Source organism: Terrapene carolina, unplaced genomic scaffold (genome assembly GCF_002925995.2).
Source record: "Terrapene carolina triunguis isolate 2854851 unplaced genomic scaffold, T_m_triunguis-2.0 Scaffold88, whole genome shotgun sequence".
NCBI classification, from domain to species: domain Eukaryota; kingdom Metazoa; phylum Chordata; order Testudines; family Emydidae; genus Terrapene; species Terrapene triunguis.
This window is the reverse complement of record NW_020664439.1, coordinates 40,237,969-40,310,057: the sequence shown is the minus strand read 5'-3', so window position 1 is coordinate 40,310,057 and position 72,089 is coordinate 40,237,969. Positions and strand designations below refer to the sequence as shown.

The 72,089-nt window shown below is 44.2% G+C and overlaps 1 protein-coding gene across 1 annotated transcript; it reads right to left on the bottom strand.

Annotated features, from left to right (window-relative positions):
- Positions 1 to 32,738: 32,738 nt before the first annotated feature.
- Positions 32,739 to 63,338, bottom strand: LOC112120441 (calcium-activated potassium channel subunit beta-2). Its single transcript, XM_026650163.1, has 4 exons — positions 63,268 to 63,338; positions 50,353 to 50,523; positions 47,299 to 47,494; positions 32,739 to 33,835 (listed from the first exon to the last, which is right to left on the bottom strand). The coding sequence occupies exons 1-4, from the start codon at positions 63,321 to 63,323 to the stop codon at positions 33,551 to 33,553; spliced, it is 708 nt and encodes a 235-aa protein (XP_026505948.1). The 5' UTR covers positions 63,324 to 63,338; the 3' UTR covers positions 32,739 to 33,550.
- Positions 63,339 to 72,089: the final 8,751 nt, after the last annotated feature.

Below are 72,089 nucleotides of genomic sequence, written 5' to 3'. Positions count from 1 at the left end.
AAGCGTAAGCTTTTCTCGCTAAATTATATGGATTTGGTTTGCCTTCTAGGTATGTGGATCACTATCCACTCCTTGTATTTAATAATGGATTCATCTGTTTCTACGTCCATTGCCAATGATTAAGGACACAGGGCTCTAATACAGAAGGATCATCAATGATGTCCAAAAAGCACTGCACTTTGCTTGCAGGCACAATCTAAACCATTATGAGACTGACTGAGAGTGCTTTGGGTGTGTCTTCTGCAAAGTCTGCAGACAGCTTGGAGAGCGGTGGCTGCATCTTTCCTTGAAACACTTCAACAGCACTGTCCCTATTTGAGTAAGGAAGCACCGAACAGACTAATTAGCGGTTAATGTGACCTCTCTGGCCCAGCGGTATGTAGGAACCGAACTCCTTCAGGGGCTAGGGCACACGCTGAGTCTGCTCTGGGCTCCGTTGCTGTGTGACCCTGAGCAAGTCACTCTGAGTATCTACATAGCAGCTGGGAAGTGTGATTCCCAGCTCGGGTAGATGTACACAGGCTAGCTCTGCTTGAGCTGGCATGCTAAAGATAGAGGTGCGCCCACAGCGGCATAGGCTAGTACCTGAACACAATGCTACCCAACCCCCTGGGTACGTACTTGGGTGGCCAGCCTGTGCCACTGTGGCCACGCTGCTGATTTTAGGTGCTGGCGTGAGCAGAGCTGGGAAATATCTGCCGTGTAGCTGTACCCTCTGGGCCTCTGATTCCCCTCCCACCTACTCTGTCTTGTCTATTTGGATTGTAAGTTCTTTTGGTCTCTTGCTCTTTGTTTGTACGTGCCTACTATGACGGGGCTGTGCAGGCCCAATTAACCAATATGCATTTGGTGCACTTGCACAATGCCCCCATCTCAGGGGAGCCCCGAGCACAGGGGGAACAGCCTCTCCCCCCCCCCCAGAACCCCAACCCAGGGCCAGGAAGGGGGTCGGATGGGGTGTGGCAGAGGGACGGCCTGCTTGCATGCTCTTGCGAGGGCCAGTGGGCCAGAGTGGGGAGCCAGGCCAGCCCCACAGGACAGGAGTCATTAAGAGGTCAGTGTAGGGAATGCTCGGTCTCCAACAACACCCCATCCCGGGGTCTCCCACCCCACGGGAACCGGACCTGATACTCTCACTACTTTTTAAGAACCTTTTAAAAAAATTCCTTGCCCTTGCACACACACACACACCTCCACACATTTTACCTTGTAATTAAAGCCTCCTTATCACACCCAGCACCACTTTAAAAATAGCCCTCAATCCTCCACAGACCACAGAGAAGTTATAACCCTGCTTACACAACATTGGATGCCCTGCTTCTGAAACCCAGGCGGCGGGGCCTCATATGAAAAGAGAAAAGAAAAGGAGTCTGAAGAGGAAGGGGGGTGGGGGAAGGGACTGAGAGTGAGAAAAAGGAAAAGGAAAAAACAAACAAACAACATAAACATCCCCCCAAAACACCATCTGGATCCTTTTACCTTCACCTAGAATTTAAGCTGGCTGTGGGTGGGAAGACACCCACAACACAAGGGGAAAAGGAAGTGTGGATATAAAGAAGCACAGACAGTGTGAATGGGGAACAAAAATCTCATTTAGATTGCTAGTAGTAACCCATTCCAAAGAGCTAGGAAAGAGAAAGCAGCATCTCCCATATCCGCAGGAGGAGGAAACCCTTGCATCTGTTAGGAAGAGACGGCTGATATTTTTCAAAAGCTCCTTTCCGGAAGGGCATGAAAGGGAGCAGGAGACCCTGCCACTGACATCCTCAGATACCATTTTTAGCGAGGGGAAAAATAAAAAAGCTCTGCTGAAAGAGGAAACGAGGCTGGATACAGTCAGAGGAGAAACTTGCCTTCTGCATTGTATTCCCCCAGTCTCTCTCCCTCCCCGCTGGAACCAAGTGTTCCTCTCTGTGCTGGTGTGAACAGTGTCTGCCCATTCTCAGTGGCTGATAAGCATCAGCATCCTTTATGTTGGGTAACAATAATGCTGTGGTTAGAAATCCCAGTCCAAGCAGGTGATTAAGGAATAGAGATGGGCATTTATTTCTTCACTCTCCGATTCATTCTGCTTGACAATATAATAAGGGAAAGGTCACCCCAGATTACCGTGATGTCAGGGTGATGCATGGCACAGAAGGACCGTGCTTCAGGAAGGAGTGTTTCTCCAACACCGATATAAAATTCCCCCTCCTACCCTTTCTGTGTTACACACAGTAAACATCACAGAAATTGCATGCACAGCTGTTTCAGGGCCAATTAGTCATGTGAGCTTTGAAACATCAAATATTCCTTCCCTGGTTATCAACACTGTAATTATTGCTTGTCAGGTTTTTATGCTCTTTTTAAAATAAGCATCCAGGCACTCAAGTTAACCCCTGCAGCACCTACTGATGCAACAGCACCCGGCACTTTCTCAGAACAGCCCTTGGAGGAGGGAAGGAGAGCAATCCCCACTCTGCGAACGGGGAGATAGAGGAGTTAAGTGACTTGCCTGGGATCACAGGGGTTATGGGTGTCAAGGCTGGGATTAGAATTTAGCAGTTCTCGATGCTCAGCACTGTGCTCAAATTAGTGAGCTTCTTGCCCTCCCCGGTGTATGTCAGACCAAGGGTTGGCTGTAGGACTTTATGGGTGTAATGTGTTCCAGTGATGTCTGCCTTCCCTTGCTAGATTTCATAGCATTTCAGGTGGAACTGGTCCAAAGCTTTCATTCAACAGGGCCGCCCAGAGGATTCAGGGGGCCTGGGGTCTTCGACGGGGGGGGGGCCCGCCACCGAATTGCCGCCGAAGACCTGGCACTTTGGCGGCGGGTCCTGGGGCGGAAGGACCCCCCGCCGCGGGTCTTTGGGGCACTTTGGAGGCGGGTCCCAGAGCGGAAGGACCCCCCGTCGCTGAATTGCCGCCGAAGACCCGGAGCGGAAGAAGCTCTGGGGGCCCGGGCCCCGCGAGAGTTTTCCGGGGCCCCCGGAGTGAGTGAAGGACCCCGCTCCAGGGGCCCCAAAAAACTCTCGTGGGGGCCTGGGGGAAATTGCCCCACTTGCCCCCCCTCTGGGCGGCCCTGTCATTCAAAATGTTGTGTCCCAGTGAAAAATGGCTTTTGCATCAACATGGAAATTTCCATGGGAAATGTCCAGTTTTGAGAAAGTTTGTCTTGTTTTTCCATCAAATATTTTCAGGAAAACTAAATTTTTGCTTGGACTAGCCATAATTTTTTGATTTTTGGTTGCTGAAAACAGGGTTTTTTGGTTTGTTTTTTTTTGACAAAAGCTTGACATATTTTACAGAAAGGTATCAGTGAAAATGAATTGTTGTTTTGTGTTCTTTCACAATTAAAATCCTTTCCCAATCGGCTGTGAACCTGCATCCATGTCAAGTGCTGGCCAACACCTGTTGTATGGGATTGAACACAGTATACTATGTGTTTCTGGTATGGACAGGGGCCACCAGGACTTTACGCAGCTCATTTCTAATCATTTTGGTGGGAGCTGCTTTTGAAGCCAAATCTCTGATAGAGAGAACTTGAACGGGGCACCATCTCCTTATCCATAGAATGGCTCAGCATTAGCAGCATTGGTGCAACCTTCTCCACTTTGCCCATGTGGCTGAGCTCTGGCTTGTATCTAGGAATGCTGGCGTAGTTCATTCAGTCTCTATACCCATTCGCCAGTGATCTGAGAGAGTTTCATCACTTTCCCTTTGGATGCCCTGAGCCAGTGTCCTTCCCTGGGTGTGTGGCTTGTTCATATGTCTTGTGGAGGGAGATCATCTTGCTGGCTCTGACTCCTTCTTACAGCCTTTGGGGTGCTCAGAAAGTGTGTATCCCTTCGCCGCAATTCAGGAGAAGTTATTTGGGGGCAGGCAGGCTGCTTGCTGCCCGTCCCCACCCCTCAGTCCATTCAGTATTAATGGAACCCAAAATGTTCCATGCAGACCTGCTGTTGCTCTTTCACTGTTGGTAACCTCATACTGAGGCCTTCTGCATCCCAGAATGCATCATGGAGTAGGAATCACCCTTTCTGCCCCCACCAATCCCCTTTATTTGTATGGTCCCCATTACTGCAGCATTTGAGCATCTCACAACGCTTTATCCCTACAACACCCCTCAGAGGCAGGGAAATGCTATTATTCTCAACATACAGGTGGGAAACTGAAGCACTGAGAGACTAAGAGACTTGCCCAAGGTCACACAGGAAGTCTGAGGCAGAGCAGGGGATGGAGCCTTGGTTTCCCACTTCCCAGGCTGGCACCCTAACCACAGGACTATCCTTCCTCTTGGGCACCCTAGTTGGGCATACCTGACAAACCTTGTCTGAATCTTGGGTTTCTAATGAAACTTGTCTGGTTTTGTGCTTTGTTGCAAAAGTATCATCCGTGGGTTATCCTGGGTTAGTCACCTCGGCTACCAGACCAGATGGTGCTGAGGTGATGTTCAGCCATCTACAGATCTGTTTTGGAAACCTAGCGGTTAAAATCTCTATCTCCTTATAAATCCCTGAGCAAACAAGCTCCCCAGGAAACAATTTATGATCTTTAACATGAAGGAAGAAACAAATGGTGTCACAGATGAGTTTGGAAGTTCTACAGATGACAGACAAATCTAGACCACAGTGTACTGCAGCATCTCCTAAGTTCTTTCCTAGACAGAGAAGTAGAACTGGTTGAAAATTTTCAAAATGTTTTGACAAAGAAACGGGACAGATTGTTCCCATTTTCCAACCAGCTGTACGGAGAAGCCAGGTTTGAGGGCTTTTATGGTGCGAAAGCTGGATAGATGTTTAGCTGCAAACAAAGCCTGGATAGTTAACAATGTTCCACTAGCATTTAATTCTGTTCCCATCTAAAACAGGCATAGTTTTGCTATGGAGTTAAATAAGGGGTGAGGCAGCTCTTCAGTGTCACCATGACAAGGCAGCATGTTCTGGATGAATCAGTACAGAACTGATTCTGTGAGCCACGATCTCCTGTGTTGTAATGGCATCACCTCTCTACATCTAAGTTTCTTCAGTTGTAACATGGGGGGAAATAACAATTACCTTTCACTCAGGGGTATTGTGAAATAGTTTTTTACAGTTCTTTAGTGAAGCTTGGTATTATTAAAGAAGCCAAGGGTCTTCAAAGTGGACGACAGTGAATTAGTATGCTACCTTTTTGCCGTTAAAGGCCTGGGTTTAAGTTACAAATGGAAATGAATTTGGTAGTCACTTCAGATGGACTCCATTTATCTACAGTGATTGGCAACCTGTGGTGAAGAGAGACCCCAGGCTGCAGCAGGTCAAGACCGAGGTACATTGGCACAGCTATGTCTGGGAAGCTTGCCCAGCTCCCATCGAGCAGTGGTTCTGGCTCCATCCATTTATTAGGGCTTTGCATTCATGAGCACTAAATTCATGCATGATTGTTTGTTAAATTAACGAACACAGAAGCTGATGCAGAGTTCCTGCATTCTCATTTGCTCTGAGGGACAAATTTTAGCTCCTTGTTCTCCTCCTGCCTTCTCCGTGACCTTAGTAGGTTCACATTTTACACCTCAATCAGCTTCCCTGTTTGCTATGCAGCTTTTCATTTGGAAACCAAAAACGATACAACATACTGCAGTTAATACGAATGACGTGCGATCTTGTTTTTCTCATTACTCTCTATTGCTGCTTAATGACCTAAACATCTTGAGCACTTTTGATAAGTTGGCTGAGGCGTATTGATTTAATTTCTCGAGTTTCTTTGGTGAAGGGCTCTTACTGATGAGCACTGACGCAAGTAATTTGCAGCTTTCGGTGCCTGGGATGCGCTGCAGCAGAACGGGGAACAAACTAAAGAACATTTCACCTGGAAGAAGTTCTGCTTCATGAACACTGCTGAGATTTCTTGTTTAATAGCTCGGTAGCGCCCATTGCTTTAGCATCTGGGATAAATGTCAATATAAAGTGATGCAGAAAGATGACGGAGGGACTTGGATTAGCCAAAGGGATACCTGTAAAGATGAACCTTGCACCACACTGTCAGAGCTAACAAACTCTGGCTCCGATAGGCCCCCCGAGGAAGCAAGTTCCACAGTTAGGGACCCTGCACCAGGAACGCTCTGCTTCCAGCCTCATAATAACACTGCATGAGATTTTGGATCTCTTCTTTCCAATAAGTAGTGTCTTTCTAGGGTTTGAGCTAGATGTAAATGAGCTAAAAAGTGCATCAAAACTAACTCTTTCCCTTTTACTCTTTGTTTCGCTTTGCCTTTGCACATAGGATTATCCTGGAGTCTTTAATTAAAGATTATGTCATGTGATGAAACCTCCAGGAACACGTCCAACCAAATTTGACAACCCTAGTTTGCACTCTGTAAAATTTTAAAAATTATTCCCCCCCCGCAGGATACTCACTGCTCACCTCCTTGTCTCAGGCTTTGAGTCAGAAGACATTGGAAGAGCAACTTCTGCCTGGGACTAGGTTGGCACAGCTTTTATCTGATCAGCTGGGTGGAGGCTCCCTTTACAGCTCACTTAATGGTGCTGCAAGGATTCTGGTTAGTGCCTCAATTGCAGTAACATGCTGGATGCCCGTGCGCTGAGTCCAGACCCCTGCTGGGGAATGCTGCTAATGACTGGGATTGGTTAATTCCCGTGTAATAGCTAGTTGCTGGTTGGCAGATGCAGCAGCCCTAACAACTCAACCATTTTTAGAAACTGTTTCTCTAATACTAACGTGTCCATGAAACAGTCATGACCAAATCTGCAAAGTGGCTTTGGCCCAGCCTCTATTTGGCTTTAATATTCAGCCATGCTATTTTGGTCTTCCCCCCAAAAGCCAGATTTTTGTTTATGTGGCAATAACATATCCATGAGACCAAATGGGTACTTAGAGGGCTCACTACCTAAGCTGTGTACTGAAATACCATTTGCACACTGCAATTCACATTTTGGAACACTCATAAAACACGACTGTACAAAGTTGCATAGGCAAGTTGGCACATAATTTTGAGGTCACATATTTAGAGGCTGCTTTTGGAAATTAGCCCCTGTAAGAGTGATTTATGTCTCCTTCCTTGGACAGGTGTGGTCACTGCCTCACTTTCATAAGAACATAAGAATGGCCATACTGGGTCAGACCAAAGGTCCATCTAGCCCAGTATCCTGTCTGCTGACAGTGGCCAATGCCAGGTGTCCCAGAGGGAGTGAACCTAACAGGTAATGATCAAGTGATCTCTCTCCTGCCATCCATCTCCACCCTCTGACAGACAGAGGCTAGGAACACCATTCCTTACCCATCCTGGCTAATAGCCATTAATGGACTTAACCTCCATGAATTTATCTAGTTTCCTCTTTTCTGTATAGGTTAATTTAGCCCTCTGGCCAAAACAAGTCAACTCATGCTCTTCCAGGGAAACAAAAATTCAATGTCATTCACCAAAACCCTCAGTCCAGAACTCACAAGCAGTCTTTTACCCCCTAGACTTCAACTCCTGTTGAGACCCACAAGCAACTCTAGGTCTCCCCCCCAATCTCTGACTTTCAAGCCCAAAACATCACCCCTCCTTTGGGTACTTCCTCTATGTCTTCTTCCAGACTCTTCTAAACCCCATTCTGGGCCCTTTGCTTGGTTTAACCTTATTCCCTTCGAGTTTCTCACTGTTTCTGAGGAAAGGCTGCTCTTAATATTCCCCTAGCAACCTTCCCAGAATGCTTTGCTGTGTCTATAAAGTCTAGGGTCCCTCCAAGTTGCAACTCCTACATCCCATTATTCTGGTCAGAAACCAGTAACAGTAATGTGATATACCCAGATAGACCCTTACAGGGCCAGTACATTCTTAGAGCCCTTAAATGTTGTATCAAAAGCCAACCAAAAAATCAGCTACAGGCATTTCTTAGACTTTGAGTTGACGACTTCAAATGAAAATATTAAATGATCCTGCTTCATAGGACAAGTCCACACACTGGACAGGGTGAGCAGGTATCCCCTAATGTCTACATATTATGCTACAGAATTTAAAAAAATATTATTTAAAAGAATGAAGTCTCTAGCTCTTATTGATGCACAGATAACTTTAAACAAAGTGAACCAAATGTAAATCAATGCAGTGATGGCTGTCTGCATCTGCAGGGAGCCCAAAACTGTAGCTCTGAGCAGAGTTGGTTGAAACTCAGAATTTCTGTTCTGTGGGAAATTCTGACATTTTGAAATTTGCCACCAAATGAAATTTCATTTCAGGTCAATTGAAACTTTGTTTCAATAACACTGACATGTTTCATTCCGATTTTTACATTTTACACATTTTATCATATACATTTCAAAATGAATCATTTCAAAACAAGAAATTGAAATGGTCCCATCTGATAAAAAGGTAAAACCAAAACATTTTCCTTGTCAAAACACTTTTTTCCAATTTGTTTTTCAAAATGAAATTTCCTCAAAATTAACACAGTCTTGTGGAAAATTTTGACTTTGATGAAGTGGCATTTTCTGATGGACTAACATTCCCTTGAAAAGACCAGCTCTAGCTCTGAGAGACATGTAAAATGCTCTCATTCACCTTAAGGAGTGGGCGAACTCTGAAGCTTAATAATGATCGCACATACGCTAACATTGCGAACAACTGACCTGCTGCTCAAAGCACACATGAAAAAAGGAGAGGCATCAAAGTTGTAAAGATCTGCTCAATCCCAGTTTGGTATCATGAGTAGGAGGAGCTTGGGTCAGGACCACCATTTGCCCCACCGCAAACAAGTCCTGGCTCCTAGAGGAGTCTCAGTTATGTAGTATTATAAAACTAATTTCCTGGGCCTGAACAACCTTTAAAATGCAGTCATAAAACATAAACAGAAAATCATTGCCTCTTCCAGTGCCAAAGCACTGCTCAGAAACACTAGATGGGTTTAAAGCTGTTTTTCTGCAGTCAGGCATGCAGTATCTCTGTGGTTATAAATATGCAGGGGTTTTATTTAATCCAGTATACCAACACTCCAGTACTGCACTGGCACAAGTCTACTCTTGTTAATAGCATTAACCTTCTGTTTGACTTCACTAAGAGAGCAGCATAGCAGTCAGTTACCTCTGAAGGCACAGGTATGAATGAAGCTTAGGTCATTAATAAAATGAGTAGGCTGATCAGCTATGGACCATTATCCTAATCAGAAATCCAAAATCCAACCTGGCAGAGCTAGCGCCTTTAGCTGCCTGCATGTGTTTTGGAGACACCCCAGGAAAGCAGGGATACTACCGGGCAAGGTTATTGTTGGAGCTTGTTAAGTACTGGGAACGGTGGAGACAAATTCATTTGAGCAAATCAAACACAGGGGGTTGATATAAAATTTACCTTGCAAATCAGAAGCTCTTCTATGTGGGAACTGTACTGCTCCCATTGGAATTAATTTTCAATTTCACACTTATGGGGGAGTCATAAAATATTTAAGTATGTGAATTCCAATCAACCATATAATTGCAAATCTGAGTATAAACGGCCAATTCTCAACCAATGTAAATCAGTGTCACTCCATGGAAGTCAGACTCCATTTGAAAATTTGACTTGATCTGGGATGCTGTTGGATTCCCAATTCCTCTTAGGGGAGAATGTGGAAAAAAGAAGTAGGGAAGAGACCAGGGAACAAAATCAAATGGCAAAAAAGTCAAATGAAAAATGGAGCAGATAGAAAACTATAAATGAAAAAAATAAAACACCTTTTAGAGTCCTGAATGTTGGACACTTGATGCATCACTGATATTACTACATTATAAATTCTGCTGCGTTATAGAGTAGGTTAATACTCTGTAGTGCAATGACTTGTGCCAGCCCATGCGTGGGCGATTTCTTCTACCCCAAATATAAGACTTACTTTCCTTTAGCTAGAGAAACATGGTTACAAAAGCCAGGACTTCAGTTATACACAGCCAAAAACAAAGTTCATGAACTGGAAATAGTTTTGTGAACCCCATCAATAGGGACTGATCCTACAAGGTGCTCGGAGCCTCCTGGGTATTGTTGAGCACTCTCACCCCCACTGTAATTATTAATGACTATTTCTAGTCATGGACCTAGACTCTGTTGTGCTAGGTGCAGTACAAACACACAACAAAAAGAGAGTCCCAGACCCAAAAAACAGACACTCTAAGTTGTATGTTCATTTCCCATAAACTACTTAGCACCTTACTGGACAAGACCTGAGTTTGAGGGGTTTGCAAAAATCCAGAATTTTGAGACTTATCTCTAGTAAGAACAGTTTGCAGAGGGTGTACCCTTCATAGATTCCAAGGCCAGAAGGGATCATTGTCACCATCTGTTCTCACCTCCTGAATAACGCAGGCCATAACTTCCACAAAATAATTCCTAGAACACATATCTTTTAGAAAAACATCCAATCTTGATTTAAAAATTGTCAGTGATGGCGAATCCACCACAACCCTTTTTAAGTTGTTCTAGTGGTTAATTATTCTCACTGTTAAAAATGTATGCCTTATTTCCATTCTGAATTTGGCTAGCTTCAACTTCCAGCCACTGGATCTCGTTATACCTTTCTCTGCTAGACTGAAGAGCCCATTATTGAATATTTGTTCCCCCTGTTCGGACTTTAGAGACTGTAATCAAGTCACCTTTTAAACTTCTTTTTGCTAAGCTAAATATTTTGAGCTCCTTGCCTCTATCACTTTAGCCATGTTTTTTAATCCTTTAATCATTCTTGTGGTTCTTCCCTAAACCGTCTCCAATTTATCAACATCCTCCTTGAATTGTAGAGACCAGAACTGGACACAATATTCCAACAGTGGTCGCATCAGTGCCAAATACAGAGGTAAAATAACCTCTCTACTCCTACTCAAAATTCTCCCATTTATGTATCCAAGGACTGCATTAGTCCTTTTGGCCACATTGTTGCACAGGGAGCTCATGTTTAGCTGATTATCCATCAGAACCCCCAAGTCTTTTCAGAGTCGCTAATTTCCAGGATAGAGCCCCTACCATGGAAGTATGGTCTGCATTCTTTGTTTCTAGATATATTTAATATATAGTCATATTAAAATGCCTATTGTTTGCTTGTGCCCAGCTTATCATGAGATCCAGATGGCTCTGTTTCAGTGACCTGTCCTCTTCTTTATTTACATTTCCCCAATTTTTGTGTCATTTGCAACTTTATCAGTGACAATTTTATGTTTTCTCCCCTGTAACGTCAAAATAGCATAGAGCCAAGAATCAATCCCTGTGGGGCCCACTAGAAAAACCCCTATTTGACGATGATTCCTCATTTACAATTATATTTTGAGACCTGAAGTAGAGATGGGCAAACTATTTTTGGTGAGTAGTGCTTTAGCAGGAAAAAAACATTTTGGGGGGCACCAAAACTATTTGTGAATTTGGATCAAATTTGAAAAATGATTTCAGCTGAAAAAAGTGGGGAAAAAAACCAACATAGAAAGTTGGAACATTTTGCTTTGACTATTTCAAAATGTTTCATTTTGACGTTTTCATCTTCAAATGTTCTGTGTGGAAAATTTTTAAATGTTTTGACATTTTGTTTCAGTGGTAATACCTCCCATTATTTCCTTTGGCTTTCACAAACATTTCAGAAAGTGCTCAGTGGGAAGTGCTGTATAAAATCAGCACTCCTTCTAGATAGGGTTTATTTTATTTAATTTTTTCCTAGATAAATCTCCTATTTAAAAAAAGCTTAGCGATCAATTAAAAGGCCATCCATTCAGTTCTCATGAGTGGTGTACTATGCTGGTACTTCATCACTGTCAAAAAGATGAACGTCATACAAATAAGTTATAGAGATAAGACACATACCAATTAAAATAAAAGGTGACATGTAAAACAGAAAAGAAAAATTAAAAAGAAAACTGTAGAAATATCCAACCCTTCTCTACCTGTTACTTCAGTCCAATTAAGCCTGACAAATAGTAATTTATATGCCTTTTCACCTGACACACCAGTCTTGTTAATATATTATAAAGAGGTTTCAAAACACTGCTCTGTGCAGTTTCCTACTCTGAAGGAATTCAGCCCTGAGTCAAAACCATTCAGAGGCCGAGCTTCAGGCTACCCACGGCAATAACTGCTTGCTCCTAGTTGGCAAAGCAATTGCTTGCTAGAAAATTAACCATATAAGAACAAGTTGCAAGGACGACATAAATAGGTTGGTGGATGTAACAAACAGGTGTATTATATAAGAACATAAGAATGGCCATGCTGGGTCAGACCAAAACTCCATCTAGCCCAGTATCCTGTCTTCCAGCAATGGCCAATGCCAGATGCTGCAGAAGGAATGAACAGAACAGGGTAATTATTGAGTGATCCAGCTCCTGTTGTCCAGTCCCATCTTCTGGCAATCAGAGATTTAGGGACAGCAAGAGCATGGGGGGTTGCATCTCAGACCATCTTGGCTATTAGACATTGGTGGACCTATGCCCGATGAACTTATCTACTTTTTTTGGAACCCAATTATACTTTTGGCCTTCACAACATCCCTTGGCAACAAGTTCTGTGTGTTGTGTGAAGAAGTATGTCATGTTAGTTTTACACCTGCTGCCTATTAAATTCATAGGGTGATCCCTGGTTTGTGCTTTATGTGAAGGAATAAACACTTCCCTATTCACTGTCTCCACACCATTCATGATTTTATAGACCTCTGTATAGTAGTGGTCAAAATTTATCCAGCAAAGCACTGATCTTTCCCTTTGCCCTTCGTATTGGTTTGAATGGGTAGAGAAAAGAAACAAAACGCTCCTGTGGGCTCCCTCATTACTAAAAAAAGAAACCTTTTTTGCCTGGCTGTCCTGCTGGCTAAGGAAGACTGGGCATAGCTTACTCCATAGCCTCCAATGCTATGAGCCCTGTGGGTGCTCCCCTCAATTTCCCTCCAATGCTTTAAAGAACTGCCTCTATAGCAATCGTAATCTGAAATGGCCTAACTGTTGTAAGAGGAGGCTGAACCTTCAGCTCAGATCCCAGTGCATGGTACTACTCTAGACCAGTGGGATGGCTCCTAAGAGCACCGTTGTTAAACCAGAAAATATTGAATGCTTCAATATCCTTGCCCTCCCTCCCTCCCTCCCCATGTTATTGGTTGCTAAAGTATATACTGCTAGCTGGTAGCTCTTAAAGCCTCACAGGTAGCCATGTTGTCCTATGAATGCTCATGTCTCACAAGTGCTTTATGACTTGGGGGTTCTCATTCTCCCCCTCTTTCCTCTCTGCAGCTAACCTCTAAACAGCTGGTCCGATGGGGGGATTTTTACTGGAGATGGGCCTCAGCCAGTACCCTGGATGCAATTACACATTAACTGTGGGGCTCAGGTCCAACTTGAAATTCACCAGCAGAGAAATGGAGAGGGCACTGGAAGACAAATCATACCCCCTTTCCCATTGCTAGATTGTGCCTTATATGCTGAAGTTTGTACCTTTGTAAAACTTTGTGGTGTTTAGTAGGTAAATGTTATTCATGACTTTTTTTTTTATTCATTCATTCAAGTTTTGCATCTTGCATGTCTATTTTTCCCCACTGACAAACAGGAAATCCTACACAGTAACAATGTGTTATGCATTGAGATTTCACTAATTCCCTATTTTTCATATGCTCAATATATTTTTGAGTCACTGAGCATGAAGTCTCCCAGCTTCAAACCATATGCTTAAAAAAATTAGGTGAAGACACTCAAAACAAGAGCAAGAGTGAGAGAGACAGATGCATTTTCAGCTCCTGCAAAGTCACCAATGAGGGAAAAACAAAACAAAACACCCCTTTTGAAATAATCTAGGTAAGTCAATTAGTTGTGCTTCATCTCCTCTTGACTGATGCTTCACCTTATCATGTTTTACCACATTTTGCTGGAATTCGGAGGCTCAGATTCAGTTACCGTCAGTTGAGAACTGGCTCTGTAAATCCCGGTGGCCCCCTGTAGCTCGTTTTAAGGAATTTTCTGGAAATGACTTTCCTTGTCCAAAGGGGGTGGGGTGGGGAAGGAAAAATGTGGTTGTCAGTGCTGACGTCTGATTTAGTCAAATATGGCTTTTTTCTAGTGCATATGAGCTTTGGTCTGTGTGATGCAGGAAGTCAGACTAGATGTTAATAAAATGTCCTTCCTGGCTTTGGATATCGATGAATCTCTGAGCTTACACTGTGTGGGGCTGGAGCTAGAAAATCTATTTGGTGGCCTCAGCTCTTTGTTTATCTGTCACAAAACCAGCAGCACACAGCCTGGCAATCAGTTCTCGAGAGAGCTTCTGGACTGGAATGAAAAAGGGGATGCTAGTCTGTCTATATTGCACCCATCATTGTGGCATGTGGGGACGTATCTGAGCTGAGCTTTGTTCGGGGATCAAAGCAGAAATGGAAAGGTGGCTGTGTACCTCCCCTGTGATGGGGCTGTCAGGGGCAGGGAAAGGCCCTGTTGCAGGAGAGAGCAGCCCTGGAAGTTGCTCTAATATGTGCGCATATAGACTGTTTCAGCAGCCAGGTATAGCTGGGCTGTGAGGATGCCCCAGCCATGCAAAGTCTCCTGTGATGACCCTGCATCGGCCAACGACTCCATCTACATCAGAGAACTTCCCCACTGGGCTCTTCTGGTGGCTTTGTGGCACCCATCATTTGGGCTCAGTTCAGCATTGCACCAACCTGGTTTGGCAGAGATGTACAGGGAGCCTTGCCCAATGTCTGCCTGCCCCACACTCTACTTCGCCTGAACCAGCATTATGTTCACTCCCATATTAATGGATGTGTGCAGGGTGCCTGTGTCTCCATATCTCCCCTTTTATCCGCTCCTCAGCATCCTGGGACTGGGAACCAGTGCGGCAGGTTGGAGCAGGTGATGGGGGAGGGGAGGAAGAGCTGATGAGGAACCAGGGTGGGGGGGTGGGAGTGGGAACAGACCAGGTGCTGGGGAGTCAGTGAGATTGCACAAGGAATCTGAGGAGGGAGATTGGGACCAGGAGCCAATGGAGATGGGGAAATGTGGGCGGGGAGGGCATCTGGAGGCCTTGGTTGGAGAGAGTGACAGATCCCATGAGGAGCTTTGAGGGGGAGATTAGGACTGGCTGGGTAAAGAGACTGGGATGAGAAATCTGAGAAGTGGAGATTGGGGCTGGCTAGGTGAGGAGCCTGGGACTGGGCCAAAGAGCCGAGGTGGAGAAAAGACAAAACTGGGACAGGTTAGAGGGGACAGAGCAGAAAGACTTGTGCTTGGGGGGAAATGGGCAAAAGAGTGTGTGTCACAGGACTCAGCCTCATTCTGTGCACAGGATGGACCTGGTCAGGGTTGTGGCGTGAAGGAGGTTGTTACCTTTAAACCCCTGCTTCATTTGTTGCAGAAGTTGGATGGTGTAGCGTATCTGAGGCAGGGGGTTGTAGGAAAAGAGAGGAGGGTCTCATGGTTAAGTCAGCTGAAAGCTGCCCCAGAGAACTGGATTCTTTCCCTGCCTCTCCCACAGAGTCCCTATGTGATGCTAAGCAAGTCACTGAAACCAAACTTTTTCACTAATGGTTTGCTCCTCATCAGGTGTCCAATTTGAGACTCTGGGTCTGATTTGCAGAGGTGCTGAGCACTCACAGCGAGGACTGAGGTCAATGGGAGCTGTGCTTTGAACATATGAAGTGCTATCTAATGTTAAGTACTCTGAAAAAATCAGGTGGTCCTAGCTCTCTCAAACTGGGCACCCCAAATTAGTGGATATTTTTAACCTTTATCCCTCTGTGCCTCACTTCCCCATCTGTAAAGTGAGGGTAATACCCATTCATTTCACAAGTGTTGTGCAGATAAATTCATTAATATTTGACTAGCGTGCAGATACCTTAATGATGAGTGTCATAGAAAAACCCAAGAGGAAATTGATAATTTTGTCTTCAGAGCAGGCTTTGAATAGTGTGAGGTAAATAAGTCATGGAGCCATTCACTGAACAATGAAATATTGAATAGCTGCTTGGTAAGTGAGGACTGCGCAATCTGTGCACTGAATGAGGCAAGGGTCCTATGGATAAAATGGTATGTGATCATGTAATTAAAGATTGTATCAGAATGCACATGCACAAGGGGGCTGAATTAAGACTGCACATTAAGACTGGCATTTCCTAACTTTTGAGTGCTTGACTTTGCAACCCTAATAATGTTCGTTTAACACAGTTTTTTTTGGTCAGTAATTATAATCCCGCTCAACACAATTTACCAGCATCAGGGCAGTGGATTTTTATCCAAGGCTTGAAATAGTTGTCAGAATAGCTTTGTCAGCAGCTGAAACAGCACAAGAAAAGAGGAAAGGTCTCTGTGCACATTTTCACACAGCGATCCAAAAGCTGGAGCAACACACACTCTGAGCCCCTGCAGTAGAACGAAATGCTTGCGAACCCAGCATAACACTTCATGTTTGGTTGGAGATCCCACAACTTGGGCCAGCTGTCACATCACACAAACTGGTTTGCCTATCACAGACCAACCAACCTTTCGATCAACTTGCTGGAGAGAGAAGCAGAAAAGAGAACACAGTCCATGTGAGCCACTGTATGTGAGCTATAGTAGTACCCGAGAGGGCTTTGAGCAAGAGATGCTGAAGTGTCCTGGGAGACAATTTGGAACTGGAAAATCTAATAAAGAGGCAGTTCATTGAGGTTCATCCCCAGTAGCTGACCTAGTGCCCTTTATGTTGGATGAAAAGTGTTATCTAAATGTAAATTGCTGTCACTACATGGATCCTAGCAGGATTAGCTATGCAAGGAGCACCTTGCACAAGCAAAACTGTCTTCTCTCTTAAAGCCAACATTGCAAACCTTCACTGGCAGCAGGGTTACCTACAGTATCTTCACCCTTCCTTGAAACCCAAGAAAGCCCTGGTTTCCTCTGGCATTGCCGGCCGAGTGTGATTCGAACACTTGCCCATACAAGTGGGAATGCAGGCAGCCAAGAGACCAGATGAGGATCAAATACATTAATTGAGGGCACGAATCACAGCCAGAGATATTCAAGCAGTCTGTCCCAAGGTCAGCTGTCTATGGTGAGAGGGATATCCAATTAATATTCCAGCTCTTGGCTACAGTCACCACCCAAAATACACTTTTAAAAATCTGATTTTATGGCTGTGAAATAAATATCTGGCCCTGTTGAATTGTGTTTAGTGTTTCCTGCTGGGCAGGTGGGAGTAGACAGAGCCTTCCATCTTATTCTCTGCATGAAGCTCCCATCCTATGGTTTAAAAGAGAAAGAAGAGATTACAGGCCCACGTGGATGAGCTTATGAGCAGGTCAGAGGCACGTGGAGGCAAGTTGTGTGGGGTCCTTTAGCAAAGGGGCTAGTGGACGACCACATTTTCACATCTGAGCCCTGAAGGGTCCCTTTGTCAAGCTGCACTTTGGAAACACTCCTGTAGACCAATGGTCTTATACTACTGGCAAGTTAACTACTGTGTAGACAAGCCCCCAATGTCAGCCAGTGTAGCTCTAGTAACTTAATTAAGTCAATGGACCTACACTGGTGTAACTCAAGGCAGAATTTAAAGTCCTGTTTGGCACTCCTTAGTCAGGCAAAACACCTGTGATGTTACCTTCACTGAAGCTGGCTCACAATTGATGCCTACATGCCCATGTAAGGCAGCCATAGGGTGTAAAGTACCCCATTACACCCTTGCATGAGTAACCCACTTTGTGAGTTACAATGACTGGAGCAGCCATCACTCGGTTGCTCCTTCATCTCCTGTGCAGAAGGGTGGGGAGTTAGTATGCAGGAGCAGGAAGTGGGTGGAACCTTGGAACCTGTCTCCCCTCCTCCTGTGTGCTGACCAATGCAGCTGAGCCACCGTGCTGGGAGAATCAGGGAATGAATTGTGATTCAGGGCAGATCGCAGGATGACCATCTAACCCTTAGTGCTTAATTTTGCAATTGTGGTCAGAACCTCATTTGCTTGAGATAAAGAACTTGCAAGCGGGTGACCCAGACTCAAGCAACGTTGCCGTCAGAAGTCCATGGATTCAGATAGGCTCAAGAGTTTTGCCTCCTTAAGATAGACACTTGATAGCCTCAGGTTAGTGGCAGGAAAATGGAGAATACAAAGCAGTGGGTTCCTCCCAGGCTCCACTCACAAATTGTGCTCTGCCTGTTTGAAACACCCACAAGAAGTGTCAGACTAAGACTCCACTCGATTGTACAGACCTTCAGAGCCATTAATCCTCTTCTTTCTTACACACTGTGCATGGGACATCAGCCCATCAGTCTGACTTGTCTCTCTCGTACATGTTTGAGCAGCAGTGAAACAGTTCACTATATTGACATTTAAGTGGCCGTTGTTAGGGCACAGAGTTCACCATCAAAGCGAGTATCAGCAGGTCTCATCTCTCAGCGCTGTTATGTCAGGCTATCTGCAGAATCAGCTGCATCAGTTTACACTTGTCTCATGTTTGGAAGGTCACCTTTGCAACCATAATGACAATTCATTTATTTGTAATGAAAGCTTCCAGTGCACCAGATGGCAGCTTCCCAATAAAAGTACCAGCTCTCTGAGATGCCAAGAGCCAGCCCACTTCAACCCCTGCACATTGAACTGCCTATGTGTCATTTCTATGTTTCTGTGCAACATGCGGCCTGCCAGTTCATGGAGATAGCTTTTGTTCATTCTGCTTCTATCCATCACAATAAGCATGGCCTGACCACTGACAGATCGTGGATACAGTGTGTGATTTGCAAATGGAATGCTTTGTTCCCAGCAATGTCGCTCTGTCATATTATATTCTTCTCTCCCTGCCATGCCATGCATCAGCATCAGGTTCTGCCACTGCTCGCCCTGTGCCAAGGCAAAGTCACAGTAGAAGTGACAAAAGGTAATGAGATTAGAGATGGGAAAACTAGTTTTAGTAAAATAAAAGACAGATAACCCTGGGAACTGCAAAGTTCATGTAGCATTCATACTACTACAGGGATGGGAATCATGCAAGTACCTAGATGACCGCTAGACTGATGATTTAAAATCATCACTGATAAAGTTTGCAGATGACACAAAAATTGAGCAAGTGGTGAATGATGAGGACAGGTCACCGCTACAGAACAATTTGGGTTGCATAATAAGATGGGTCCAAGCAAACAATATGCATTTAGATGGCTAGATGTAAAGGTATACATCTAGGAACAAAGGATGTAGAACATACTTACCTGACGGGGGACTCTCTCCTGGGAAGCAGTGACTCTGAAAGAGATTAGGGGGTTATGGTGGATAATCAGCTGAACATGAGCTCCCTGTCTGACACTGGCCAAAAGGACTAATGCAACAATTGAATTCATAAACAGGAGAATCTCGAGTAGTAGAGAGGTTATTTTACCTCTGCATTCGGCACTGGTGTGACCACTGCTGGAATACTGTGTCCAGTTCTGGAGTCCACAATTCAAGAAGGATGTTAATAAATTGGAAAGGATTCAGAGAAGAGCTATGGGAATGATTAAATATTAGACAACATGGCTTACGTTGATAGATTCAAGTAGCTCAGTCTATTTACTTTAACAAAGAGAAGGTTAAGGGGTGACTTGATTATAGTCTTTACATACCTACATGGGGAACAAATAATAATGGGCTCTTCAGTCTAGCAGAGAAAGGTCCAACATGCTCCAATGGCTTGAAGTTGAAGTTAGACAAATTTAGACTGGAAAAAATGCACACTTGTTAACTGAGAGTAATTCACCACTGGAACAACTTACCCAGAGTCATGATGGATTCTCCATCACTGGAAATTTTTAAATTAAGATTGGATGCTTTTCTCAAAGATATGTTGTAGGAATTGTTTTGGGGAGGTTCTATGGCCTGTGTTACACAGGATGTCAGACTAGATGGTCACAATGATCCCTTCTGGCCTGGACATCTATTACCCAACCGTTTGTAATGGACTATTATCCATACATAAGGCAAAATCCTATGGACTTTACTCCAATAGTGCTCCCTTTGACTTCAGTGGGAATTTTGACCCAGCAAAGACTTCCAGGATTTGAGAGAGGGTACTGAATTCCTTCTGGTGGAAGTACTAATTATAATACTCCTGGGGTTGGTCACCATCTCTTACACGGTCCAGTGCAGTGGTGCTTTAGCCCTCTGGCTAAGGAACACTTGAGCCCCATCCCTTTCACAGTATTAAAGTCCAAAAATAAGAGAAAACCAAGAACTCAAAACAGATTCATCCAACTAGTCTTCAGCAAGACCCCACCCTTCTACTCAGGGCCCATTTTCCACAGCCGTTCCTTTGATCAGTCTCCCAGGACCCAGTCATCCCATCCACCGGGACAGCTTATCCAGCCAGCCAGCAGTCTCAGATTCTTTGCTGAAGCCAGGCTTTTCTCACCAAGGGAGAAGCATGGCTCTACTCTCCCTCCTGGTCAGACCCCAGCTGAGCTAGGCTCCCTCTTTTTAACTTCCTTCTCCTCGCATCTGACCTCCTCTGTAGCTATAGTGGGCCCCCATTAACCCCTTCCTCTCCAGCATGGGGCCTATATGCCCCATCACACACCATGACGCCTAAAAAACTAACCCCCACGCTTCATTCCCACAACAGGCAGGTTGTGTGCACGCAACTGGAAATATACGCTTCCTTCCTATTGATTCTTCCTTTGAAAATCTGTCTGTAGGGGTCTGATCCATTAGTAGTAGCTCCATCGGGAGGTGGATCAAGTCGTAAGTGCGTAACCCTAGCTCAGCTATTTTGGTTCTAGCGAGAAGATTCTCCGCTGTACAACTGGGATATCTAGAAAGAGTTTCCCAAAAGCATCTGGATAATTCATGGACACAAAAAGACTGGCATGGAAATAGACAAACCTGGTCTCTTCCAAGCAAAGTAGAACAAATGTAACTTTCTGTCTTTTTCATTCTCTCTCTTTCCTAGGCGGGGGACATTTAAAACTCAGAAACCCCAGAGTAATAGGATTTCACAACGCTAGCTGACACGGCACGCGATCGCACATTTTACCAATGATTGGTGTCTCCCCCACCCCACCCGTACTGAAAATGGAGATAACATGAATACTTTGAAAGGGAGACAAGCAGTCTCCGCTGTTGCAGCAGTGACAGCAGGTGCGGACGAAGGAGCAGTAAGAGCAGCCGGTGGTGGGAAATGTTCTGTTGCTAACTTGCTTTCCCACCAGTCTTTAAGCATATGGTAAAGTGGTGCAGAGGAAGCGACATCAGATTACACCAGGGCCCCCTCTGTCTTGTGTTTTGCAGCATTCTGCAGTTTTAACTAATTCCCATTATACCGTACAGCTGTCTCAGCATATTAATGGCATTGAAGTCGTGTTTGTAGTGGGGCTGAATAGGAGTGTGCCTGCTTAGTCACCATATTTTGCTTCCTACACTTAATCTGTGATGAATATAAGGGAGTCTATGTGCAGTGCACGGTGATTACAATCATGAGTGCCTTCCACATGGAGATGCTGCAAAGGGCACTTCCTTCTGCACCACTCTATTTCAAGGCTGAAGTGGCCTGCCTGCCCTCAGATCAGCCTACATTTAGCTAGAGTAGGTTTTTCCTTTTGTGAAAGTAAAGGAACGTACTTGGGTGGCTGGATATTGAAGCGTGCTTTATAATTTATTGAGCAGTATTTTGTAATGAAATGCAATATACTTGTAATATTTGTAATTATCATAAGGATAATCCAGTGTCATGCTTTGGGGTATAAATTGATCATACCTGCCATCTCCCCACATATACATATCACTCAATATTATGCTAAATACGTTCTAGGAAATTATCACTTTCCTTTGAAGATATTGGCTAGAGCTGGGTATGGTATGATTTTCCTGTCCTGCAAGAATTTCCATGATTTCAAAAATTTGTCCTGTCCCAAAACAAGATGAAAAGTCAAAATCTTGAAAGTTTTTGAGAACCGAAAATCCAAAAAGATTTCTGATCAGGTCAAAGCAAAACATTTTGTGTCAATAATTTCAAAATGTTTTGTTTCAATGTTGTATGCAGTGTTGTAGCCGTGTCAGGTATTCAGATGCTTACTTTTTAAATTAAAAGTTTCCCTATAAATTTAACTTAAATTTTGAAACAAAAAAGTAATTTTGAGCCAAAAACTGGAACTTTATTAAAACATCCTGTTTTGCCCCTTTCAGAACAATTTCAAAACAGGAAATTCACCCAACCTGACCTTTTCCTGAGAACAGTTTCGGTTTTAACGAATCTGTATTTGCAGATGAAAAAAGTTGAATCAAAAAATTCTCAACCACTGCTGATATTGGCTACTGATTAACACAGGATACCAGGCTGAACGGACTAATGGTCCATCTGCCGCTATAAATTCCATTTTCCTATAAACGCTCCATTGCTGGCTTATGGTTGTGTCAGCCTCTCTTGTGGATGAGCCCAGTTCTCATCTGTTTTCCATGCAATTTACGAGGTAGACAGACCCCTTTCTTCGTAAATGAGGATGTGATAAATAATTCCAGCTGCCTGGATGAGGCCCTCCTAGTGGGTTTTGTCTGTCTAGTTTCCCCCCTCTGTGCTGTAGCATATGAGCTGACTACTGCTCTCCACTGCAGTGGTGATTGCATTTCAGAGGTGCTGGGTGCATAGCATTTGCAAAGCATTTTGGGATGAAAAGCTTTATGGACATTTAAAATATCACTACTAGCCAATCGTCACAGGGCATACTCACCGCCAGAGTGCTCTCTCATCCCAAGACACGGCGTTGCTGGTCTGCTCTAGCACCCCCTGTCATCTGTCATTCTGCAGTTGTAGCAGACGGCTGCTTCTGTGACCTGGGCCTCCGGACAGGCCACCTTTCAGTTCAGTCCCCTTCCAGGATAACAGAAAAAGTACAAACAGAAACCCAGAGTCTTCATGCCAGACCTTCAGCCCCCATTTGGGACTCATCTGTCTTTGCCTCTTTAAGTCCTTAGACTTGTACTTCCACTCTTGCTGCAGGAGAGATAAGGGAACGCAGGCCTGCCCTCTCCTCTCGGTTCCAGTCCAAGAACCCTGTGTTAGCTAGCCAGGGACCGCTTGTTCCAATCCCTTGCCCTGTCCTTGGGCTGCTCCTAGCTTTTCCCTGTTTGTCAGTGTCCCTCCCATGGCTGTGAACTCCACTAGTCCTGCTCTGAAGTTCTGTCTCCTCATGTGGCTTCTTCCCAACCAACTACGGAGGAGCTTCCCCAAGGCCCTTCCCAACCTCTTCGGCAGCAGCTGGGTCATACTGCAGTCAATCTCTCTCTCTCTGTCCTCAAGACAGAAGCCCCCCCAGCTCTCCTCCTTGGAGCGGGGGTTGTAATTTAGCCCAGCTGTGGGGCTCTAGTAGCTTCACCTTCAGCTGCCCTCTTTCCCCCAATTAGTCCTCTAGCTTGGATTGTTCAACAGACAGCCTTCTCCTGCTCCTGGCCCCCTGCTATGCCAGAAAAGGCGACATATACGCTGGTCCTGTTCCCAAAGCTTATCCCAGCTGGCTGGGAGAGAGGGGGACACTGCAAGGCTCCTGGTCGCGGGCCCTTAAAGAGACAGTAATGGGTTTTGTTTCCAAAAACACTACCTATTCCCAGGACCTCTTCCTCTCTTCCAGTAGCTCCTATTTTCTAGTCCTGGCACACCTCAGACCTCCCAAAATCTTAAAGGGCTGTGCCATGGGATGGGTGGGCTAACCCCTAGGTCCCACAACCCTTAAAGGGTGAGAAAAAAAGTTACATAAAACAGTGTGGGACACATCAAAAGTATACACGTAGCTGGCAGCTCTGCATATGAGAATGGAAAAACGTAACATAAAAAGTATATAAACTTATAAAGAAGGCGCTTGAATGTCATCCATTACTCAGCATTCAGAGAAATCTGATAAATCTTAAACAAGCTGCAAATGAAATTGGCCACATTTACCTCCTTAAAACAAATGGTTCTCTTTATTCATTCTAGAGAGGCTTTTCCCCTGAAATTAGTTTTGTTTTACAATTCAGCAGCCTCAGATCCTGGCTGAAGAACCATTCAGAGAAGGGCTCTCAAATGGCTGGAGAACTGTCAAAACTGAGCTGCCTGAAAAGAGGCAGAGCGAGAACACTTCCTGTTTGGTTTTGTTTGCTTTTAATCAATGCACACCCTGCTATGTGCACATACTGGCATATTTAACACTGTACTGGCGATTTAGTGGAGTAATGAATGGCTTGTTATCATGAGGAGCAAGGCATTAAGGATATAGAAATGCTGGGACTTCTGTTTAATATTGAGGAGATGGTTGTTTGGATGTTTCCAAAAAGTAGTAAATAAATTTCTAAGAACATTAGCACAAATGGAAGCATAACTATCAGCTGACGCTGTGTCTCTCTTTCAAACACCAGAACCTAACCAGGCAAATAGTTCACTCCTTTGCTGCTGGAGCCTGTAGCAGGAGATCAGTGTAAAAAAAGGATGGTCTTGCAGTTACAGCAGTGGAATGGGAAGCAGGAGAACTAGATTCAATTCCCAGCTTTGCCACATTTGTGACCTAGGGCAAATCATTTAATCTCATTGTGACTGACTCCCCTAGCTATAAAATGGAGCTGATACTTAGACTGTAAGTTCTTTCGGGCGGGGACTGTTTGTACAGCACCTAGCACAATGGGGTCCAGATCTGTTCTAGGTGCCACTATAATACAAGCAATACATAATGTCCTTTCTACTTCCTTTCATCATTCTTGTCTAGTTAGATTGTACCATTTTCAGGACAGGGATGGTCTTTTACTATGTGTTCGTACAGCACCTAACACAGTAGGGCCTTAATCTGCGTTAGAGCCTGGAGGTGCTGTTATGACCAGGGCTTAGGCATCATGGCCCTAGTACCAAAGCCAGGATCCATAGCCAGAGTCAGAGTTCAAGCCCCAAAGCCTAGAGTCAGACCCCAACTACCAAAACCAGGCGTCAAAGCCAGTGTTGGAGTCCAAGTACTGAAGCCAGAGGCCAGAGCTGGAGTCAGAGCCCTGGTATCAAAGCCAGGGGTTGGAGTCAGAGTTCAAGGCTGGAAGCCAAGGGTCCAAACTGGGGTCAGGCGTCCAAGAGCAAGCTGAGAGGGAAGCCCACTTCATTGCATAGACACTTCCTGGGTGTGCACCTGGGCGATACCAATACCTCTACCAATCAAGGGCCATGAGGGAAGCTGTCAGTCTGGTCTTCCACAGTAGTACTTCCTGTGGTGTTTATCTTCGCTGTGTGTATGAGGTAACTCATGCAGCCCTACCATGACTAATGGGTAGGAGAGTGGAGGCATCACACACCTTGCCCCTCTGGCTTCTAGTCCTGTCTCTTTTGAACCTCAGACGTGCTCCTGTGATACAAATAATAACAGTGCTGATCACCGGCTCCTCAATGCAGCACTGGCAATGTTCTCTTGGGGTTTCCATAGGATACAGAAGTGTGTTTTGCCCCACGTATGTGGCAGATGAGGAAGCAATGGGGCAGCTAATGGAGAAGAGACATTGCTCCACTCAGATTCTTAGGTCTTGTCCACATGCAAAAATTGTATTGTTTTAACTACACTGGTATGGTCTTCCTAGTGTGGATGCAGTGATATTACTATAAACGTGCTTTTTGGTGGCATAGATATTCCCCTATGAGAAGGGGAATAAACTATATAAGTAGAAGGCACCTTTATACCGGTATAGCTGTGACCACCCTAGGGATTGTACCAGTAGAATTATATTGGTAAAAAAATCACACCCCAACCACAATAGTTATACCAGAGCAAAAAGTGTGTTTGGATGAAGCCATATTCTAAACATGGCTTTTCTCACCTGCCTCTTACATTTGATTTGTCTTCCTCTGTGGCTTGTGCATTGGAAGCAGCAGCTAAAACGTTCAGTTCAGGGAGATGCACTTAATTGTGACAAATTGATTTCTATGCTACTTGAGGCTAGGGTTACCATACGTCCAGATTTTCCCGGACATGTCCGGCTTTTTGGGCCTCAAATCCCTGTCCGGGAGGAAAACCCTACTTGAGGCACCTCCCTGACATGTTTGCTCAGGGTGTAAAGGGGCCTTCAGCTGCCTTGCGCCATTTGCTGGATTTTAAATGTGGCAGATTAAAAAATGTCTGTCTTTGTGCTGTTCTTGAACTGGGAGGAGACTAGAAGGAATTGGGGAATTCAGATGTAGACTCATGAAGAGATTTTGTACAGGGTGGTGTATCAGCCGTGGCATTCACTAGTGACTGTGACAGACAGAACACTAGTCAAAAGCGGTGGCTGGGAATAAAGGGAGGGTGGTCGAGATGGTTGGAGCAGGGAACCAGAAATCCAAACTGGTAGATTCCAATCTCCGCCATTGATTCATAGCTGTTAAGGCCTAAAGGAATTATGATAATCTTGTCTGACCTCCTGCACTACACACAGGCCATCGAAACTCACCCAGTAATTCCTGAATCAAACCAATAACGTCTGTTTGAACTACAGCATCAGTTTTAGAAAGGTATCCAGTCTTGACTTCACATGATGGCGACCTCACCGTACCCTAGGTAAATTATGTGTGACCTCCAGTCTCTATGTGACCTTGGCCACATTGCTAAAACGCTCTGTGCCTCAACTTACCTATGTGAAATGCAGGCACAGTTAATGCTCCCCTATTTCACAGGTGGGTTGTAAAGCTTGATTAATTCATGTTTGCAAAATATTTTGTGATCCTCAGACGTATGGTCCTATAGAAAAACACATAGGAGTTTAGGATTTGCCATACTGGCTCAGCCCAAATATTAAAATCATTAGGAATCCCTATTCCCCAGGGACAGCTGAGCCATCTTGGTATAGCATAGTGTATAATACACTAGGACCACCATTAAGGGTCAATTACGTGCTCTGCCACTAGCCTGCTGCATGACCTGAGGCAAGTCACTTCACCGCCCTTTGCCTCAGTTTTCCCATCTGTAAAATGGGGATAGTGATACTGACCTCCTTCATACAGCACTTTGAGATCTATTGATGAAAAGTGCTATGCAAGAACTAGGGATTATTTTTATTATTAAGAGCACTATCTTGGTTGCACTGAAGCCAGGGGTAGTACCTCCCACTGAAAAGTAATTTCTACTCTACAATAGAACACCTCGGGCTCAGGCTGCGGGGGCTATAAAATTGAAGCGTAGATGTTTGGGCTCAGGCTGGAGCTGGGTTCTGGGAACCTGGCAGGTGGGGGTGGAGGATCTCAGAGCCCGGGCTCCAGCCCGAGCCTGAACGTCTGCACTGTAATTTTGTAGCCCCACAGCTGGAGCCCCGTGAACCCTTGTGTGGACGTGCACTGAGAACCATAGGAACAGTACTTAGTTTGTAGTGTAACAATGTACTGTACATGGTCTGCTGTTTCATAAATGTGTCTTTTGTTTATGGAACGAATTAGGAAATGTTAGTATGTTTGCAGAGTTGACTCTGGCTGTTTGTTTACCACACTGGGTAGCAGAGGCTAGGACTATGGCTGGTGGCTAGCTACCTCTAGAGTTGCTAAAGGAAATGCCTGTCCAGGTCCGTGTTGTTACCATAACCTTGAACACGTCTGGAATAGTCCTTACTGCTTTTTCAGCAGGGCGGGTATTTTTTCAGTTGACTTTACAGCTTATCTCCGCTTTTGGGGGCTGCTGCTGGCACCCCCACAAAAATGCAGTATTAATGGGCAATTGGAATTGTATTGGTGGGGCTTGGTTAGCTCTACCAGCCAGTGGGCCAAATCCTGCATCCTCGTGCAACCTGGTTGAAACCAATGGGTTTGCACAGGGTGTAAATCAAAGTTGTCTGGTTCAGATAGACTCCTTTATTAGCTAGTGACTATTATGTATTTGTCCTGAGAACCCTGAGTGGGTATCAGAGTGAGTATTTAATACATGGCCCCCATACTGGGGTGGGTGTGTGTAGTTATTTCCAGGGGATGAGGCCACCCTTCTTACAATACAGCCTGGGAAATAGGAAGCCAGAGGAGAAGGACTTTGTCTAGCTCATTGTTACTATCATTTTTATTACAGTAGCGCTTAGAGGGCACAACCAAGATCAGGGCACTGTTGTGCTGGGCAATGTAAAAACACACATTAAGAGATAGTCCCTGCTCTGAGAAACTTACAACCTAAATAGACAAGATGGACAAAGGGTGGGAGGGGAAAGAGAGGCCAAGTGACCTGCTCAAGATTACAGCAGGTCAGTGGCAGATCTGGGAACAGAATTCAGGTCTCTTGCCTTCCGGACAAAGGCCCATGCTGCCTTCCAGCACTTGTGCTTTGGGTTTTAACTGCCATTCCCTCCCTGAGATTTTGGAATTGTTCTACTTCATTTCCTCACATTTGTCACCCACTGGGGTATACAGGTTCACTCACTTACAAGGGCCTGATCGCTGCCTTCCTTACATACCCCAAACACCCACCCCCTGAAACTCCGGGACATTTTCAAGGTAAAAAGTCATTCAGACAGAGTCTGACTTTGTCTTGCTCCTTATTAATAAATACTCTAGTGTTCTACTGTGGTGGCTTGTAACACTCTAGTAAACCTGCTGTAAGCAGTAGTCTTCTGGCAAAATACTGCAGAAAGGTTTGCAGCATATTTGGAAGGTTGGGTGTTATAGCAAGGAAGTTATACCTTAATTAAATAACCTAATCAAAACCATTGAACGTCAATGGGAATTAGGTGCCTAACTCACTTAGGGTACGTCTACATTACAAAATTATGTCAACCTAAGTTACGTCGAGTTACCTAAGTTATGTCAACCTAAGTTACCGCAATAATTAAATCACTTTTGCATGTCCACACTATGCTTCTTGGGTCAGCAGTGCATGTCCTCACCAGGAGTGCTTGCGCTGATTTAGCTGTTGGTGTAGGGCATTGTGGGATGGCTTCTGAAAGGCAGAGAGACAGTTGATGTAAGTAATGAAGGGTCTACACTAACACTGTATCAAACTAACTACATTGACCTAAGTGCTACGTCTCTCACGGAGATGGAGTTATTTAGTGGGTGAGTTACATGGGCGGGAGCAACATTTTAGTGTAGACGCTTACAGAATTAGGTCAACATAATCTGTAACACAAGAACTAGGGGCCACCAAATGAAATAAATAGGCAGCAGGTTTAAAACAAAAAAAGGAAGTATTTTTTTTCACATAACGCACAGTCAAGCTGCAGAACTCCTTGCCAGAGGCTGTTGTGAAGGCCAAGACTATAATAGGGTTAAAAAAAAAAACTAGATAAATTCATGGAGGATAGGTCCATCAGTGGGTATTAGCCGAGATGGGCAAGGATGGTGTGCCTAGCCTCTGTTTTCCAGAAGCTCGGAATGGGCGACGGGATGGATCACTTGATGATTACCTGTTCTATTCATTCCCTCTGGGGCACCTGACAATTGGCCACTGTCGGAAGACAGGATACTGGGCTAGATGGACCTTTGGTCTGACCCAGTATGGCCATTCTTACGTTCTTAAATAATATCAGTCTCCTTTTAAGCAGAAATCCAAAGAGTAAGGTCTATGTAGGGCTAAGGGAGCACTATTGACCTAACTCTGTAGCATAGACGTATTTGTGAATTCCAATTGGCACCTACCTATATTTTACAAAAATGTACAGCATCTAAATACATTTGTAAATCCGGCCCTTTGTCTTTATATAGCAATAGCATCCTTCCAGTAGAGGATCTCAGGTGCCTTATGAGCATTAAATGTTCACCACGTGCCTCAGCGGCAGTCAAACTGGGGCACAAAGGGGTTAATTGACTTGGTCATGGTCAGTGGAAGAGCCAGGAACAGAACCTGTGAATCCCAGTTGTCTCCTCTTCCCACTAGATAATGTTGATGATGCTGTGTAGAAGGTCAATGGGGACGTTCTGCTCCAACTGATCTGCCCACAGTGATCTCAGTTCCTGTTCATGGGAAATGAGCAAGAGGGGGTAAAATGAGGAAAAAATGAGGTAGAGAAAGAAATAGCTCAGGCAAATATTCTGACTGAAATTAATCTCTCCGGGGCAGCAGGAGTTGCCTAAACTGTATTTGAAATGCTGATACTTCAGTAGGGGGCTAACTGTGCCAGTGATCAGACTGATAATTCCTTTTAAATTATTGTTTTACCTCACTCCATCCAATTACTCAAGTTATTTTGCTATCCCACAGATCTGTCTGTTAATGTCAACAAAATGATTATAGGCTGCAACAGCGTCAAGATGTTTCACCCACAGGAACGCTGGTAAAATGTTTATGGCACAACACGTTGAAAAGTGCATTTGATGTGTAAATGTCAAGCATAATCTGCTTCCTATCGCTAGAAACAAAGTGGCACAATCACTGCCCCTAAAATGTCACACATGGAACTAAAGAGCTACTTTATTGCCGGCCACGTAAATCATCATGTAAATGGTCAGCGTTTGTGTCAGTAATTTCCTGAAGAATCCTCTCTGTTATTATACCGGTAGCTATTTGCTAGATAGCGTTGGGCAGAATGTTTGATTTGGAACAATTTCAGTGGAGAGTGCTGAGTTCTTCCTCTGGTGTATGTAGTGCTGCTGAAGACAGTGAGGCTTTTATATAAGAAAAGGGGCAATTTAAGATAGCAAATCTGAACACAAACCAGCCTCTTTTACTTGTGGAGCAAGCATTGACTTTCAAATGAATGAAAATACAAGTCTCCCATGACATGGTGCATTTTAGACACCTGCCAGGAGGCCTTTGCTAAATGCCACAGGGGTGGTCCTAGCCTGGCTATCTCCTTTGTTTTTGGACCTTCTTCTGATATGCTTTAATAATAATCATTAGCACTTACACTGTGTAGTCCTTTATATATTTAAACTACTGCACAAATACTAGTCAATGAATCCTTGCACCATCCCCGTAAGGTAGGTTCAGCAAATATTATTCCTATTTGATAAGGAAACTGCAGCAGAGAGGTGAAGTGACTTGTTCAAGGTCACACAGGTCAGAGGGAGAACCAGGAGCAGAGCTCGGGATTTCTTGACTTCCAACTTTGGGCTCAGTCCTTGGCCACTCCACCTCCCAACCTGCTTTGAAAATGAACTGCCAAGGACTTCCTACCAGACTGGGCCAAGCAAGTGCCTCAACTCTCCTTCAGCATCTTCTGTAACTGGAGGAACCTCTGCTTGCCCTGCAGAGTCTTCTGCCTACAACTAATGCACTTACACTTATTTGGATTAGCAGTTGTGTTCACTCTTCTTCCATCTGTTGTGATATTGTTGGGCACAACTGGCTCTTACCTGTGGCAGCTCCTGTAATTCAGATGCAATGGAGCTCTCGATAGCTCTTCTTGTGGTTTTCCTGCTTACAAAATTCTGATTGTAACTCTGAGGATTTTCCTCCTCCATTTTGGGGGCACATATCAGACCTTTTTGCCCTCTCTTAGGGTATCTTTAGTAAAAGCCAGGCAATGTACCAGCAGAAACGTTCCCCCCGCTGCCCTTCATCTTGATTAATCCCTTTGCACCGGAGCGTTAGGATTCTTCTTCTCTACAGACGTCTATCTCCATCTATTCTATGTTGGAACTCTCCAGCGGGAGAAAATAAGGCATCAATCAGATTTTCTGGCCATGGACAAAATAATGTGGGTAGTGAGTTCTTTTGAATTTAAACGGCGACTTCTTGAAGTCCACTAGGGGCTTCTCCACTGTCAATCTAAATAATGTGGAAGTTGCTCAGATACCATGGTGAAGGGCTGTACAAAGCCCTAAAATGGGTAGATAGATAGATAGCTTTTACAAAGAAACTTTTACAAACTCCTTCTCATGTTACAGATGGTTGGCAATCCTGGTTTTATGGCAAAATAATCTTTTTTTTTTGTTTTTTTTTTTAAAGGTTGTTGAAACAAACCACTTCTGAATGGAAAAGGTATTGAAATCCTGAAGATTTAATTTAATATTTTTATTACACATTTTTGGAGCCCTGATTACACCCCCCCACCTCCAGGAATTTATTTGCCTAAGAAAAATCATACCATGGATTACAAGATTGCAGGTTAAATCCACTGCCGTGAACTTATTTTTACAGCTCCGACTACACTTGTACAATTTGTAAAATCTTGTAACACCTTAAAGTTTTCAATACTACATCATGGAAGAAGGTACTTATATATGGATGAGCTAGACAGAAGACTCTGGATTTTCTCCTTCTGCTATCTTTTTGGCAAAAAAGAAAAAAAAAGGTGGAATCTCCTTCTTTTGAATGTACCTGTAAATAATTTCCTATAAATATTCTATAGTAAGTTCATGGGGTAATCAGAGAGACTGCCTCAAATTTTGTCCTTCAGCTTAGGTGCAAGGTAAAAAATGTAGAGATTGTCTGTAGAGTATAACAACATGGAAAATAAATTATGCCAAAGATGTGCACATAGTGTGCATGGAATTATATGAGTAAAGCCCCCATGGAACATACATGACAGCTAGGACTACATATTAGTTTGAATCTCAATTTTTCCAATACCTCATATTACACCTGGACATTTTAGAATGCAAGTCACTTCAGCCAGCACTGCATAACAATCATAATTTCCAGAAATATTATGATTATTGTATAACAATTCAATTAATAGATCTAGCGAAGTGGAGGAGATTTTTTTCTATCCAAATGTCACAGCAAGAGAGACCTCCATCTGATTGAAATGTCAGTGTGAATATTGGATAAGATCCCACGTTGCTGCTCCTTGATGTTATGGTCTTTTCCAGGCTTTGAATGTAATAAATACAGGAGTTATACTGCTCACTTTCCAGTTAGTCAAAAGGAAAAAAAAATAACAATCAAGTTACAATACACAATTAGATATAATATAGCTTTTTCTTTTTATATATCTATATAATCAAGTAAAAAAAGTTAAAATAGTTGGAAGTAAAAAATGAAAAAATAGCTGATTGTGTTTTTGTTTTTCTTTACAGTGATATGGTAGCAAATACAAGACAAATGCGTAATAAACCTTTACATAAGGTGTCTGGTCCCATCTCCAGCAATAGGGCTCAGCTTGGAATAGAAAATGAAATTGGTTGAATTTTCTTTGTTTTTGGCTGTAGCTTCTGTAGATGATGTGATGTGAGGAAAACATATTGCAAATATCCATCTCCAAGGTGTTTTACAAAAGACCTAAAACACCAAAGGATGAAATTTTCCCCTTTGCAGGGAGAGCCAGCACAAGCAACATGCAAGTCCCACTTAAGCTGTCAATCGTATATGCATCCATTCTGTACCCTCTTACCATAAAAAGACACTGGTTCTATACTTTTGTTCCCCTCATTCCCTCCAAAGCCACCCGTTGCATGCCCTGAGGATTAAATGGGACATAAATGATGCCCAGGCCTTTTGCTAGCCCTCTGCACAGGGGTGAATTTCTCCCAGAATGTTACACTGAAATGTTGATGTGTTCATTGACAAAGCTTGGCAAATGGTCACACCGAGCCCTATTTTGGCTGTAGAAAAGAAAGAAGTACTAGTTCCAGCATAAAATGAGATCAGATTAGACAACCAACACAAACAGTAATTTTTTCCTGTTGTCTGCATAATAATAACATCATGTTTGCATATAGAACAGCTTTTGCATTATTGCTCTACTTATAAGAATATAGTAAGGAACTTATAACAGACTTGCACGTTACAAACTTAAGGTTCTTTGGTGAAGAATGAAAAAACAGTATTTTAGCTGAAATACATCTCAGAGAAGTTTTTGCTTTTATCTGTTGATCCTTTGGATTCTCTCACAGAGGAGGGAGAGGTACTGAGTCAGCTTTACCATGGCAACGATGGCAACCCCACCAATCATCATGCATGTTGGCCAGAAAAGTGAGTGGAACAGCACGTTGGAACTGTAAAGTTTGGTTAATATCACATTCTTCTGAAAGCCTTCTGGGTCGTAAAAGCATGAGAAGCGCTGGTACTTCCTGAAATTTTCCATTACAACACTCACAAGTGACATGGACTCTTCGTAGTTCTTGCCACACTTGGGGATATAGGAACACTGGGAAGAAATTAAAAGGAAAAGAAATGTCTCTAACCAAATACTATTTCGGATGACAAACAGGGCAGACTGTCCCTTTCATAAGACCACAGAACAATTAAATGAATAGTAAGAATAATAAAATAGTCATAGTCATGGTCACAATTATATGAGGAACAATACTTTAAGCTTTTATAGCAGTTTCCATTTGAGGAACTCAAAGGTCTGTACAAATATTAATGGAGTAATCCTCACCCTACCCTCTTACAGACACTTAGCCCCAGGGGAGGGGGAAGCACTAGAATGGAGCAAGCAGGTATTACATTCCCCCTCTACATGAGCCCAAACTGGGAACAGGCGGAAACTCCTTGTACATTTCCTTTTTGCACATCCATGCAGAATGTGTCCCGTAATTAGGGCCAGTGGTTCGTCACATGGCCACAGGGTGATCCTGGGTTCCGTGATTGATTTGGTCTGTGGGTAGCTCTCTCTCTCTCTCTCTCAGACCCCTCTCAGCATTGTTGCATGGCTGAATCTGCCTGCATTGGGAGAACAGCTGTCAGTGGTTTTTGGTTATTAATTTAATTTTATCAAGTGAGATTTGCAAAGGAAATAGACATTTTGATTAAAATAATGTGACCTGTGACTTTTGATTTTTTTTAAATATATAAACTTCATAAATTTCCCCTGCTCTCTTTTATGACTATGCCATGACTTTTCATAACGTACTGCGACAAACCTGCTGCCCTAATAACAATCCATAGATTAACCTTGTAACTGGATTTGATTGATTCATTGGTGAGTTTATTAGCTGAGAATCTGATTTCAAGTGCAGCAGAGATGCTGGATGGCATTAGCAGACTGCAGCATTAAGGGTACAGCATGTCAGCACTTCTTTTATGAATATTTCATAGAGCAATAGAAATTAGAGATGGAAAAGACCAGAGAGGTCGCATCTCATCCATCTTCCTGCTAGAGAAGGATTGTTCCCTCCAGCATATTCTCTAGTTCTTTGCCCGCCATGAGGTTTCTCCAACTTCCCAGTAGAACCTAATAGATCACAGCCTGATAGACTGCACTGTAAGGAAATGTTTCATCCAGGTCAGCCTGAGTTTTCCTTTATATCCCATTGCTTCAAGTGGCAATTGTAACCCCTTGTGATTTTATTACGAGTCTCGATATTCAGGTTTTGTTCTTAAAGCCCCGATGCTGGATTCCTGTGAGTAGGTGAGCATCTGAGCTTTCATTTAAAAAAAAATAAGTTTCTGGTTGTGGAGAAAAGCCTGAAGGTATGACCCAAGTGCAGCCTAAAGGCTCAAAAAGCAGATGGCAAATAAAGAGAACCCCAAATTTATTATTATTTAAAATCTCATGATTTTTAAACCAGTCTGATGTTTTTAGGGGCCTGACTCATGATTTTTGAATATCTGAGGTTGGCAATACTGTAATCCCTTTATATCGCTCTCAGTAATTCCTTTGCATGCTTGGTGTTTACAGCCTTCCAGTGTTGTGTTAGCATGTCCTCCCCCTAGCTGCAAATGGAGCCAAGCCATATGGTACATATTTAGCCTTTTTAATGTTATCAGTCCCTCTGATCATGGGCCAGTTCTGTGTAGTTATTTAGGACTCAATTGGTCTTTTCCAATGTGCCCTGTGGGAGGGGTGGTATATAGCTGCCCCAACACACCTGGAAAATCTCTAGGATGTAATAACGCCCCAGAGAGTCACAATTCCTTCCCTGCTATGGCCTTTGTCCTCAGGTAACTGCTTACTACTTCTGAGCTGTGGGGGAGAGAGGATGAGATTAAACAAGGTTCTGCCCATTCTCTACCCTTCGTCAGCCACTCCCCATCCACTTGCTCAGGGCAAGAAATAGCAGGCACATAGGCTCCTAAACACCTGTGAGGATCTGGGCCTATCTCCCATTGGGAGGATCTGGGCAATAGTGCCCACTTGACTACAGACTTCTGGACCCAAGGTCCAGGGAAGCAGCTCAGAGGCCCTACATAGCCAGACAACATGGGCCATAATCTAGCTCTTAGTTTCCATCCAGTGTATAAACGCTCAGCCTGGGAATAACTGTGAATTGAATTGGCTGGACTGGATTTTGGATATGGAAAGGAATGAGAGGGTTCGGGGCTTAGCTTTGTTTGCTTTTTGCTTTAGTAATGCCTAGGTGCTAATATATTCCAGTAAGCCCAGACTATTCGTATTCAGATGAATTACAACACCAGACCTCCAACTCTTTTAAGTCTTTTGACACCAGGGACAGTAGACCCAACCCAGCCTAGGCTAGTCTAGTCATGGCAAGATGATTTTCAAATATCAAGCCTGCCAAGAACAAGTGCAAGGATAGCTAGATATCCTATACCAGTCATCCCTGGGTCCTTGTAGTAGGAAGGATTTTATCTGTGCCAGGGTCCTATATATGCTGTACAAGTCATTGATGCCTGTTATCCTAGGCGCTAAGTGCCAGGGTGGCTTAGAGGGCTGTTATCCCAAGTTCTAAATACCCATGTGGTTTGTAGTGCCCATTATCCCAAGCTCAGAGTGGCAGGATAGTTTACATTACCCATTATCTCAGGTTCTGAGTACTTGGGTGGTTTACAATCCCTGACTCAATGGCAGATTCCTAAAGCATCAGTGTGTGTTAAGCTTTCAACTGTGGCATTGATTCGTCTTTCTAGCTGATAGTCTTTTCAGCTAGAGTTGTAGAACAATGCAGCTGCCTATGTTGTCTTTTGCTGCTGACAGTTATGCGTAGGATTCCATGTTCTGGACAGATCAGTGGCTAGGAAACAACCCTCCTAGTCCACCTGTCCAAGGCTAACCTAACTAACCTGTCCACTAACCTACTAAAGGGGCGAGGTAGGCGCTGGCAATGAGGTATTGCAGAGCTCTTGTGAATGAGAAGTGTTTGAGTGCCTTATATGGTCTGGTTTTCATGTTATTTATCACCATATCTTGTAATTAAATCCATGGACTGTACAACACTTGTATAGTACCTCCTTAATGTCAGTGATGTGTAATATTAGAAATGTGCAGATATAAAAAAATATCCAATGTCTGCGTCTCTGGGTAGCCAGACGTATTCCAGGGAGGCATAAGAAAATTGGCAGGGAAAATAAGAGAACTCTCCTAATCTTTTGATCCTCATTTGAAATAGACCCAAAATAGCCATATCTCTTGTTCCAAATTCGAAAAACAGTTTGCTTTGACCTTTCCGCCCATTTATTTTAAACATTTGCATTTAAGGAGCATGAGAAAAGCGGTTCTTGTGGTGTTTCTAATGTGTTTCACACACAGAATGAAGTAGAAATCTATGACGAGAACTCATTCTTGTAAGATTTGCAGTCCAACTTTTAAGATTCAAAGGATTGGAGAATTCAGATAAGCGTCCAGATTTATGAATGTCTCTCCAAATTGGAGAACTGAACCAGGGGCAAAATCCTGATTTCACCTCCACCACTTTTAAATGTGTGTTACTCTTGATTTGCGTCAGTGTCAGGGAGAGTGGTGTCATGAGGCCTATTAAGTAACTAAACCTCACAATGTCTCTGTGAAATAGGCAATGGAAATACAGAGTCTCATTGATACTACCATAAATAAGGAGCAATTCCATTTATGCTAGTGGAGTTACACTAATGGAAAACTGGTGTCTCTGCGGCCCATCATTTAGGACGGGAAGGGAAGGGCACTGGCCTGTCCAGTGGAACTTGCAGGCTGTATAGGCAGTTGGAATGTCATTACTGGGTGTGGAATTCAGCCTGGACACTATGGTTAATGATCCTGCTCTTCTAAAATTTGGTATGGGAGCTTTAATGATGATATGGTTTGGTCAGGACCTTAATTTATGTCTCAGCCGAATAGTGGAAGAGAGAGAGGGAGCATGGATCAAAGAAGAGAGCTTTGCCTCTTTGACTCATCATTAATTCCCACAAAGCCTTTAGTGATCTGAGGAAATACTGTCCCCTGGAGCTGGGACAATGGGAAAAGAGAGTGGAACATGGGTGGCTCACTGGTACTGTCTCTTTCCCAGTACTCATATGTCAGCAGGTTTAAAGGTAACTGAACTTTTTGTGGGTACCTGCTAGATCCCATTATCATTTCTGAATAACAGTTGATTCAGAACTTTGGGGCCTTGGATCAGCACAGCAACCTTGGGCTGCAGCAAAACTCGGAGAAACTTCACAACTGCGAGTGGACTTTTTGCTCCCCTATAGCTCTACCAGTCACATTCAGCTCTTAGCCAGATGGCCCCTAAGGGAAGAGGGGTGGTCTACCAGGGAGAAGGGAAGGATGTGTAAGACAAGGGAATGGCAGATTTGAGTTAGAATCCCAGCTTTACCACTCAACTCTCCATGGGCAAAATTTTCTCATAAGTTCAGCTTGCCATTCTTCTGATCATTCTTTACTGCAGCTGGTTCAGTGTGGACTTTTCTTTCTTGAATTATTCCTAGGAAACAATTTTGGGAAGTTCTATGGCCTCTGTTATACAGGAGGTCCAACTAGACAGTCACAATGGTTTGTTCTGGGCTCGGAGACTTTGGTTACAGTGTGGTATAACAGTGATTCATAGTGTCTGTTCCTGACATCACTTATGCTCTGTGGATATAAATCAGGAGTAACCCCAGTGGAGAAAAAGAATGAAACTGATGTAGAGAGAGATCAGAATCAGGCCTTTCCAACTACTTGAAGTACTGCAACACTTCCAAGGCATAACAGAATGACTCAGTAGTTTGAATAGAAGAGACTGCTGATCCTATTTACTTTCCCCAGAGGCTGCTAGCAGCTGACAGTTGAGAAGAGAGTGGAGCAGCTAAGCTGCTATGGTTGTAGGATTGACAAGGGGCTAGGCAATAGTCTTAAAAGGCTAGAAATAAAATAAGCACAGGGAGAGGAATGAAAAATCTTGTGTGCACTTCTGGGGAGATTAAAATAGCTCAATCGACACCCATTTACTTCCTGTTGATTCTGATCAGAAACCGACAGGAGTGCATTATATATCTCAATATAAATTGCATCTACTCCTTTCCTTAACCTTTTGGGAAGACAGCTATTTTAGATAGTGAGTCTTCTAGAGTAATCATTATTTAAAATCAAAGTGCATTTTCCTCAATCTGAGCTAGTGAGAGAAGTGGAGAGCGTGGCTGCAGACACTGCAGTGTGGGCGTGCGTGTGTGAGAGAGACTGTGGTGGGGGTGTGCAGTGAGCTGGAAAGATTATGCAGGTTTAGGCTGACCTTTGGAAGGTCACTTGTGTTGACCTTCTGGAATGTAAGTGCAGCTCTTTTCATAGTGTTGTCAGTAATGTTTGGAATCAGGCAGGCGGCTGCATGCTTTTTTTTGTGGGTGAGTAGTGGAGGTAGATCTTAGCAATACGATGATGTGGAAGGAAATTGACCACCAGCACCCTGTTGGCGCATAGAAAATCAAGCACTCTCATGCACACTTCCTCTCTCCTGTGCATGAAGCCCCTCTCCAGCCTGTTGAATGGATGGCAGCTTGTCAGGTCTAGCAGCGGGGAATTCCCATCAGCTATTCCTAGCCTGTCTCTCACAGCAGCAGTATATATTATTGCTTGCTAGGTGTCTGCAGATGAGGTTATAAATACAGAGGAAAAACAAGGTGAGAAGGGTACAGGAATTAGAGATAACAAGAAAGGGGCATGCCCCTTCATTTCAGAACCAAAACTAGTATCAGAAACACGAGGAATATTGCACATGGGATGAACTGGCTTAGGATGCTTGGGATCCTGAAAGCACGTTGGCTTGTATTTTTCCTAGTCTGAGGGACCAGTATCCAGTTAAAATTATGGGATGTCTTAAACCACAGTGATGGAAATTAATGCTGTTTGCCAATGGAAAGCTGGTCATGCCAGCTTCCCTGGAGTGTACAGCAGGGTCTTCTAGCCCTGGTGGTGCATAAGAGAATGGCTCTCCACTGGGCCAATCGGCACCCAAGACCAACACTGAGGAGGTAGCGTGCTCCAATATAGAGGGCATCAGTCTGGGAATCAGAAAACTGGGCTTTAGCATTGATTTCCTCTTTGACCTTGGGCAAGTCACTTAACTTCTCCAGCTGTAACGTGGGGATAATGATGCTTTGAAATCCAAGGGATGCAATGCTAAGTATTAATATTACTTAATGCAGGTTTCTTCCAGCACTATATGGGAGAAGGAAGTGGCTTATATGCCTGCTCTAGGGGGAGAGTCAACACAACTTTTGTAAATGGACATTATGCCTCATCGATCTATTTGAATTCTTTGAGAGGTCGACAGACATATGGGCAAGGGTGATCCAGTTCATATAGTGTACTTGAACTTTCAGGAAAGCCTCTGACAAGGTCCCTCACCAAAGTCTCTTAAGCAAAGTAAGGTGTCATGGAATAAGAGGGGAGGTTCTCTCATGGATCAGTAACTGGTTAAAAGATAGGAAACAAAGGGTAGGAATAAATGGCCAGTTTTCACAGTGGAGAGAGGTAAATAGCAGGGGCCCCCAAGGACCTGTACTGGGACCAGTGCTGTTCAACACATACATTAATGATCTGGAAAAAGGGGTAAACAGTGTGGTGGCAAAGTTTGCAGATGACACAACACTACTCAAGATAGTTAAGTCCAAAGCAGATTGTGAGGAGTTACAAAGGGATCTTACAAAACTGAATGACTGGGCAGCAAAATGGCAGATGAAATTCAGTGTTGATAAATGCAGAGCTATGCACATTGGAAAATATAATCCCAGCTATATATACAAAATTATGGGCTCTGAATTAGCTGTTACCACTCAAGAAAGAGATCTTGGATAATTGATAGTTCTCTGAAAGCATCTGCTCAATGTGCAGTGACAGTCAAAAAAGTTAACAATGTTAGGAAGCGTTAGGAAAGTGAGAGATAAGACAGAAAATACCATAATGCCACTATATAGCAGTGCACAGACAATCCAAGAAGTTTTTGGAAAGTGTAGGGGACAATTTCCTGGTGCAAGTGCTGGAGGAACCAACTAGGGGCAGAGCTGCTCACAAACAGGGAAGAATTAGTAGGGGAAACAAAAGTGGATGGGAACCTGGGTGGCAGTGACCATGAGATGGTCGAGTTCAGGATTCTGACACAAGGAATAAAGGAGAACAGCAGAATACGGACCCTGGACTTCAGAAAAGTAGACTTTGACTCCCTCAGGGAGCTGATGGGCAGGATCCCCTGGGAGAATAACATGAGGGGGAAAGGAGTCCAGGAGAGCTGGCTGTATTTTAAAGAATCCTTATTGAGGTTGCAGAACAAACTATCCCGATCTGTAGAAAGAAGAGTAAATATGGCAGGCGACCAGCTTGGCTTAACAGTGAAATCCTTGCTGATCTTAAACACAAAAAAGCAGCTTACAAAAAGTGGAATATTGGACAAATGACCAGGGAGGAGTATAAAAATATTGCTCAGGCATGGAGGAGTGAAATCAGGAAGGCCAAATCACACTTGGAGTTGCAGCTATCAAGGGCTGTTAAGAGTAACAAGAAGGGTTTCTACAGGTACGTTGGCAACAAGAAGAAGGTCAAGAAAATGTGGGCCCCTTACTGAATGGGGGAGGCAACCCAGTGACAGAGGATGTGGAAAAAGCTAATGTACTCAATGCTTTTTTTGCCTCTGTCTTCACGAACAAGGTCAGCTCCCAGACTACTGCACTGGACAGCACAGTATGGGGAGGAGGTGGCCAGCCCTCTGTGGAGAAAGAAGTGGTTCAGGACTATTTAGAAAAGCTGGACGAGCACAAGTCCATGGGGCCGGATGCACTGCATCCGAGGGTGCTAAAGGAGTTGGCAGATGTGATTGCAGAGCCATTGGCCATTATCTTTGAAAACTCATGGCGATCAGAAGAGGTCCCATATGACTGGAAAAAGGCTAATGTAGTGCCCATCTTTAAAAAATGGAAGGAGGAGGATCTGGGGAACTACAGGCCAGTCAGCCTCACCTCAGTCCCTGGAAAAATCATGGAGCAGGTCCTCAAGGAATCAATTTTGAAGCACTTAGAGGAGAGGAAAGTAATCAGGAACAGTCAGCATGGATTCACCAAGGGCAAGTCATGCCTGACTAACCTAATTGCCTTCTATGATGAGATAACTGGCTCTGTGGATGAGGGGAAAGCAGTGGACGTGTTATTCCTTGACTTTAGCAAAGCTTTTGATATGGTCTCCCACTGTATTCTTGCCAGAAAGTTAAAGAAGTATGGGCTGGATGAATGGACTATAAGGTGGATAGAAAGCTGGCTAGATCATCGGGCTCAACGGGTAGTGATCAATGACTTCATGTCTAGTTGGCAGCGGTATCAAGTGGAGTGCCCCAAGGGATGTTCAATATCTTCATTAATGATCTGGAGGATGGCGTGGATTGCACCCTCAGCAAGTTTGCAGATGACACTAAACTGGGAGGAGAGGTAGATACGCTGGAGGGTAGGGATAGGATACAGAGAGATCAAAATTAGAGGATTGGGACAAAAGAAATCTGATGAGGTTCAACAAGGACAAGTGCAGAGTCCTGCACTTAGGACGGAAGAATCCCATGCACTGCTACAGACTAGGGATCGAGTGGCTAGGCAGCAGTTCTGCAGAAAAGGACCTAGGGGTTACAGTGGACGAGAAGCTGGATATGAGTCAACAGTGTGCCCTTGTTGCCAAGAAAGCTAATGGCATTTTGGGCTGTATAAGTAGGAGCATTGCCAGCAGATCGAGGGACGTGATCATTCCCCTCTATTCGGCACTGGTGAGGCCTCATCTGGAGTACTGTGTCCAGTTTTGGGCCCCACACTACAAGAAGAATGTGGAAAAATTGGAAAGTGTCCAGTGGAGGGCAACAAAAATGATTAGGGGGCTGGAACACATGACTTATGAGGAGAGGCTGAGGGAACTGGGATTGTTTAGTTTGCAGAAGAGAAGAATGAGGGGGAATTTGATACCTGCTTTCAACTACCTGAAAGGGGGTTTCAAAGAGGATGGATCTAGACTGTTCTCAGTGATACCAGATGACAGAACAAGGAGTAATGGTCTCAAGTTGCAGTGGGGGAGGTTTAGGTTGGATATTAGGAAAAACTTTTTCACTAGGAGGGTGGTGAAGCCCTGGAATGGGTTACCTAAGGAGGTGGTGGAATCTCCTTCCCTAGAGGTTTTTAAGGTCAGGCTTGACAAAGCCCTGGCTGGGATGATTTAGTTGGGGATTGGTCCTGCTTTGAGCAGGGGGTTGGACTAGATGACCTCCTGAGGTCCCTTCCAACCCTGATATTCTATGATTCTATGGTACACCCACACCTTGAACGCTGCGTGCAGTTCTGGTCACCCCATCTCAAAAACATATATTAGAATTGGAAAAGGTACAGAAAAGGACAACAAAAATGATTAGGGGTATGGAACAGCTTCCATGAGGAGAGATTAAAAAGACTGGGACTGTTCAGCTTCGAAAAGAGACAACTAAGGGGATGTGATAGAAGTCTATAAAATCATGAATGGTATAGAGAAAAAGTATTATTTACCCCTTCATGTAACACAAGAACCGGGGGTCACCTGATGAAATTAATAGGTAGCAGATTTATAACAAGCATAAGGAAGTATTTCTTCACACAATGCACAGTCAACCAATGGAACTCATTGCTGGAGAAGTTGTGAAGGCCAAAAGAATAAGTGGGTTCAAAAAAGGATTAGATAAATTAATGGAGGATAGGCCCATCGATGGCTATTAGCCAAGATGGTCAGGGACACAATCCCATGCTTTGGGTGTCCCAAAGCCTCTGACTGCCAGATGCTGGGATTTGATGACAGGGGTAGATCACTCGATAATTGCCCTGTTCTGTTCATTCCCTCTGAAGCATCGGGCATTGGCCACTGTCAGAAGACAGGATACTGAGCTAGATGGACCGTTGGTCTGACCCAGTATGACCATCCTTATGTTCTTATGAGAGGACAGCCAGGTCTACACCTAAAATGTAGGTCGACATAATCACTCCCCTGAGAGATGTAGCTATGCCGACCTAACCCCCAGCATAGATGCAACTGGGTTGACAGAAGAATGCTTCCATCGGCCTACTTACTGTTGCCTGGGGAGGTGATGTTCCCACAGTGATGGAAAAACCCCTTCTATGAAAGTAGGCTGCATCTTCACTACAGGGCAACGCCGGCATAGCCCCCGCAGTGCAGACATGGCCAGCACGTCTACTGTGGCCTGTGGTTGTAGCCTAGCATTGTGCCTTGTGACCCAGACACCCCTCCCTATAGTGCATCTCAGTACCATAATGACTCAGACTTTCCTAAATGTACCAGTCTGGCCACTACAGGACCAGACTCTTGTTTTTGTACTTCATTGTTGTCTGGGACCAATGTTTTCGCTTCCCAGCACAGACTGATGACAAAGGAGAGAAGAAAACGAAGTGGTTACTGATCACTAGATAAGAGTCGCAGTTATATACTAACAGGATGTGTCAGTGTGACCCTGACCTCAACTGTAACTGCTATGACCGCACAGTTGTCAGTACAGCAGGGGTGGGTGCATGCCTTGGTTGTGGCCCAAATAATGTAGCCACAGAGCTGTGATGAGGAGAGGACTGCTAGCCTAGGAGCAGAGATTTGTTGTGCTGATTTGAGTGTGCTGAAACTTGGAGTCTATGTTAATTCCATCAAGGTTAAAGAAGTCAGGTATTTTATAGACATTGCTATTGAGGGCCAAGTCCCATTTAATATTGGATTTGGATTCAGATCACAGAACCCCAGCATATCAGAAAAAAACCCTAGGAATCCTCTTGAGAGCAAAGTTTAACCTGTAAAACAACCTTGGGCTTGGGAAGTATTAACTGTGCCTACATTAGATTAAGGGGAGGCTGTGTTTGGGAGAATTTAAGAATAGATTTAGACAAACAAAAATCTTCAAACAGCAGAGTTTGGAAATTTATACAGAATCCTTTGATTTGTTTATAGGCATTGTAGGACCAAAATTTATTTGAGTTGCTGTAATCAAAATACAGCATGGATTTCACTGGAATTTGCTTATACATCACCAGCAAACCAAGTCTCTGCAGTTTACTGGCTAAACTGATCTCCAAGAACCATATTTCTAAAGTAATACTGGATAGAGAATTGGAAGATGCTGAACATTACAACAGAAAGAGGGCTGGGGCATTATCCTTTGTTTTACAATTTGATTTCATAGGAACTAGTATCCCAGCTACAAGAGTAAATTATCCAACCGAATAACTGGCCTTGTGAAACCATTAAATGCTTTGACTAATTTCAATATCACTTCATCTTAATACATGAAGGTAATTTGGTCAGCTGAACTGCTACCTTAAATAGAAACACAATGGGTCAAATTCAGCCTGATGTAACTGAATGAGATGTATTTGCAGCTCAGTTTGAACTGGGCCTCTGTTATTGTGAACAGGTGCATATAATCTGGGGTGTAGTGAAGGGCCCTGGGATGATTTTAACTGCATCCTCAAGTAACTGCAGGTGCAAAATTGGGCTTGCAATAATTTGTGCAAATAATTGTGGATGCCAAGATGAAAGGCAGCTCCTAAAGCTCTGACCTCAATGTCCTGCTACATAAAAGAGTACAAACAGCCATCTGCAGATAGTCACTCACCACACTCATGAACATTAACAAGCCCTGATACACATAGTAATGAGTCACCAGCACAAATGCACTTGTAATCTCAGAGAGACATTCGTTATAGTCTTCTGAAGATATTTGATCTGGCTCAGTATTAAGTTTACTCTGGATTTATAGTGGTGCAGAGAACAATTTTTTGCTCATGATTTTGAAATAATTTCAGGTATTAGTAAAACAGGTGAGTAAATGGAGCTATGTTTACACCAGCTGAGAATCTGGGCTGTTATTTTTATATGATTTTTATCATGACAATATCCCTTTGATATACTCTCACATCTTCATGGTACACAGGGGACCAAATTGCTCTCCTTGGTCCATGGGTAACACTCTCCTGACCTCAACTGGGCTGCAGCGGTGTAAGAGAGAGAGAAGAATTTGGCTGCCATGTCCAAGATGGAGACATATCTACTGTCAGATATAGAGCCATCACCTACCTCTGTTGCCATGCTGGCTAGACTTAGCTCCACATCGAGAAGGCCACTTCTATTCTCACTGCCATGGACGCTGTATTTACTTTGCTAGAGGTGTTAGAATATAAAGCACAACCATACGAAAAAGGTGCATTGACTTGTGCACAGCTCACTTAGAATATCAATCTGACAGACACTCAGGGTGAGATTGTGTCTCTAAGGGCTGGTCTATACTTAGCCGCTAGTTCGGCGGCTGGAAATCGAACTTCCTGGTTCGATTAATCGCGTCTGGTCTGGACGCGATAAATCGAACCAGGAAGTGCTCGCCGTCGACTGCGGTACTCCAGCTCAACGAGAGGAGTACCGCGGAGTCGACGGGGGAGCCTGCCTGCCGCGTGTGGACCGCGTCTGAACCGCGGTAAGTTCGAAGTAAGGTATGTCGACTTCAGCTACGTTATTCATGTAGCTGAAGTTGCGTACCTTACTTCGACTTGGGGGGTTAGTGTAGACCAGGCCTAAGTCACTGCCCGCATTGGCAGAAGAAGGGGAGGACTGACAGCAGACCAGCAACATCTCCCAGGAGGCACTTTGCCTCCGGCAGGTCCAAACTCTGCAGGAGAGACACACAACAGTGGTATGTGCTATATCTTTCTAACAGGGTGTAACATGTAGTCCCTCTGGCAGTCATCAATCCACTCCGTAACTATTCACTCCCGGCCAGGATCTGGGGAAACCCTGCATGGTGACACTAACCTTTTGTCTATACTGCATTTTGGAGCCTGTGGGAGCGAGCCTCTCAGCCTGGTTCGACAGCGAGCGGGGTTCACACTAAGACTCTAAAAACAGCTGTGCAGACAGACCTTTGAATCCCACCTCCCTTCCCACCTAAGCTTCAGAGCCTGAACTGCAACTTCAAAGGTCTATCAAGCCGGCATGGGAGGCTTGCTCCCACGGACTTCAAAACGCAGTGTAGACATATCTTAAGTTGCCAGGCTAACGCAGCCCCAGGGAGAACCACAGGGTCTGTCTGTATCCAGGAGCCTCAGGAAAAAATCCTCTATAATCATTACAACCTGTTCTCTACCATGAGAGACCCTACATACCCCACCCTCGGTACTGATTCTACTCTACCCCATCACTCCTCTTTGGGTTTTCTAGCACCGTGTCTGTGCATACCTGGCTCTTTCACAAGAGGGTTAGGAGGGAATGTTTGTGCAAAATGAGGCACAATCCATCCCACAGCAATTCAACAGAAGAGTTCAGCTAACACAGCTGATTCTGCTGCCTCTGCTGACCATTTACGAAGGAGGAATACAGATCTACTGGGAGACATCAGGCAGGGGCGGGAAACCTGGTTACTTTAACATAGAAAATGGATACAGCAAAATGAACAGCCCTCTAGAAATCCATTTGAGATGGAATTTGTTCCATGTTCCTACCTCAGAATTAATTTTCATCGTCTCTTCAGTGTGGTAAAGTAGGAGCTTTTGCCCAGAAGAAGTTAAGTTAACGTACACCTGTAGACAGGGGTACTGAGAGATTTTCCAGCAGTCTGGACCACAGCTAAATGAGCAGTTAAATGCTTCTGTGATCGATGCATTGAGGAGTGTGCACTGAGCCTCTTCTGTCCAAACACTAGGTAGAAAAGAGACAGGTTAGACAAATCACAGCAAAAACGGGCAGCAAAGTAGCAAACATAGCCGGGTGTTACCTTCAGGGATATGATACTGTAAGTCTTTAGGGGAGAAGCGCTTTCATGAGACTGTTGCTTACAGGGTGGACTTACATTCTCGGTACAGCTCATCCATCATAGAATGGATTATTATTCTGTAGCATGTGAAGGAATACAAATATAGTGGCTACATATGCATGAAATGGCAACACACTTGGGTGGGTTGTTGGCAGTAGGGATTTAACCTGGTCTCTTAACCAAGGCTCTAGCAGATTAATCAATCTCTAGTTGGCCTAGCCACCACTAGGGGGAGACAGAGCACCACACTGACTGGGCATGGGCACGTGTTATGTTCTTCCATAGACAAAAAGCAGACAGGAACTTTTTGTTTGGAGAACATTTGAGATTAAAGGGAACAAAGAAAGCTACGATCAAATGTAAAACATGCCTGGGAGAGACCATGGTCTGCATGGCTCACTCATTAATGGCAGTCATCTTGAATTAACTCTGAGAGTGGGCTCCTGAAGGCAGAGTAGGAGGACTAATTCACTCTTAAAGGTGAAGTACTTAGAAAATACCTTCACAGTTACATAGACACATTGTACCATATGGCCCTCCACCACCATATGGAATGCTACTTGTCAGAATACTTTTTCTTCTGGTACAGGTTTTGAAGAAGATAAATCACTTTGAGAAATCATTCTGGAGAATTTCTGGCCTATCTTGGGTACATAAGAGCCTAAAAGGGAGCAATGTATCCATTTAAACCCCCCAGATAGGTAATGCGTCATGAACCTTATTTCTACTGAGATGGAAATAAGAAAATACAATCTATGACTAGGTTTTTCTTAGGGACAAAGGTCACTGGAATGTCACAACTGACAGCTATTCAGGAAATTCCATTAGTGTCCAGAGGGGGTCCCCCTCTCCCATTGGTCTTCCTCTGAACCCCTATGGGAGCCCCAAGATGTTCTGGCGCCTTTTGCACTTACATTGCAAAGGCTGTCCTATCTTTCTGCCACAGAAGGGCTGGGACATAGCTCCTTCCAGAGCACATCAACCCTTCTTCCTGCTATAGCAAAGTATTCTCAACCTCTGCAAGCTGTGGACCAAGTATGAATCAGGGTTTGTCTACACAGGGATACTCAGGAAAGTTAATCTGAATTAACTAAAAGTGTGACAAGATTATATGCTAAGTGATTTAGATGATCTCCTGGATAATTCTCTTACCAAGTATTTTGCTCTGGTAACAATTATAGTTGTAGGTTCCATGTATTCAAAATGGTTGATAATTAAAGTTCAATTATGGCATGATAATTCTGTTAATGATTATGAAAAAAATTGTAGGATTTTTGCCCATCAGGGCAAGATGTATTTTGGTGGTGGGGAATTGTTCTCTGTGGCCTAATGGCTATTGCAGGAGAAATGACAGAGACTCATGGGATCTATTCCTGGTGCCTTCACTTTTATTTCTCTGTAACTTATTTTACCCATGTATAAAGGGTTATAATTGCACCTATCTCACAGCTGAGTTTTGAGGCTTAGTTAATTAATATCTTCAAAGTGTTTTGATATCCTTGGACAATATGTCCTATAGCTCATAACATAACTGATCTTTCCAAAAAAGCAATGTTGACATTAACAGCCTCCATAATTGACAATTATATTGCTAAGGAGGACTGGGAGAGAGAGTGATTTTGAAATGTAAACACTCTTGGATGTTTAAACAGGCTTGATCTCTGTCTCTAAAGTTTAAGATCTGTCTGGATTTAAAAAGGGATGAATAATTTTATGCCTGGGAATAAGATGCAGGGCAACTAATCCTCATGCATCAATGCCCATCCTGAGCATTGCAGAGGTCAGGAAGGGATAGTTTCCTACAGGTACAGCATTACACAATGAATGTTTCCCCTGCTTTCTCTGCAGAATCAGGTATTGGCCACTGCCAGAGGCAGGATATTGGGCTTGATGGACTAATGGTCCAATCCAGAATGGCACATTATTTGTTCCCATGTCTTCATGGATCAGAATAGAAAAGAATTGCTGACAACCCCATCACAAGTCTAGGATGGAGTCTAAGTAGGGCTCATGCTTGAAAGTTACTCTGAAGCACAGCCAGTGAATCAGAGGGCAAACTTGCTGGTCCTTAGCTAAGAAGGGAAGCTGTGGAAGGACATCAGAAAAATTAAGTGCAGTATAATAACTATGAAAGATGATGTCTCACTTCTAGCAAATTACTATATTTCAACAGGATTTCACTTGTTAAAATGAAGGAATTAGCTTACATGAGAACTAAATGCTATAAAATAGCACGATCCCTTTTCCAAATTAAACTTCAATTTTTCATTTGAAAGGGTATTGTTTCTCTAGGCCACTGAATATTACTGCTGCTCCCCGCTGAATTCGACAGGGGCTCTGTTTTACAGCGATAGGCACTCCATAGTTTATGGACTCTAGGAGGCCACAGACCAGCTGTTAAAGATATTACACAAAATCTATATTGTGAGGGAGAAAGTGTTTTCAGAATCCAAAACTGTTCATTCTCCTCCCACTCTAATTAAACAGTGACAAAGCTAAAAGTGGTGATCTGTGTTTTGTCAGATACCATAGCTCTGATTCTGCTCTTGCTTACCAGTACAACTCACTTGTCTGCAGTGGAGTTATTCCTGATTTATATTGGTGTAAGTTAGAGGAGAATCAGGCCATCCTGATCAAAGAGCAGCATGAGGAGACGAGAAATCATTAAAAGGTCAATGCAGGGAGGGAAATGAAATCAGCTGAGCCGGACATTCCAGGAACAATGTAACCATAATAAATGTACCTCTGCATGTATGACCGCAGCAGCGTAATTCCCAGGAGGAAGTACATCATAATGGAGCACACCATCATAGTCAGTCCTAGGAGTATGGCCCGATCTTCTCCTGCTTTCAGAGCTGTGACTGTTTTCCTTTTGTCCAGTAGATCGTGATCCCTGATTTTTTGGTAAATATTTCTGAGGTTGAAAATAATACATTCTTATGTGAAGTTCATATTTAATCAATGAACCCTCTAAAGGGTGGGTAGTTCCACCACCACTTCCATCTCATGAGAGAGAAGGGCTCCTCAGATGTCCTTTTCAATGGATTCATTCTGACCTGGCAGGGAATTAATTCACTTCCAAAATATTTTACAGTCATTCCTGAAAAGGTAAAATCCTTGTATTGCAAATATAAACATTTAGACACTTGGGCCAGCTCAGTAAATCTATCTCTGATGTATCATTGACTCCAATGGAGTTACTCCACAGTTGAATTTTGACCTATTAACTCCAACTCTTGCCCCAGTCCCTTGAACGTTATTAGGCATTTTGCTGGGTGTTTTTCTCCCCCGGGGGGGAGGGATAGCTCAGTGGTTTGAGCATTGGCCTGCTAAACCCAGGGTTGTGAGTTCAATCCTTGAGGGGGCCACTTGGGGATCTGGGGCAAAATCAGTACTTGGTCCTGCTAGTAAAGGCAGGGGGCTGGACTCAATGACCTTTCAAGGTCCCTTCCAGTTCTAGGAGATGGGATATCTCCATTAATTTCAGGCCTAAGTTCATTATAGTAGCCAGGCCAGAAGATAATATCCACCCAAAAATGTCTGAGGGCACCTCATAACACATTCTTTCTCATTTGCCTATGGGTCAGTAGAGGAGTCTGATTCAAAGCACATGGACGACAATGGAAGTCTTTCCATTGACTTCCATGGTCTTTGGATCAGGCCCTTATTTTCTATTTTTAAAATGTAACTCATGGGAATACATCTTATGCATTACAATTAATACCCTATCTGAAAATTATCCACCAAAGCTACTTTTCCCCTGCAATTAAGAAAAATACAAACTATTCTCCCCTCCAGCTGAGAGAGTCCTTTTCACTTCCTATGTCCTTTCATCTCCAGGCCTTTGATGATTCAAAGGTCACAGGGACACAGTGACAAGGGAGGGATGTACTTGAGTACATTTCAAACGCACTCAAACTTTGTGGGTTTAAAATGTACTTACAGACCTGAAGCTGATCATAAGCATCTGTGTTTTCTGTTAAGATTCTTTTGAATCTTCCAGGCAGCACCCGATGCATGTAAGCCGCATACCTTTGAGCCCTGGCATCACCATAAAATGGCCATAGTAGTACCACCCGGAAGTAATTCGTCTTCTACTGTCTGCAAAACGGCAGGTGAGCAGCATCAGAATGAGCATTATTTTGGGTTCTAACAAACCCACAACTCATCTAAGCTGAAACTATCAAGTTTCACTTGTTCTTATTAAAAAAAACAGTAGCATGTAATCTACATTAATAGATCAAACACTGCAATTTCCAACAGCCTTACTACTACATATAGGGATAATACTGCAGTCATTTTAAAAAGAATGGTTTTGATGGAAAAATCATAAATGGGACTCCCACGTCCACTAAAAACAGGACAATAATTTTGATCACAGGTTCCCAAACCTTTGCAATACTTTTGATGAATCTAAATTGAATTTGAGTTTATAGTGAGAACCAAAACCAGAAAAGGCACATGCGGTTGGTGTTTTGTAGCAAAAGTTTTGCCCAGATCTTGCTAGAAACTCTCAAACATTTCAACATACCTAAAATACGAGTGAAATTCTGGTTCCACTGAAATCAATGGGTGTTTTGCCATTGACTTCAACAGGGCTAGGATTTCACCGCATCTCTCAAAGTTTCTTCTGTTACTATTGATATGGGGGCTTTTCTAGTCATTACCTTCTCCAGATAACAATTTTCTTTCCCAAGTTTATGAGTTCACTTCTAATTTACTTCCTTAGATTTCCAGGGTTTCGCTATAAAACCTGGTTCCTTAAAGACTTGCTACTATTTCCTTCATTGGAAACTAAACAGTAATTCAGCCTATTGAGATTTCCTGTGGTGTTGTGGGGAATCTTTTGTGATTTTATTGGATACGGTTGCCTTCAAAGAACTGATGTAAAAGAACAGTCAAATGTTACACTCCTTTTATTATTTATCAAAATGTATTTAACTCTGATAGCTGCTATTAAGATATGCATTGCTTCCAAATGAAAGAAGGCAGTAAGGTACCAATAGTCATACAGTTCCAGAACATTAGCCAATCACACAGCATGACTTATGTCAGTCTGTAGATGTAAACCAGACACAGTGCAATCAGTCTCTAATGTCACCAGAACATAAAAGTGATTTAAATGGACGATTTAAAAACAAACAGCTAATTGAAAATAGTTACAAATGTTTCCCATGTGGCCTGTAGCCAAGAAGTGTGCAATGAAAGGTAAAAAGATGGACTACAAGCTATGTTGTAGAAACAATCTACCTACAAGGTGATTGGAAAACTGAGCAGTGTGTGGGGAAAGTTTGCCAGTTTTTTTCAAGACCCCAGGGCCACAGAGAATAAGCATCTGCTGATGAGGTCATGCCAGGAGCATTGACAACTATTTTTCTGTTGCCATTGTTGATGAAAAGCCCTAAAAAAAGATGGAATTTGATGCATTTTATGTGATGTCTTCATCCCCTGAACTGCTGCTATAAGTGAGTCTGGGTAACAGTTGAACACTGTGCAAATATATAGTTAGACGATGACTTGAGGCACGGATCTGAGAACGTGGTGGTGTGTCAGATGCCCCATCTCACGCAGCAGCTCCAGGAGATACAGCACTAAGTCACAATTCCTCCCCTGCTTCCCCCTTGCTCCAGGGGGTTCGTGGGGGAACTTGCTGCTGGTCAATACCAGCAGAAAATTCTGATGCTCTTCCTGCACCAACCAGAAAGAGTAGGAGGGGGTGGAGCCACGAATCTGTGCACTCCCTACATTCCCTGCCCACCTTTTGCAGTGGAAGCAGTCAGATGGTATGTAGCACCTGTTTACGTCTATGAACCCTCACTTGATGCCTGGGTAGCCTGCACAGTGGAGTAATGGGAGATCTTACCCCCATCTGACTCCCCTGTGTAGGTGGGTAGCCCAAATCACAATCTAACCCATCCCATAAGCAGCATGTCCTGCCACCAGCAGAAGCACCACTCCCTCATTTCAGCTGGAGTAGCAGAGTTATTTTACGGGGACAACTGTCCTTCAGGTCAACACAGTGGACGATTCTACTAAAATCCACTCTGTAGTATGTGGCTTTGTGATGGACTGGTTTGGGCATGTGTGTAATATGTGCCTCTCTGCTGGGTGGGATTTGTCAGTTGTGAACTATTAGCACAGTGGAGGAGCTGCTCTCACTGGACTGATAGAGAGCTATTCTTAGGCAGCTGATTTCTGTTCCTGTTGCAGGGCCGGCCCACAACATTTTGGCACCTGAGGCGGGGAGCTCAAATGACGCCCCCATGCCCAGGGCCAGCTCCAGGGACCTGCTGACCAAGCACGTGCTTGGGGCGGCACCTTGGAAGGGGCGGCCAATCTTGGGGTGATGGGGGGCGCTCGGGGTTTTTTGTATTTTTTGGTTCGCTGGGGCGGCGCTCGAGGTTTTTTGTTTGTTTGTTTTTGTTTCAGTGGCGTGGCACTGGGGGGGCCGGGGTTTGGGCGGCGCGGCGCGGGGGCGGGGGGTGGGGGGGGGGGGGGGGGGGGGGGGGGGGCGTGGCGTTGGGGGGGGGGTGTTACGGCAGGGCGGCGCTCTTTTTTTTTGCCTGGGGAGGCAAAAAAGTTAGAGCCGGCCCTGCCCATGCCCCCTCGCTTGGGCCAAAACTTTGAAAAGTCTCAATTCTGCCTTCTTCCTGTTCTACTCCTCTCATGGTACTGCTCTGCTACCTACCCCAATAAAGGAGAACTAACAACTTAAAATGCCTTGTTCAAAAATTTTAAATAACACTTAACTTTCAAACGCCTGAACAGCAAATGTAACTTTTCTTGTCTGCATAGTAAACACTGGCATTTTTATCTGTTTGAATAATCAAAGTGGTGCTTTCCGTGCCTTCTTGGTTGCAAAGATTTGAACTGCTTCCTGAAGGTCCACAGGCTGGGCCAGCTCATGCTCTGTTGAGATGGTTACAAAGCCGACCAGCCTCTCCTGTGTCATTGTGGAGTGTAGATGTGTTTTTATTAACTTCAGCTTGGAGAAGCTGCGTTCTCTACTGGCAACTGTTACAGGAAGTGTTACAAGTATGCGCAGAGCAACAAAAGCATTTGGAAAGAGGGTGGTCATCTTATTTGTGCACATATATTCCAGAACAGCCTTTGGAGTTGATCCTGCTGAAATGTATCTTGAAAGGGCTTTCAGTTCATCACCTAAATCAGTCGCATCAATATCGTGCATGTCATCATGTGTCAACACTGTCTCTAGTGCCCTGGTGTAGGTCTTCTTCAGGTATAGTGAGGAGTTTTGGAATATCATACAACATCCCAAATATACTGCTGTGTTCCTTGAGCTGCATGAAATGTTCTTCAACTGACTGTATTGCACAATCTAGCACCTGGTTAAAGAATTCAACTTTGAATTGTTGTTTGGGGTCTCTTATGGGATTATCCCGTGCCTCGTAATCAAAATGTCTTCTTCTTCGGGGACTCTTGTATTCTTGAATGGGTGGGAAAATAGCTTCAGTGTGAAGTTCCTCTGCCAACTTTTGTGCACTCTTCAGAACGTTTTGAAATCCCTCATCTGACCGTAAGACTGTAGGTATGACTTTGATTTATCCAGTTGTTCCATTGCTCCAGATATATCAAGGTCAACACCTTGGAGTCTCTTGCTTACAACATTTATTTCAAACAGTATGTCATACCACAACACTAAGCCACACATAAATTTGAAGTTATGTATATTTCTGGTGATTCCATTTCCCTCTGCCACTGTTCTCCCATGAACAGTGCCATTGTTTGGCACATACAGCTGATTTGAAGTGCCACGCAGTGCTAGGTTTTGGGTAGCAAGCATTCTCACAATGGCAATGAGCCTTTTCAGAACATTTTGCCAGTAAAGAGACTCTGATGCAATCTTCTCTTGATGCTGATCATCTATGGTGGCTTTTAACCTTAGTCTCATCTCAAGCTCTTTCCACCTATGGAATCTGGTGATTTGCTGCCTTCTTACGGCATGCCAGATGTCTAGCCAGATTTTTCGAGTCCTTTGTTCCGATAGAACCTAATGTGACTAGAACATTAGACTGGAAGAGTTTGCAACAAAAACAGTATGCAGCATTCTGGGTTTTTGAGTACATAAGCCATGGCCTCTCCACTTTGTCACCATTGGGGATTTCACGCCAGTAATGTGTTGGATGGAAACTTCTATTTTCATTGTCTTTGGGGAACATGAAGTTTTTCACTTGCTGTGGCCCATGCAGTACAATGAAGTCCCTCAGGCTACTGCTCAAGTGGGTCCACAGTCCTGGATCATCTAGACTTAAGGAACTAAACTCAGCAGCAGCTGTTTCTTGCGCCTCCACCACATTCTTCTCTGATGTACACCTTTCTTCAGGAATGTGCATGGTTACATCCATTAGAGATGGAGATATGGATGCTGCAGTAGCTGCCAGGTCACCTGCAGTCTGACTAACTGGAAGATCAGGCATCTCCTCACCACTCACATCCTCACTGGGGCCGGAAGGCTCACCGTGAACATTTGTGTCTATGTATCTCAGGAGAGCTCCTTCCTGCTTAGATAGAAAAGCTTCCTTTGCTTTCTTTCTTTTTCTGACTGCTTTCCCAGAGGGGCGTTTTCTTCTTTCACTCATGACTGCTGTTCTGTGCCAGCTATAGTGGCTCTCAACACTCAATTGAAGGGGACAAATAAGCAGGCTGGTAGCAGGGCCTGAGTGAGGGAAGATATCAGCATCTTAAGGGCCTAACTGGCTCCAACAACTTCAGTTGACTGCCTGTTCTCCTCAAGCGGGTTCAGGGAAGCAGCAGGAAACAGGAAGCTCCCTGAGAAGCTGGTGTTAATCAGTCCAGGCTCCTGGGGGTGCTAGAGAGGTACATAAGAAGCTCCTCCTCCTCCTCCTCTCTCTCCCTGCAGCTTCTGCTGCTTTCTGTTATTCCCTCTCACCTTTTCTCCTGCCTGCCTGTTATGACTCTTGTGCCCTCCTTTCTCCAGCACAGCACTCCACCATCTCTGTGCATCTAGAGCAGAGAGAATACATATGCACCAGCAGCAGACACAATTTTCTACACTCTGGGTCCTAGAGGCACGTCCGCCTCAGTTTGCCTCATGGTAAGGCCAGCTCTGACCTGTTGCTGCATGGACACAATGAACTCACTAATGCGGTGTGTACAAATGGAGTCATAGATCAATGCATCCCGGCCATTACATCTTGATGATTCACTCTAATAACTGAGCTCATGTGATAAGTCCCCATATGTCTAATTGTTTTTTTTAAAGTCCTAGACATGAGAGCATGGGTTCTCCCAGGTCCTCTCTCTCCCCATGTACAAAGGAACTTAATGTAAATGAGCCCAGGTGGACAAAAGGTCTTTGCTCCTCCTACTGTTTCTGAGTTGCCATTTCCCCCTGATAAATCCCCAGGTTCTCCTGTCAAATGGCTCTCATCTGATGCAGCTCGGATGACTGCACACTCTGACGTGACTGCTACGAGAGGAAAATTACACATGGCTGTGTTGTGTAGGATGGGGGTAGAGCAGAGGGAATCTCTTCCTCTCAATTCCCAGTATTTCTGCAGTGTAGTTAGCAGTTCCTTATATGATATCTGAGTCCAGGCAAGAGCTTAGGGAGACCTTATGCAATGAAACTAGGCAGCACAGGCTATGTTTTGGCAGTCTGGGAACTAGAGAGACAAGTCAGAATCTAGTGGCTTGAATAAAGAATCCTGTTTATATTCATTACAGTCAAGAACTGTTCTTTCTCCATCACAAAGGACATTACATCCTCTTAGCACCAGCCTCAGTGATAGGAGGGGACCTGCCAAATGCACCCTTCTACACACTAAAGTGTGAGGGGTCTGGTCTTCTGACTTGAGGGTGTGGTCGTATCAGTGCTCCTGTGCATATGCTGAATTTGTCACAAACATTAGAGAGGGGTTTATATTATACCTTTTTAAAAGGAGTAGCATGGTGTGCTAGAGGGATGAATGGCTCAGAGACCCTCTAAACAGCCAGCATTACTCCTCTCCACCCATCTTACATGGCCATATTCCTACATTCTCTCTGGCAGCTGAGAACTCAAGATCCCATCCCAAGAGGTGTTGATCGTCTACAACACCCAACACAGTCATTAGGAGCTGTGGATGGCCCCAAATAGGTCCCAAATTGGCAGGGTCTGGGCGCACTGAAGATGTGAGGAATAGGACTCTCAGGATTGCCCCCCTAATTCAAGTCTCCTATACAAAATCTACAATAATCTACCAGCCGAGCTAGAGGGACATACTTTGGATTTTGAAAACAACCACAAATCAGCCCAAGAAATCTCATCCTTGATGGGTTTAATGGGTTAGTTAATTTTGAGATTTCCTAATCTGACAGCATGGTCATGCGGATGTCAGATGGGAATACACACGTGCTTGTATTATTCCAAATGACTTTGAATCCCGATTCAGTTCTCTGACATCACAGTTGTTATGCAGATATCATTCAAATTACCTCATGCCAGGCGTCTTTAGTACCTGAAATCCTTGAACGTAGAGGTCAAATCCAAACCTCCATATCACCTGCAAGGGTCCCGGTGCTAAACGCTCAGGGACCTTTTGGGCTCATTTATTTTAAAAAAACACCACCACCTATATGTGGTTGCATCAGGTTTGTTGTAACGAGAACTGTAGTAACACAAGCAAACTCATCTGGGGGCCTGATCCAAAGCCCATTGAAGTCTACAGAATGGCTCCCATTGAATTCAATGGGTTTTAGATCAGGCCAGACAAGGTCACATAAAACCCTCCAAAAAGACATTCTTCAGGTTTGCCAAGCAAAGGAACTTGGGCTAAAAATAACAGAAGAAAATTGAGAAATGAGCGAAGGCTTAAACAGCCTTCTTTAGGGCTCCCAAAACTTAGACGGTGACATTTGAAAAACAACAACAACATCTAAATGAGCATGCATTATATGCAGTTTCAGGCTTTAATCCTTCAAATACTTATGCCTGTGAGTAACTTTACATGAGAGTAGCCTACTCGTATGTAAAGTTGCTCAGGTGCATACAAATGTTTGCAGGATCAGAGCGTTAGGTGCTTATTTTTGAAGATACGCCCCCCTCAAAAGTCTGTGGTTGTGGGGTTTTGTTATGTGAGCATCTTATTGCTCCATCCCATAATCTCCCTGTATGATGCCCGAAAAACAACTTCCTATGAAGGGGGTTGTTTGGGGGTTGTTTCTCTATAATTCACTCCTTATTTGAGATGGTGATGTTGCAGGTGACCTGGTATGCACTAAAATCACTGCAAAGTATAGAGTTCCTCCTGCTAGCACTCCATTAACTCCTCTCCTTTTGTATTTCTGAGACCATAGCTGAGATGCTCTGATTTCGGTTTTCTATTCCGTCCCATTCACTCTCACAGAATATCATTTATTACTTTCATGGCTCTAGCAGCACCTTAGATATGGGTGTACAGAGCTGACTGGGAAATGAACCTAGATCAGTTGTGTCAAAAGCAGCAATGGTAATTACAGTATTGCCAGTGCAACGAGAGAGAGGAAGGGTACTGTTGTATGTGTAATGGCAGCTGCTGATCACAGAAGGCCATTAATTGCTCCCACTGAAGCCAATGGCAAAACTCCCATTGATAGGGTGAACATATTTCCCTATGCTAAATACAGGGCACCTGGTAAAATTACTCGTATTCAAGTGAGTTCAATGACAATCAATCAGAACTATGCAGTATAAACATTCAAATTAACATCAAGTTGACTGAGCCCCTGTTAAAAAGAAATACTGCGTAGTGGGATTCTTTTTATTTACTTTCTTATCTTTAAGGCTTTAGGGTTCACATGGGGAGAGGTGACACACACACACACACACTCCCATACACCTCTCTCACACTTGGGGGTGACCGACCTGACCCTCTCTGGCCGGCGCTCTCCGCCCTCCATACTGGCTGGGCTCCTGGGACGGACCCGCTGTTCCTGGTACCTGGTGCAACGTCTTCCCGAGGCAACATATGGGGGGTGGGCATGCAGGGTCACAAGGCCCCCCTACCCCAGATTTCTGCCAGAGTTCACACCAGAATGTAGCCAGCAGCAGCCTTTCGGCACTGTGTGGGAGGAAAGGGAAGGGAGCTGCTTCCAGCCACAGGGGAGTGTGTGTGAGGGGGAAGGGATGACCTGGCCCATGTCTTTGCAGAGCTCATCTCTCTCTCCCCCTTGCCCCCCCCCCCACAGCTGGAAGCAGCTTGTCCCTTCCTGCCCGCACCGTGTCGCAAGGCAGATAACACCTCCAGGATGCTGCTGGCCACGGACATAACCCAGCCGCCTCCTGTCCCCCGGCTACAGAGCAGGCAAGAAGGGGTTAAGCCCTAAGGATGCCTTGTGCACCAGGGCCCAAGGAACCTGACTGCAAAGGCTTCAGCAAACCCGGCCAGAGAGGTGGCTCAGCAGGGGAGGGTGACTAGAGGACGGAGCAGCACCGCACTCTCTGGGAGAAGGAATCAGAGTGGGTGGGAGAACAGTGTGCTAAGCCCCTGCTCGGGGAACTGCTGTGGAGCCTGCAGGTTCGGGGCATGACCAGGCTGGAAATCACTTCCTCCCGCCACTCCAGAGCTTAGCTGAAGGGTGGAGAGGCTTCCCCGTGCTAGTGCTGTGTGGGGCTTTGGCACATGCAGGGCTTGGCTCCTCCTGGCCAGTTCCCTGGGCCAGAGGATCTTGGGCTTTCCCGGGGCGCTGGCCCATCCTTAGAGGTTTTTAAGGCCCAGCTTGACAAAGCTCTGGCTGGGATGATTTAGTTGGCGTTGGTCCTGCTTTGAGCAGGAAATTGGACTAGATGACCTCCTGAGGTCTCTTCCAACCCTAATATTCTATGATTCTATGAAGGAACCTGCCAGCCAAGCTGTTGGTGAGCTAAGCAGTCCAACCAGGGGCTGGTTCTCTGCACAGCACTGGGAGCCGGACGCGCCCCGCTGTGGGGGAGGGATGTGGAGGAGCAGTGGGGCTCAGGCGTGTGTGAAGGGGCAAAGCAGGGAGGGGACAGCGAGAGGGGGAGCATGTAAAGGGCTGATGGGTGTGCAGCCGATGCGACACGTAACTGGCTGACACCTGGCACCTGCCTGCACTCACCAGCCACTGCAGCTCACAGTGCGCAGCCAGTGCCATCTGGAAATGGGATGGGGGGCAGGGTCCTGCTGGCCAAGAGCCGACATGCAGCAGGGGCTGTGCTGGTGGACCAGCAGGAGGAGTGGCTAGCTTTGCCCCGCCCCCAGCCTTGCACACCCACCCCCATCATCGGCCACTGGACCCCTGCCCCCCACTCATCGCTGGTGGGTGGGCAGCTGGCGAGCAGGGATCCAGACAGCAGCAGGACCCACCAGTACTGATGGGGGGGGGGAGGGGGAGAGACAGAAAATATGAAAACATTTGCCCATTTTTTAAAAAAAAGTCAAGACACCTGTAGACGAGCTTACAAATGGGACGTCTGGTCACCCTGCCCATTGAACTGACTAGAAATAGCATTGGGCCCATATTGCTGCTGTTTCCTTATGAAGCAGAATATAATGAATGTAATCAAGGCATACTGTAGACAGTGTCTCACGCCCTCAGACTCCTGGATTATCTGTGCTGCTGTGTTACCGCGTATATCCGACCCTGGATGCAGGTGGCATTGACTGCTGAATAACTACCTAGTGCCGGAAAGAATTGGCTGTTTGTGTCTCTTTGCAGCATGGTACGAAGGGTCTGATTGTCAAAAGTGCTGAGCACTGACAGCATCAGTGGGGGCCCGTGGGAGTTGTGTGGGGCTCATTAAATCAGATCTCCTGTAAATGTCTCTAACAAGGCTAACCTTGGACAGCCCTTTCCAGTTCTGGGTATAAATACAGAAGAATGTATTTTTTCAGACCAATAAGTATTTAAGGGGGACATTTTCAAAGGCACAAAGGGCAGTGCCTTTGAAAATGCCATAATCCCCCTGGTAGTCAATGGGAATTGGGTGCAATACTGGCCTCTTTGCCTTTGAAAATCTCCCCCTAAGTATTTTACAAAAATACAGCTATATAGGACCAGATTTTCAAAACAGCACAGGCTCCACATGGGGCCAGATTTTCAGAAGAGCTCAGCTCCCACTTAAGCACCAAAATAAGAGCTCAGTAGGTTTGGTGCAGGTTGAGCACCTTACCCCACACGCACATTTTCCAAAGCAGAGGCCGGCCAGCCACAATAATATCCCAGTAGAACCCACTGGGGTTGTGGATGCATTTACCTCTGTTTTTGCTTCAGCAAGGGCTGATTTTTTGTGATTACATTTAATAGCCAGTGCAAGGGCGATGGAGGAGAGAGGAAAAAGGGAAATGCATCCGAGTGGCAGCGAGACAGGTCGCCTGGCAAATCTCACTACAAACGGAGAGGTTTTGGAGGAATGAGGCTGGGCACTAGCAGACAATTGTTCTCTCATCAGTGATATTTAACTTCTTTCATTCTCAACTGAGCACTGCCTTTGTCTATGGACTTTAAACTTCTCCCCTCCTTCCCTTTCATTCTCTTGTATGTAATTCCTAGCTGCTGACGGAACTCTAGTAACTTGCGCTATTCCTTTGTCTCCTTCAACCAATCCCCTCCACCAGCACCACTCAAATGAGCTGGCCTTTTCATAATAATTAGCTCACTCTCATGCCCTAAGTGATTGTGCAATACATATAGGCTTGGAAGGATTAGATTTGTATTGGTAAATGTCGGCAAACATTGATTTTGCTGCACATGCACAAACTAACACAAATATTTCTATCTAAATTTACAGATAGGCAAGTAAGAAAAATTCTGCTTGAGAACTTATTACAGTTTGATTTCAGGATATTTACTTTGTATATTTTGACATGTGATGTTGACGATCTGTGTATTAATGGTTATAAAGCTTTATCTTTTTGAATCTCAGCTATTGCCATTACGTGATTATTGTCTGACCACCCCCCATAATTTCTGTGAAAATTTAAATTGATAAAAACTGAAAAAATGCTTGAAATCCATAATTTTACACAACTGTGAACATTTAAATTGGAAAAAAATTGAAAAAATGCTTAAAAATTAACACTGTTATTGTCAAAATTACAAAACAAAAATCTAATACTGTACTGCATGTCCTCTCTATTTACACACACACACACACACACAGTCTCTGACAACTCTCTAATTTCAGCATGTGCATCATATCAGTGAGATGCATGGAATTTATTTAGGGTGGCATTCTGGGCTGGACAGCCAAAGTGTTGGGGGAGAGTGTTGCTCGAGCAATGGTAGCTGGAGGCATGCTGCTTGCAGAAAACAGAATGTCATTGCTAGTCTTGGTGGTGGTGATGGGGTTGTGCTCATGTGTGGTGACTAGCATATCTGTAAAAAGGTTCAGGGTGTGCCAGCCTCAGAACTGAACTCCAAGTGCTAGTGCCGTGGGGATGGGGCAAGAAGAACCTTAAACACACCTCCAACATGTCTGATCAGACCCCTTTTGGGGTACTGCACCAGAAACCCCCTCCATTTATCAAGCAGTTCTATCCTAGAAGTCTCTGGCAGGGGAACACTCGGGGGCAATGGTCTCCTGCATCCTTCCCTCCTCCCACTTCACAACCACCTTGGGAAAGCCAGGGTCTGATGCTTCAGAGAGACCCCAGTTTAAAAACCACAAAACACAGTAAGTGCCATTGCAGTTTACCTTTTCTCGTCATGTCTGTAAGATGTGGAGGTCCGGCCACTGGTCCAAATAAACATCTTAGAGGATTGCCCTGTGGTGCCTTTCCTTACTGTGGAGGTCTTGGAGGGATGACGGAAGGACCTAGAAGGAGAGGGATAGTCTCTGTCAGTATTCATTTGAAACACACCAAACCATGTTGTGTCCATCATGCTAAGTTCCCGGGCCTGGATTCCTATCCACTTGGCAGTGTTCAGTGGGCTCTGGTCCGAGGAGGTGGACCTTCTGATTATTCGAGGCGATATGTAAAGTAACAGCGATGCCCTCTCTGTTCCCTTCCAGGAGCTTTATCTTCTACTTTTTTTTCTCTCTCATTTGTTTTGCTAGCACTGGCTCACATCAGAGATAAGATGTTGTTTCCTTGCCTGTGCTTTACTGCCTGGACAAATGCTTGCTTTGCTGTTGGATCACCCTTGCACACACTCTTGAAAATGAAAACTTCACCTTGGAGTGAACTCCAAGCGCTGGCTAAACAATAGGCTGGAATCTTTTGTTGTTCCCATCACTTTTGCCTGCTTTCCTCCCTGGCCCAAGACCTCTTGATACATTTGTTCGAAGCAGCCATAGATTTTAAATAATTACGTGAGCCCATGGTGTATTCAGAATGCATTGATCTGTCACCAAACTCGTAGTTAAATCTAACTGCAGTTACAGTCCCTCTCCCGGCTGGCATTCTGATTGGCGCTGCTTGAGAGAATCATAGCAACTTGACTAGGTGCTCCATTGATGCATGCAGAATAAATGTTGAGGACAGTTTGTTTTCCTTTTTCTATTGCTCATATAATGGATTAACTCTTTGATCGCCAGGATTTTTAGCTGGCTCTTAGGCACTAATGTAATAAACATGATTAATAAGATCAGGCGAAGACCATCCACAGGCTGATCTTTCTGGTGAGAGTCTCTGCCAGCATTATACCTTTTCCCCAGCATGTCAACATGGTGTATGTTAATTAAGAGGTTATGTATCTGTTACAAGTATCAGGGGGTCGCTGTGTTAGTCTGTATCCACAAAAACAACAAGGAGTCCGGTGGCACCTTAAAGACAAACAGATTTCAGTCCTGCAACCCTAAATCAGTCAAAACTCCCAGTGGGTACTTTGCCTGAGTAAAGACAGAGTTGCAGCACCTGGAGCTATTTATTCTTTTGGAAGTGTATCTGATATCACCACAGGCTTTAAAAGGCTTTATTGTTCCAAACCTGCTTAGCTGATACAGTCATGGCTGTCTTAGAAGCAGAACAAGGACTTTGTTTTTTAAATGGGCTCCAATTAATTTCCTCCTACTGTCCCCTTAATCTACACTCCCTTCGGCAAATGCTCCCACTCTAAGATTTGTGCTTTCTTTCATACCCCCAACCCACCGCCAGCCTGGCACAACCTCCCACTTCATGTCTGCCAAGCAGGCTCTCTGTCCTCCTCCTGCCATAGCTTCTTCCTACTGCCTTCTAATCAGTGATTTCCCTAAACACTCCCAGAGCACAACTGCTGCGCAGGGCTTTCTCTTTTCTGCAGCAGGGCATGATACCAGTAGCATTTCATTTTCAGAGCTTAAGATTTAAAGAGGGGAGAAATGTAAAGGAGTTTTGATCTAGGGATTTGGTTTGGACTCACTTCTCTCTTTTTTAATTCATCTATACCGAGGTTTGCCAGGATCCAATTTACTTCTTTATCATTTTGATGGATGTTTATTTTTAAGCATTTTTTTTATCTATTTGAATTTTCACAGTTTCACCAAATTACGGGGTTTATGCATTTAACATTTTTTATTGATTTAAATTTTCACAGTTGTAGGAAATTGTGGTGGTGGTGGGAGTTAGACAATTATTTAATGACAGTAGATGTTGAGATTCTAAGAGTTAAAGCCTTTTAATGGTTCATAGAATGTCAGGGTTGGAAGGGAGGTCATCTAGCCCAACCCCCTGCTCAAAGCAGGACCAATCCCCAGACAGATTTTTGCCCCAGGTCCCTAAATGGCCCCCTCAAGGATTAAACTCACAACCCATGGTTTAGCAGGCCAATGCTCAAACCACTGGGCTATCCCTCCCCCCGTTAGCTCTCTGTTAGAGCACAAATTGTCAACCTCACCTGTCAAAGTATATAAAGTAAATACCCTTAAACCAATCCCTAATAAGTTCTCAAGAAGAATTTTTCTTACTTTGCCTATTTTATTTATCAACGGAAATATTTTTTGTTGCTTTGTGTGCATATGGTAAAATCAATGTTTACCAACATTCACGGATAAAAAGCTAATCCTTCCTAGCCTAACTATATCTCAATTGGTTCTGAACGCTCATCCTTACAAACAGGTGACTGAATGATGCTCAGCATCTCACCAGATCCGGCCCTCGATTGTGAAGTCCCATGTATTGGGGGGGAGGGATAGCTCAGTGGTTTGAGCACTGGCCTGCTAAACCCAGGGTTGTGAGTTCAATCCTTGAGGGGGCCACTTAGGGATCTGGAGCAAAGTCAGTACTTGATCCTGCTAGTGAAGGCAGGGGGCTGGACTCCATGACCTTTCAAGGTCCCTTTCAGTTCTAGGAGATAGGATATCTCCATTAATTTATCTCATTCTATGATTTGTAAAGCACTGTGTGCATTTATCGCACTATGGAGCAGGACTCAATAATAAAAATGAAATAGTCTGGATTCTAAGTGCCTTAATGTAGAATGTTTTTGTATCTCAGTGGCCATTCCCTAGCTCACTGAGAAATAAACTCGTCTGTTTGTGGTTTCCAGTGAGGGTGCACATGCATTCCAGAGTGCTGTTTGTGTAAAAAAAAAATGCTGTCACGCCACCATCTACAAAGTCTCACAAAGGGCTGATTCATGTATTTGCATAGCTGTGAACCTGGGTGAATGCTCAGAACTGACGGAGATGGATTTGGAGGGGAAAAAACAGTGCTGGATCTGAGCTGAAATTCAGCTTGGAGAGTGAGAGGGCTGGAATCCAAATCTGGATTTGGATCAGAATTTCACAGCTGGACTTCTATCTCAGGAATGGGGCAAACCAAAATCCTGGGTCTTTTCACCCCAAACTTTGCAGAGGAGTGGGAAGGAGGCTTGAAATTTAGAGAGAAGGAGGCCCTTCTCTAAAAACCATCACCAAAACATTCTGCCTATTTAGGCCTTGGGTGACACCATAAAAAGCTACAATGTATACCAGTGAGTTGGCCTTTTGGCAAGTGCTCAGTGCCCTATTGTTAGCACTGAGCACCCTCAAAATCACACTGAAATGAATAAAATCCATCTGTTCCTCTGGGGCAGGAACCATCTTTTTGTTCTGCATTTGTACAGTGCCTGGCACACTAAGATCATGGTCCATCACTGGGGCTCCTGGGCGCTACCACAAAATAAATAAATAATCTAAGTCTTTATATCACACTCATGGGTGGACACAGATTAGGCAGGAAGGGGAGCTCTTTGCACCAGCCAAAGAGGAGGGACAGCACTGCTTAAACAAACAAGGAAGAAGAAAGGAAGCTGTGTTCTCCCAGTCTCCTTACTTTAACCCCTGACGCTTGTCACTGTGGTATCTGAACACCTAAACAGTCTTTTCTTTCCTTTTCACCTGAGCAAAAAACCATAGTCAAGTATTAGGGGAACAATGTATAAGAAAAGGCATTTGTGACTAAAATAACTATGGCTTGGAGGACAAAATAGTAGCTACCAGCATCTAATCAATATGAAGACCCATTAAGGAGAGTTTTCAAGCGGTCAGCATAGGTGCTGGAACTAGAGGTGCTGGGGGTGCTACCCCACCCCCTGGCTTGAAGTGGTTTCCATTATATACAGGGTTTACAGTTTGGTTCAATGGCTGTCAGCACCCCCACTGTACAAATTGTTCCAATACCCCAGGCCATCAGAGTAGAGAATTTGGGATACAGGACTCCTGGGTCCTATTCCTGGCTCTTCTACTAGTGACTCACTGTGCAGCCTTGGGTAAGGCATGGTCTACACTAGAAAATTAGGTCAACATAAATACGTCGCTCAGGGATGTGAAAAATCCACACCCCTCAGTGGTGGTGTTAAGCTGACCTAAGTCCCTGTGTAGACACTGCTAGGCTGATGGAAGAATTCTTCTGTTAATGCAGCTACCACCTCTCTGGGAGGTGGATTACCTACGCTGATGGGGAACCCCTCCCATTGGTGTAGGTAGTGTCTACACTGACGCACTAAAATGGTGCCGCTGTGCTGCTGTAGCGTTTTAAGTGTGGACAAGCCCTGTGACACTCAGGTTGACTAAAATGGCCTCTAACATTGGGGACATCAGCTAGCAAACAGAAAATTGTGGCATCCAGTACCATATTTAGTGTCCACTGTTATAAACTGAGGTCTGGCCCTCTGCGCATCAGTTTACTCAGTCTGTTCATATGAAGCAGTTGTGAGGCCTTATTGAAATCTTCAGGAGGAAGGCCTCTAAGGTCCTGTTCACACACAGTCCTATCACTCCTGTTGGTGTCACTTACTGAAAGGTAAAGTTACACATGGTGTGTGAACGGCTAAAACTAAAAAGTACTGTAATAGGGCAGCTGAATGACGCAGCTGGACCTACTGGACGCTGTGCTGATATAGCCTAAACCATTGCCATAGTCACTGGGAGACCTAGAGGAGCTTGGTTATCACAGACTTTGCTCTAAACTAAACACAGCTGAGCATACAGTCGCGGTGATATACAGCTCATGCTGCCTGCATTCGTTATACAGTCCTTCTCCGGTAGGATGAACAGTAGCAGCATCACCACAGGTAGCTAGACATCTCCTGACTCACCTAGTCCGAGTGAAGGCTTTGTGATGGCAGCCTTCAAAGTGGAGGGGGGTGGCTGCAATGCACAGAAGGGTGTATGGGAAGGAAGGAGAGGTCTTTTTCTCTGGAAGAGTTTGAAGGATTTCAGAATGCCAGTGCCTTGGAGCTACCCATATGTGATATCATTAATGCTGCCTGCTTCATTAGCTGGGCAATCCAAGCCACCCTTCACTATTTAACAGATAATTACATGCCTAATCTTGTGTAAAATTGTAACAGTAATGACATCACAGCAGCCACTCCAAAGGTCAGATGTAAGTGACTTGGTTCAGTGTTTTCTTTAGCTATAAGGGTCACCTATAAGTTATAATACTTTCACAGGAACAATGGAGTGTGAAATCTCCAGGATCCTTCTTCTGAGGGCCTTTAGGGGAAAAGAAACATTTCACATGGAGGAATCTGAAACTAAGTTAATATATGCTGGTTCAGTGGTTTGGTTAGACAACACGTTTGTTTCCCTTGCACTAAGCGTCCCCCCCCCCCAAATTGGACTGTGAATCCCAGTCCTTATCACCCAAAGCTGCAAAATAATTTCCCCATAGTATTGGAGCAGCCCCACTGATAAAAGGAAATACTTTTTCACACAACACGTAATGAGACTGTGGAACTCATTGCCAAATGATGCTATGGAGGCTTAGAATTTAGCAAGATTCAGAGAGGGACTGGACATTTGTATGAATGACAGACATCTCCAAATTTATAAAATAGCATCTACTAAGAAGAAAATGAGTTTTGAAATGGATATAAACCCTCAAGATCACGTCTTAAAACAATCTCTGATTATTAGGAGTTAGGAGAGACTTTCCTGTGGGGAAGATTATCCAACGTCTGCCTACTGAAGCAGTATCTTGTACTTGCTGCTGGCTACTCTCAGAGACAGGATTAGAAGGACTTTGGTCAGATCCAGTATGGCGATTCTTATGTTCCTATTTCAATGGGGTTAATATGGAGATTGGAAAGGGAGGCCGTGTTTTGGTTTTTGCAAAATCCAACTGGTCCTTGGGATCAGGGTTCCATTTTATTTAAATCACCACTGTTCCAGGGCGGGGTCTGGGGGAGCTCAAGGTGTACCGAAGTAAGCAATCTATCAACAGCATTAAAATGGAGTCCAACTCCCACTAGTGTTTTCAAGTACGTGTTACATTTACTCCCTTTCCTGTGCTGTATTTGTTTAGGGGTAGATTTTGGTACCCTCACTCAGAATGAGTAGCAGTATTCTCCAGGAGCAGTCCTGCTGCTTTCAATGGCACTACCGTGGCATAAGTAGATCTGGGCGAAATGTTTTTTGGCAAGTAGCAAATTTGCCCCAAAAAATGCATTTTGAGACACGCCAAAAAATGCATTTTGAGAGTCACCAAAACTATTCATGAATTTGGGTTGATTTTGGTAAATAAGTTTCAGCAAAAAAAAAAAAAAAAAAAAGGGGGGGGGGGGAAATCAGAAATGTTAATGGTTTGTTTCACCATTTTTTAAATGAACTGTTTCAACATTTTGTTTTGAATCAACATGACATTTAGAAAATGTCATTTCAAAATTATGTGCAAATGGTTCATTCAACCTGAACAAATTTTTTTGGTTTTTCATTTGATGAGAGAAACAAACAAACAAAAAAATCAATTTCATTTTGAAATGAAACAAAAATTTTTTTTTTGGCCACTGAAGCGAAAAAAAAATTAATTATTTGCTCAGCGCTAGTCATAAGGTACTGCTTAACATGAGTAAGGGTGGAAGAACTGGGCCTCTGCTCTCCAGTTAGCTGTGGAACAAATGTTTCAGATAAATGGTTTCAGTTTTGGTCCGCAGCTATGTAAATAAAGTATCTTACTGCAAATTTGACTATGAAACAAAATTGCTCTGTGCTGTCATTAGCTCCTCTAGAAAGAGGAAACAAAGCACGGAGGAGTAATGTTTGCTTTCTATCAAGTGCTTAGTATCAAGAACATTAACTTTTTAGTTCACGTCTTTCAGATCTGTTTGTTGTCCTAGGGAGGCAGCAAACTATCCACGGGAAATTTGGCTACTGCTGAACATGGGGGAGGCAATACAGCAGTTACACACACACTATGGGTATTATCCTCACAGTTGTGATGTCACAAGGCTGTAATTATTATATACTCACACTTCAAGGGAAATATTATGTTGAATTCAGCAGTTTCTATCTCCATTTAAATGGTGTGCACAGATAGCAACATACAAACGCACCTCAGAAGTAGCAAATAACTTCAGCTCATATTTTTACACCCTTGGTATAAATATACTGTGAAACATCGGTAGCTGCCTAGAACTTCATTGTTGCCACAATGCTGCATACAATAGTCCTTCGGCACTTCCAGCTAGTGTCAGGGATGGAACTCAGATCTTCCTGCCTCAGAAGCACAGCGAAAGGAGAATCTTTCTCAGCAGCATAGGGTCTGTGACACACATAGCTGAGCAGTTCTGAATTAGTCCATTAGAGGGAAATGAACATACATTGTAATCAGGTCATGATAGCATTTATGCACTAAGGCCCCACTCCTGCTGAAGTCAATGGCAAAACTCCCATGGACTTTAATGGGGCAGGATTAAGTCCTAAAACTTCTGTCATTTACCATGACAGTAACTGGAAATACACTCCCACTACAGCCCGAATCAATTCAACAGCACGCAAGTCATCATTACAACCAATAATAACAGGGTACAGTGCTGTAAATTTAATGGTGCTTTTGATGATCAGGCAAAAAGAGTTTAATATGAGACAGCTAAAGACAAGAAAAGATGTGGTAGCACAGTTCAGGGGAAGAGATAGCAAGGAGAACAAGGTACGAAAGATTCCTGGGAGAACAGGGTTTGAGGTGGGAGAAAGAATGTGTTTGGCGGAATGGATGGGGGAAGTGTTTCATGCTGAGAATGGGAGCGGGAGTGGAAGGAAACAGTAAAGAGAGAGGGAATGCAGGGAGTGAAAGGAAGAATGAGGAAATGAGATAAGAGAGGTAGGAGAGGCCACTGAGTGAGGATGAGAGAGTTCAACTGGATGTGGTAAAAGACAGAAAGGTGGGGGAGAGATTCAGTTTCTGAACACATTTTTCAAATGTTTAAACCCAACTAACGTTCCATCCAGTTCCTTTCAGAATTGCCACGGCTTCTTCTAAGCCTCTTGGCTAAGAATAAACGTAGTGTGGTGTCAGTTTATTATGTGCTCTGTCCTGTCCTCCATATGGGACTGCAATGGAGACAGACTCAGTGATCTTAGGAGTCATTTCCATCCTATTACTTCCTGGAGAATCGCACAGGCTCATTTCTCACTAGAAACCCTGCCCACGGTTCAAGCTACAACTACAATGAAGATTGGAAGCTGTTCTGATTTGATTTGAACCCGTTCATCCAGCCCTCACACCAATTACCATCTCTGTTGCTCCTGAGCAGTGAGCTTCATTATGCTAAGTGTAGGAGAGGGAATGGTAGCTGATGAGTGCTCTAATTTATATTGGGGACTGACCTGGTGTCTGGAGGGCTTAAGGATCAGGCAGCCAAAAAAGGGTACTTTTGTTTTCCCTCTTCTTGGCTTCACTGCCATAGTGGAGGATGTGGTCCCAAAATGCTATTTGTGTGTGTATTTGCATGGACTCAAGGTCACGAGGGTCTCCTTAGCATATGGCATACACTGGGAAGATGACAAGGAGTCAAACAAGATTCGGAGATCTCTGACTCTTCCTCCCCCCTCCACAAACAGTTTATAAAGAACAATCCCACTGCTTGAGTATTCCTAAGAATCATTTTATTGCTGCAAGGCCAATGCCCTTCCCACTGTGATTCTAGGGAGCAGCCCTGAAAAATCATTAGATAACTCACTGGCATATTACACAGGGCACTATATTCATGCCACATTGCTTCTCAAGGTTAGATTTAAGTGTCTGGATGGGCTTCTAATGCCCATTACCTTTAATTCTTCACCTTTGTATAGAGCCTGAGAAGGATAGTGCGGGTAATGTTTTAGGAAGGCGCGAG

Excerpts from the sequence above, each read along its gene's own strand:
- LOC112120441 (XM_026650163.1), bottom strand. The coding sequence starts at position 63,323 with ATGTTTATTTGGACCAGTGGCCGGACCTCCACATCTTACAGACATGAC. Across the intron at positions 50,524-63,267 it reads TACAGACATGACGAGAAAAG|AAATATTTACCAAAAAATCA; the intron begins GTAAACTGCAAT and ends TTTCAACCTCAG. Across the intron at positions 47,495-50,352 it reads CTGCGGTCATACATGCAGAG|TGTTTGGACAGAAGAGGCTC; the intron begins GTACATTTATTA and ends TTTTCTACCTAG.